Here is a 72,089-nt window from a genome sequence, read left to right as displayed (position 1 = left end):
TCCCTCTAAGCTTCAACCGATTAGGAGTGGGTGCAACTCAAGTCTCTGAAAGCCTTGCAGCGTTTCCTTGGATTTGCTAATTATTATCGCAAATTTATTAGAGATTTTTCCAAAATTGCCAAACTCCTCACCGATTTGACTAAAAAGGAGGCTGATGTGGTTAATTGGAAGCCAGAGGCGATCCATGCCTTCTCTAAATGAAAATGTTTTTCCTCAGACCCAATTCTGGTTTAGCCTGACCTTATGTGTCCGTTTATTGTAGAAGTTGATGCATCTGAGGTCGGAGTGGGGGCGGTGCTATCACAAGGTACTCCGTCTTTCATTCAGCTGCGTCCTTGTGCCTTCTTTTCCCGCAAATTTTCTACCACAGAGAGAAATTATGATTTTGGTAATCGAGAGCTGTTGGCAATCAAATGGGCCTTCGAGGAATGGTGCCATTTCCTCAAAGGCGCCAAACATAAGGTCACAGTTCTCACAGAGCATAAGAATCTCACTTATCTGGAATCTGCTAAGAGACTCAATGCTAGGCAAGCTAGGTGACAATTGTTCTTCTCCAGATTTTGTGGTAACGTTTCGGCCCGGCACCATGAACACCAGAGCTGATGCACTTTCCCGTAGCTTCTGTCCTTCTCAGTCTGAAAACTCTGAACCAGTCCCTATTTTAGCTAAAGGCATTATTGTGTCATCTGTTTCCTTAGATTTGATAGAAGAGGTCCAGAATACCCAAGACCAAACTCTTGAAACCACTCCTGACCGTAAACTGTTTGTCGCCCCCTCACTTCGCCTACGAGTACTCCAGGAATCCCACAATTCTGTGCTGGCAGGTCACCCTGGTATCGGCAATACCCTCCGACTAGTAACCAGGTATTTTTGGTGGCCAACCATAGCGAAGGATTGTAAGGAATATGTACTGGCTTGTGAAACTTGTGCTCAAGCCAAGGCACCCCGTACCCGCCCTGTCGGATTTCTCCAGTCCCTACCTACTCCAGCAAGCCCTTGGACCCACCTCTCCATGGACTTCATCACTGACCTTCCACCCTCAGAAGGCAAGACTTGTATCTGGGTAGTAGTGTATAGATTCAGCAAACAGTGTCATTTTGTTCCTCTGTCCGGATTACCTAATACTGAAACTCTTAGCAGGTTGTTCATTAGGCATATTGTGCGGTTACACGGGGTTCCGGAAAATATTGTTTCTGACCGAGGAACACAATTCGTCTCGAAATTCTGGAGGGCGTTCTGTAAAAAGATCAATATAGAGTTATCTTTTTCATCTGCCTACCTCCCAGAGACCAATGGTCAGACTGAACGTTCCAATCAAACCCTTGAACAATATCTCCGGTGATATGTGTCTGACCGTCAGTCTGACTGGGTGGAATATCTGCCGCTAGCTGAGTTCGCCATCAATAATCAGTATCAGGAATCCATCCAGACTACCCCCTTTTTCTGCAATTTAGGGTTGCATCCACGTTTTGGTTCTTTTTCTTCCACTGCGGTGGATACTTCTGAGGCTGAAAAAACTCTGGACAAACTGAAGGCTGTCTGGTCTGAGGTGAAAGAGAACTAGAAGAAGGCACAGGTTGGACAAGCGTCCTCTGCTAATATTCCATGGGCCCAAACCTTGGTGTTGGGGACAAGCAGGGGCATACATGGAAATCATGGGGCCCCATAGCAAAAGTCTGAATGGGACCCCCCACGCGATAAAAAAAATACAATAAAATAAACATAATAAACAGCGCACATCTGGGGGGGACATACAAGTAACTGGGGGGACATATAAGCTACTGGGTGCCGGCAGACAAGTTACTAGGGGCGTATACACCATGTGCAGAATTATTAGGCAAGTTGTATTTTAAAGATTTTTTTATTATTGATCAACAACGATGTTCTCAATCAACCCAAAAGACTCATAAATTTCAAAGCTTAATATTTTTGGAAGTTGGAGTGGGTTTCTTTTTTACATTTGGCTATCTTCGGAGGATATCTGTTTGTGCAGGTAACTATTACTGTGCAGAATTATTAGGCAACTTTAATAAAAACCAAATATATTCCCATCTCACTTGTTTATTTTCACTAGGTAAACCAATAAAACTGCACAAAATTTAGAAATAAACATTTCTGACAGGCAAAAACAAAACCCAAAAAAATGAGTGACCAATATAGCCACTTTTCTTTCTGATGACACTCAACAGCCGACCATCCATAGATTCTGTCATTCCTTGATCTGTTTACGATCAACATTGCGTGCAGCAGCCACCACAGCCTCCAGACACTGTTCCCAGAGGTGTACTGTTTTCCCTCCCTGTAGATCTCACATTTTATGAGGGACCACAGGTTCTCTGTGGGGTTCAGATCAGGTGAACAAGGAGGCCATGTCATTATTTTTTTCATCTTTTAGACCTTTACTGGCCAGCCACGCTGTGGAGTAGTTGGATGCATGTGTTGGAGCATTGTCCTGCATGAAAATCATATTTTTCTTGAACGATACCGACTTCTTCCTTTACCACGGCTTGAAGAAGCTGTCTTCCAGAAACTGGCAGTAGATCTGGGAGTTGAGCTTCACTCCATCCTCAACCCGAAAAGGTCCCACAAGTTGATCTTAGATGATAACAGCCCATACCAGTACCCCACCTCCACCTTGCTGGCATCTGACATCTGAGTCGGAGTGGAGCTCATTGCCCTTTACTGATCCAGCTTCTGGCCCATCCATCTGACCCATCAAGAGTCAGTCTCATTTCATCAGTCCATAAAACCTTTGAAAAATCAGTCTTAAGATATTTCTTGGCCCAGTCTTGATGTTTAATCTTATGTTTCTTGTTCAGAGGTGGTGGTTTTTCAGCCTTCCTTACCTTCGCCATGTCCCTGAGTATGGCACACCTTGTGCTTTTTGATACTCCAGTAACGTTGCAGCTCTGAAATATGGCCAAACTGGTGGCAAATGGCATCTTCGCAGCTTCACGTTTAATTTTCCTCAATTCATGGGCAGCTATTTTGCGCCTTTTTTGCCCAACACGCTTCTTGCGACCCTGTTGGCTATTTTCCATGAAACACTTGATTGTTCAGTGATCACGCTTTAAAAGTTTGGCAATTTCAAGACTGCTGCATCCCTCTGCAAGACATCTCACAATTTTGGACTTTTCAGAGCCCCTCAAATCTCTCTTCTGACCCATTTTGCCAAAGGAAAGGAAGTTGCCTAATAACTAAGCACCCCTTATATAGGGTGTTGATGTCATTACACCGCACCACTCCTCATTACAGAGATGCACATCACCTGATTTACTTAATTGATAGTTGGCTCTCAAGTCTATACATCTTGGAGTAGGACAACATGTATAAAAAGTATCATGTGAGCACAATACTCATTTGCCTAATAATTCTGCACACAGTGTATACACATTAGGAATTAATCTTTATTTAAACCAGGATATACATTTACCAGTCCAGTAAGTAGACTATTACCGCGCTGCTGTTTTGACTGTGCCTGATGTGTCCGTTTGAGTCTCTGCCGGGTGCAGACACCGTGCTGAGCCCCCCGTGAGCAGTAAAACCACCAATGGCTACCACCCGCCTGCCTCCAGAGGCGCAACAGAGTAGGAGGAGCCTCTAGGACACTGCAGTGTACACGATGCACCGGCACTGAGCTTCAGACACTGACAGTCTGACACTCAGCCTGGCTGGGAATCCGGGGCTGGCTGGCGAATTTTTGCCTGGGGGTCAAGCGGAAAGCAGTGGCCCCTGATAAGTGGCCTACACTTATTGGCTCTGATTCATTAAAGAGGTGGTCCAAAACTAAATTTTACTTTACTTCTAAATCTGTTATAATCCAAATCTTTTTTCTAAAATATGTTAATGAAAAATTCTCTCACTCCTCTGCCTTATTGTTTTACTACTTTCTCTATGATGACACTTTGTTTGAAAATCCCCATTGCACCCTGGGATACTCAAACGTCATTAAGGGGCATAGACTCAGGTCAATCTGCAGCCTCTACCCTCTTGCTGAAACAAAACATCATCAGTGACCTCCATTTCAGGGGCCAGGCTAATCCGTGTTTTATTTTGTATGCACCAGCTGTCAATTCCAACAGATGCTCAGTAGAATCTTACCACTGTGCACTATTCTTCTCAGTGCACAATGACAGTGCACTCCTTCGCCAGCTCTGTTCAGAAGTGACGTCTCTTGTGGGAATGGCTCTGCTTGCTCGGTCTTTACATAGCATGTGCACTGACCATGCGGTCTGCTGCCAGCTTGTCACTTGTAATCAGAGCCGGTGAGGGAGTGCACTGCCATTGTGCACTGAGAAGAATTCTGCACAGTTACAAGATTCCACTAACTATCCGTGGTAATTGACAGCCGGCATATAATCAATAGAGCAGGGACAAGCCAAGCTCCTGAAATGGACGTCACTGATGACAATTAATTTCAGGGAGGGGGCAAAGGCTGCAACAGTGACCACAGCCTCTGCCCCCTGATCATGACTCACTTGAGCCTCCTAGCATGCACTGGGATTTTCAAACTAAGCGATATCTTAGAGGAAATATAAAAAATAAAGCAGTTAGAGAAGTGAGGGAAGGATAGGGAATTTCTAATTACAGTACTGTATATTAGAAAAATATTAAATTGTGAATTTAGATAGACAGAGATTTAGGAATAAAATTAAATTTCATTTCAGAGTAGTCCATTGCACAACATCAAGTGCATGTTCCATCCTTTACAGTTTCTGGTCTTATCCTTAGGACAGGCCATTATCACATCTGGAGATCCATCTATCGGCCGACTATATAGCAGTATTAGGCTATGTTCACACACTGCGTTTTTTTGACGCTGCGTTTTTGTGCGTTTTTTTGCGGCAAAAAACGCACAAAAACGCACCCGCATCAAAAAACGCGACAAAAAACGCACACGTTTTTGCCGCGATTTGGTGCGTTTTTTGCTGCGTTTTGCTGCGTTTTTGCTCACTGCGTCTTTATGCGTTTTTTTATCAGTGAACAAAAAAAAAGGTCTGATGTCATTTCCTTCTTCAATATGTTCTTCATTCTCCACTAGTGTATGCAGGAGAGCAGACAACTGCAGAACTACAAGGCTCAGTATACTCCATCCAATAGTGTATGCAAGAGAGCAGACAGCATCTGCAGAACTACAAGGCTCAGCATGCTCCATCCAGGACTGTATGCTGGAGGGAGAGTCAGGGGGAGCAGAACTACAAGGCTTAGCATCCTCCATCCAATAGTGTATGCAGGAGAGCAGACAGCAGCTGTCGAACTACAAGGCTCAGCATCCTCCATCCAATAGTGTATGCAGGAGAGCAGACAGCAGCTGTTGAACTACAAGGCTCAGCATCCTCCTTCCAGGACTGTATGCAGGATTTCTTTGCCCCCCCAAACAAAAAAAAATGACGCGGGCTTCGCCATATTTTTGTATGCTAGCCGGGTACAGCAGGCAGGTACGGGCTGCCCCCAACCCCCAGCTGCCTATTTGTACCCGGCTGGGAACCAAAAATATAGAGAAGCCCTTTTTTTTTAATTATTTCATGAATTTCATGAAATAATTAAAAAAAAATGACGTGAGCTTCGCCTAAATTTTATGTCCAGCCGGGTACAACTAGGCAGCTGTGGATTGGAATCCGCAGTGCAGGGTGCCCATGCTTTCTGGGCACCCCCGCTGCGAATTGCCGTCTGCAGCCACCCTAGAAAATGGCGCTTTCATAGAAGCGCCATCTTCTGGCGCTGTATCCATCTCTTCCAGCTGCCCTGATGCCGGGTGGCTCACTGGGTAATAATGGGGTTAGAGTTAGCTGTATATTATCAGCTGGCCCTAAGCCCGAAATTCATGGTGTCACGCCAATATTAGGCATGGCCACCATGAATTTCTAGTAAAGATAAAAAAAAACACAACACACAGAAAAATATTTTTATTAGAAATAAAGCACAACACAATTAGTGACTCCATCTTTATTGAAATAAAGAACCCCCCTTCACAGTAATCCTGGTCAAGGGTCCCGCGCCGTCCAATCCGGATCCAATATCATCTGATCGGTTTGCTGGAAGGCAAAGCGATCAGATGATGTGTCAGGTTCAAGTGCCTGAATCACATCACACAGCAGCTGATTGTATAAAAGCCGTTTATACAATCAGCAGATGCATCGGTGCAAAAAAAAAAAATACTCACTTATGTGCTGATTACCGGCAGCTCCTGGAGCGAGTCTGATCCCGTCCAATCGCTGCAGGAGCTGCCGGTAATCAGGCATGAAGTCTCCTGACGCATCCGCTGATAGGTTAAACCGGCCGGCCGCTGGCGTCAGCGTCACCCCGAGACTTACGATCAGCTGATGCGTCAGGTGACTGCATCAGGTGATCCATCGCCAGGTCCTGCATACTGCAGGCATAGGTACCCGGGGAGACTGCACACACCCGGAGCGGCGGTACCGGGAGGAGGAGCTGGGAGTGGGCATGGCACCGGGACCCTGCAGACAGGTGAGTATGACTTTTTTTTACTACTATTCACTTTTGTTTTCGCAGCCGCTTCCATCTCCTGCCCGTAAATGACGCCGCACGGCAGCTGACATGCACAGGACTGGAGGTGGAAGCGGCAGTGACGGTACCGGGAGGATTCACACTTCTGTGTTTACTGACAGAAGGAATCCTCTTCCTGTACATGTCACTTTACTAGGCACCACAAAAACGCAGCTGAAAAAAAACGCTGTGTGCAGACAGCAAAAATGAAAACTCATAGACTTTGCTGGGGAAGCAAAGTCATGCAGTTTTCTGAGCAAAAACGCACCCGAAAACTGCGCAAAAACGCTGCAAAAAACGCACTGTGTGAACTTACCCTTACAGCATTGTACCATTGATGTGAATAGAACAACCCTGGAATACCTTCAAGAACCTCTTGAAAAAGTACAAACCAGCAGCAGCCAAAGTAACAGTGTCCAACGCTTTCTGAGCATCGCACCGTCTGACGTTCACTGAGCACCTCAGGGCCTGACCCTTGCTGAGCACCGCAGGGCCTGACGCTCGCTCAGCACCGCACTGCCTGATGCTCGCTCAGCACCGCACTGCCTGACGCTCGCTCAGTACCGCACTGCCTGACGCTCGCTCAGCACCGCACTGCCTGACGCTCGCTCAGCACCTTGTCCTCCCCCTCTCCCCGATGTCTTTTCCTCATGTGTCCTTTCAGGTACCACCTCTTCTGGAGTCCTTGGGAGCTGTGGCCCTCTGTCGCATGGACCGTCTTTTCTGGCCCACTACACAGGGGAGGTCATGCCCCCGATGGTATGGTTCTTCCGCTGGCTTTTTTCCCTTTCTATGTTTTAGATATGGCCCGTATTATCTCTCTTAACATAAAGGGTCTGAACTCACCCCGTAAGAGGAAACTGCTGTTACAGGAACGGAAAACATCAGGTGCGGATATAGCCTTTATCCAGGAAACACACTTTGTAGTATCAAACACGTTCAAATTTGCGTCCCACCACTTTCCCACCCATTACTTGGCTCACTCAGGCTCCAGGAGGGAGGGAGTAGCTATTTTGATATCCTCTAGTTGTCCTCTACAAATTACGAGTTCTCATTGCGATCCAGAGAGTAGATATGTGATACTGGAGGGCCAACTGGGGGGATCCCCGCACATACTGGCCAACATTTACGCACCTAATGAAGGGCAGACACGCTTTCTTAAGAAAATACTTGAACTGATAGGCGGATTAGCACCAGCCTCGACAGTGTTGGGGGGCGACTTTAACATCCCTTTTTCGGAGGTAGCCGACAGACTCTCTGTGGGTGGACATCCTAAATCGGGTGCTCTGAGAAATTTGTCCCAGGACTTTCGTAGGCTCATTCGATCAGGGGCTCTATACGACGCTTTGAGGGTGGACCACCCGGGAGAGAGGGCCTTTTCCTTCTATTCGCATCCACATCAGACGCACACTAGAATTGACTATTTCTTCATTGACTCTCAGCTGCTGGGATGCCTTGAGAGGGTGGAAATGGGATCTATCACGTGGTCAGATCATTCCCCACTCATAGTGGATTTCAAGAAGGATGTTCCTCGACCTAGGCCCCATCATTGTCGCCTTAATGAATCTCTGATCAAAGATCCCGGCATTAGAGCCTCTTTAAATAAGCAGCTGGCTGAATTCTTTCAGCTGAACACGGGCACGTTCACGTCGCCGGCAACACTGTGGGAGGCTCACAAGGCAGTGATGAGGGGACTCTGCATTAGGGATGGCGCCAAAGCTAAGAGGGGAGCCACAAGTTAGCGGGACTCTATAACTGCCCAACTCAAGCTGCAGGAGAGGAGACTGGTGGTGGCCCCTTCCCTGACTGTTCTTAGGAGAGTCTTCAGCCTCAGGGAAAAGTTGAGAGACTTGGCAATTGGCAGAGCAGAAAAATTACTAACCTTTTGCAAACCAAGATTTTATGAAAGGGGTAATAAGGCTCACACTTTACTCGCTCGGCAACTTAAGGAGCGCGCTACATCCTCATGCCCTCAGGCTCTGCGCGATGAAAAGGGCATCACCCCGCTTCAATAGCTGACATTTTTTTTCAATTACTACAACAAGCTTTACAACCTTCTGGTCCCCTCGGGTATGGCTTCACGCAGGGCTGGGGCGCTGGGGGACTATTTTTAGGCCTTTGAGGTCCCTTCATTGCCTTGCGGAGCAGCTGAGGCTTTGAATGAGGCGATTACTATAGAGGAACTGGAGCAAGTTCTGGAGGCCCTGCCTCACGGGAAGTCACTGGGCCCGGATGGTTTTACTTATTGTTATTACAAGGTGTTTGTGGCGGACCTCCTCCCACACATGGCTGCCTTGTTTAATTCCTTCCTACAGGGTGACCCTAACCCTCCATCCATGCTACACTCCCATTTAATTCTCCTGCCCAAGCCACCCAGGGACCCCCTGGACTGTGCTAATTATAGACCAATAGCCCTTTTGAACTCCAATTTGAAGATGTTCACCAAGCTCTTGGCGGCCAGGCTTAATCGTTGGTTGCCCCAACTCGTGCATAAAGACCAGGTGGGTTTTGTCCCTTGCCGTCAGGGGGGGGAACAATACCAGGAAAGTCATAGACTTGGTGGACGTGGCAAATCGGACGAAGCAACAGGCGCTGGTGTTGAGTCTTGATGCGGAGAAGGCTTTCAATCGCCTTGCGTGGCCTTTTCTCTTTAAGACACTGGATGTCTTTGGAATCTCAGGTGGCTTCATGCGGGCCTTAAAGTCCCTGTATAGCGCCCCTACTGCCTCTATCAAACTTCCCCTCCATATCTCTAAACCTTTTATCATCTCCAATGGCACCAGGCCGGGGTGCCCCCTGTCCCCCCTTCTTTTTGCACTATGCATAGAGCCCCTTGTGGCCTCGGTCAGGAGCAACCCAGACATCTTGGGGCTCCTGGTCAGGAACAAACTGTTTAAAATCTCGCTTTTTGCCGACGATGTGCTCATTACATTTACTAACATCCATATCTCCCTTCCAATTTTAATGCGCACTTTGGGTAGGTACGGGAGCCTTTCGGGGTATAAGATCAATTCTAGTAAAACGGAGGCAATGCCCTTGAACCTCGACCCGGTGGCCCTGGACTATCTGCGTTTGAATTTTAAGTTCCGTTGGAAGTCAGATGCGATCAGGTACCTGGGGGTCAACCTAACATCTTCTTATGATTCCCTCTACAACCTTAACTTCTCCCCTTTTTTCCGTGAGCTGAGAACCCTTTTGAGCAAATGGTTACCCCTACCTCTCTCGTGGTTGGGGCGCATTGTGTCGGTCAAAATGAGCTTGCTTCCCAAATTACTATATTTCTTTGAAACCCTCCCGGTCAAGGTGCCAATGAAGGAGCTAAAGTCCCTTCAAGCAGCTATCCTTAGATTCAATGAAGAAAAAACAAAAAGCCAGCACCAAATGTGCACTACAGCACTAAACATTCCAAACTGTACTTATTATAAAAAATGTTTTGAGATTTTTGGCAAAAAATTGCAATTTCTTGAGCTGCTTCGCCACGTCACGGCAAATCTCATTTGAAGCAGTCCTACACTAAAATATTTTTATAAAATGTGCCATACGGCCTCACATATGAATAGTAGAACTGCTCTTAGCAGCACTCACCTGGTCTATTTCAATCCCGTACCCATGACTGAGTCATGGCTGTGGGCGGGACAGGTCCAAGCAAATGCTGCATGAAGTAAATAGCCTGTGGACAAAGCCTGATGACTTAATGTGAACAGTCACCAACCGCCAAAATCCAGACAGATGGAATACATCCCAAATTGGGGTGCATAGCAAGGTGGAGGTCAACCACCGACCAATTCAATGAAGAAAAAACAAAAAGCCAGCACCAAATGTGCACTACAGCACTAAACATTCCAAACTGTACTTATTATAAAAAATGTTTTGAGATTTTTGGCAAAAAATTGCAATTTCTTGAGCTGCTTCGCCACGTCACGGCAAATCTCATTTGAAGCAGTCCTACACTAAAATATTTTTATAAAATGTGCCATACGGCCTCACATATGAATAGTAGAACTGCTCTTAGCAGCACTCACCTGGTCTATTTCAATCCCGTACCCATGACTGAGTCATGGCTGTGGGCGGGACAGGTCCAAGCAAATGCTGCATGAAGTAAATAGCCTGTGGACAAAGCCTGATGACTTAATGTGAACAGTCACCAACCGCCAAAATCCAGACAGATGGAATACATCCCAAATTGGGGTGCATAGCAAGGTGGAGGTCAACCACCGACCAATTCAATGAAGAAAAAACAAAAAGCCAGCACCAAATGTGCACTACAGCACTAAACATTCCAAACTGTACTTATTATAAAAAATGTTTTGAGATTTTTGGCAAAAAATTGCAAGTTCTTGAGCTGCTTCGCCACGTCACGGCAAATCTCATTTGAAGCAGTCCTACACTAAAATATTTTTATAAAATGTGCCATACGGCCTCACATATGAATAGTAGAACTGCTCTTAGCAGCACTCACCTGGTCTATTTCAATCCCGTACCCATGACTGAGTCATGGCTGTGGGCGGGACAGGTCCAAGCAAATGCTGCATGAAGTAAATAGCCTGTGGACAAAGCCTGATGACTTAATGTGAACAGTCACCAACCGCCAAAATCCAGACAGATGGAATACATCCCAAATTGGGGTGCACATTTGGTGCTGGCTTTTTGTTTTTTCTTCATTGAATTGGTCGGTGGTTGACCTCCACCTTGCTATGCACCCCAATTTGGGATGTATTCCATCTGTCTGGATTTTGGCGGTTGGTGACTGTTCACATTAAGTCATCAGGCTTTGTCCACAGGCTATTTATTTCATGCAGCATTTGCTTGGACCTGTCCCGCCCACAGCCATGACTCAGTCATGGGTACGGGATTGAAATAGACCAGGTGAGTGCTGCTAAGAGCAGTTCTACTATTCATATGTGAGGCCGTATGGCACATTTTATAAAAATATTTTAGTGTAGGACTGCTTCAAATGAGATTTGCCGTGACGTGGCGAAGCAGCTCAAGAAATTGCAATTTTTTGCCAAAAATCTCAAAATTTTTTTATAATAAGTACAGTTTGGAATGTTTAGTGCTGTAGTGCACATTTGGTGCTGGCTTTTTGTTTTTTCTATCCTTAGATTCATTTGGTGTAACAAACGCCATAGGGTGGCCAGGGAGGTGTTGATGGCTCGTAGAAACAGGGGTGGGCTTTCTGTCCCGGACATTCTAAAATACTACTGGGTGGCTCATCTTAGGAGGATCCCCTGTTGGGTGTCCCTCTGGGCATACAACAGGTGGACTGAGATTGAAAAACTTTGGCTGGTGCCTATACACCTAAACGCGCTCCTGTGGCCCCCGGCCCAGTGCGATTCGCTCCCCCCTCTTCTTGGACCGATGCAGTTTATTATGGACCTCTGGGCATTCTGTATTAGAAGATTTCCTTTGGCGTCCCCCTGCTCTCCTCTGGTGTCTTTCATATACCAACCCTTGCTCCCGAGTAGCCTGGAGTCGGATATGGTGCACCCCTGGCTCAAGGCAGGTCTATTCAGATTTGCAGATATTATAGATGGAAGCACAATGCAGATCCATTCCTTTGAAAATATCAGAGATAAATTTTCTCTCTCTAATCAAGAGTTTGCAGATCAGAGGCTTGCCTGGCTCCTTGTTTGGCAGGGTGGGGGCCTCGATTCCCACAGACTTTGAGAAAATTTGCAGAAGGGGCACTGACACTAAGGGACTGATTTCGGAAATTTACATATTGCTTTCTGAGCCACGGGAGGGGCCTGAGGGTTCTTTTCCATACATGCGGAAATGGGAGTCTCTATTGAGAAGGCGGGTACTACCTCAGGAATGGGCAGTAATCTGGGGCAACGCCGCCAAGACATCAATTTGCACACTATATAAGGAAAATATCTATAAAATTTTGCTATTTTGGTACCACACTCCAGACTTCCTTCATGGCATAGACCCCTCCATACCGGCTTGTTGCTGGAGATGCGGGTGAGGCAGGGGCACCATCATACACATATTCTGGTCCTGTCCAGGGATAGTTCCCTTCTGGGAGCAAGTTAGAGGGTTGATTCACAAAGTACTATATATAGAGGTGGATCTTGATCCCCTGATCTATGCTCTGGGTCTTGGAAATGGGGGAATGGGAAAAACGGCCTCTAGGCTTTTTTCCCACATCCTTACGGCGGCCAGATGCTCAATTGCAAAGAATTGGAAGCAGCCGGGGACACCCTCACTCCAGAGCCTCAAGTATAGATTACTGGATGTTAGATGCATGGAACATCTCACAGCACTACTGAACGACACAGTAGAATGTTTCCAGGCCGTATGGGCACCATGGGACTACTTTGCGGGTCAGGAAGATCTGTGAGACTGGACTCTATGGGCCTTATGGAAGGGGTGTGGACTCCTGAAACCCCTCCCTCTTCCCCCCTACTTCTCCTCTTATCCCTCCTCACCTGTCTTGTCACTGTTTGTCTAGTTTCGAAGTTTATTGATTCATATTGGTATTCTTTGGCAATCACTACCATTAGTAAGATGTCCCTCAGGTCGAAGCGGCTCCGCCCTACAGCTTGAGGTTACTCACGGTTGTGGGGTAGGAGTGACGGCATGGTATACTATCACTAGGCATTGCAACATAATTCATGGTTTTTATCTTCTTTGGGGACGTGTGCCTTATGAATTGTGAATTTTACATTTTATTTTATGTATGTAAAATGAAAATTGAAAATGTCAATAAAAATTCAAAGTTTTAAAAAAAAAAAAAATTAAAATCTCTCCATTCTTTGTAGGTGGGAAAACTTATTTTTCCCCACTGTTACATCACATAGCATGGAATCAAACAGTACATACAGCATGCAAAATACAGTAAGTATTGAACACATCCCCGATTTTCAAAGTAAAAATATTTCTGAAGGTGCTATTGATATGAATTTTTCTCCAGATGTCAGTAACAACCCATCCAATCCACACAAGTAAAGAAATCAAATAATGAGAAATGATACATGGAAAAAAATACTGAACATATAAAGAAAGAGAAGTGCAAAAAGCCATGGAAAGTCATGACACCTGCTGAAATCTATCAGTAATTAGATAGCAATCCTGCCACTTAGTGAAAAATATCAGCTGGTTCAACTGATGGCCTATAAAACGTATATCATTACTAAGAAACATCTCATGATGGGTAAAACCAGTGAGCTGTCTCAAAACCTTTACAACCTTATTGCTGCAAAACATATTGATGGCATTGGTTACAGAAAAAATTCTAAGATACTGAAGGTTCCAGGGAGCACTGATGGGGCCATAATCCAGAAGTGGAAAGAACATAATTTCTCCATAAACCAGCTACGACTAGGTGTTCCCCGCAAGATTTTAGACAGAGGAGTGAATAGAATTATCAGAAGAGTTGGCCAAGAGCCAAGAATCATCTGGGAAGAGCTGCAGAAAGACATGGAATCAGTAGGTACAATTGTTTTAAAGAAAACAATGAGTATGCACTTGTCCTCCATAGCCTTTATGCATGATAACCACACAAGACTACATTGCGGAACAAAATCACTTTTAAGTACTTTTAAAGTTTGATCAACAACATTTAGGCATACATGTGAAATACTGGGAGAATATTGTCTACTGAAATGAGACTAAATTTGAACTCTTTGGATGCCATAATACACCATGTTTGAAGGCAAAAAACATTAAGGCACCGCATATCACCTTCAAAACACCATAGCAACAGTTACTTTTTGGAGGTGGGAACATCATGGCGTGTGGGCTGTTTTTCAGCATATGGCACTGGGAAACGTCATATAACTGAAGGAAGGATGAATGGACAAATGTACTGAAATATTCTTGATAAAAATCTGCTGCCATTTACCAGGATGATGAAAATGAAACAAGGGTGGACAATTCAGCAAGACAATGATCTCAAACACACAGCCAATGAAACTCTTAATTGGTGTTAGAGAGAAAATAAAGCTGCTAGAATGGCCAGCCAATCACCTGATCTGAATCCAATAGAAAATGCATGGAAAAAACTGAAGCTCACAGTTCATAGAAGGAGCCCACGGAACCTTCAGGATTTAAAGAGTGTTTGTGTGGGAAAAATGGGCCAAAATCACACCTGAGCAGTGCACACGACTGGTTTCTCCCTACAGGAGGTGTTTTGATGCTGTCACCAACAAGGGCTTTTGTACAAAGTATTATATAAATGGCCATTTTTACCTTGCCTGGTTGATAAAGCTACCCGCGAAAACGTGCGTTCCTTAGGCTTGGTGTGCATCCCCTCCACCTCTGGGTACTGGTATACACATGACTGTTACTTGATTTGTTATATATGTGCTGCTAAAACTCTTGTCTGACCCACTAGGATATGCATAGCACTTTACATGGGACTGTGTGCAATGTTTATGTAATCTCCCTGCTTCTGTGGTAATAGTAATTGTATTGCACATGACACTTTATTCCCTGTATCCTTTGTGGACATGTACTTCCTTGTAGCAATAATGTGATTTAATTAACTATATACTGAATACCTGGATACCCTTTCTGACCCCTGCTCTCCATATGCAAATTATGAGTGTTATAATATGGTATTTGCCAGTTAATAAAATATTTATTGTTATCCCTTAAACCACAATTCTCTGTTTTTTTGCTGAATTATTTCACTCACTGTACATACGGTAGTAAAATTATTATGTTTTTATGTTGATAAAATAACTGAGAAAGAAGCCAGGTGAACACAACAAGCCCTCAAACTTTTAATTCAGGCATCATCCCTCTATCCCTCTTTCCAGTTGAATCATTTCATTCTTGTGTTTTATATAGTATCAATCTGAGATTGTATGTGCCTGTCAGCACTGCGTGGGGATCAAATGGCTTCACCTATTAATTAGAAGGGATTTCACCAGACGTTAGACCATGTAGATAATGTATTTGTTTCCAAACATAAAAAATGACAAAAGTACTTCAGTCGTTGTTTGCAAATATTAGGAAGTATATGTGTGCAGGTATTATGAAATATGTAAATTGTAATTGTAGTAGTCAGTATCCTTTATTGATGGACTGACTAATAAACGACAGGGTTGTCCAACTATAAAATAAACTTATTTTAAATGGAAATATATGTAGAAAGACATGGCCGCTCATCCAAAAATCATACTTTGATCTAGTGCCGCTTGGCAAAAAAGTAGGCAACTGAACATGAATTTCTTGGTTTTAACATTTTGATCACAGTATGAAGCGCACTGCCATGTCACAGCGAACCTCTGAGTGGGTTCCTAACTTGTAGTGACCTAAAAATGCGGCACCGCGTGCCAACCACCGCCGCAGTGTCAATGCACCAGCAGGAGTGTGACCTGGTGGCCCACAACACCCATACAGTAAGACTGAACCCTCAAGACTCCAGGCCTACCTACTTTAATTACCAAAGTTCCACTGTGAAGTTCTGCTGTCAGCACGATTGCTTCCCATAACATCTCTGTGCAATAATTTGAGGGGTTCCTATAGCCCCTCAAAAAAAATCCTAAGAAAAATCCAGTATATTAATTTCCAAGTAAAGGCTGGTATGTTGGTAAAATAGGAGCAGACACTCTTTGTTCGGTACATGTGAAATAAAACCTTGTGCCAACTTCCTTAGTGTGTCATCCCTAGTGACATCATTGGCATCCTCCTTAGCTAGCTCAGAAATCCATAAATTCCACAAGATGTTTGGTGTGTCCCAGCAATCCTCCACAATTAATTCAAGTGGGTAGTAAACAATTCTAAGTCTAATTAGCTCGTTAGCGGTTTTTAGCAGCCGGATTGTAAGCTTCTCAGTGAATATACAGCTGAATCGGCTCAATTATCTTATCTGGGATATAAATAGAGAGGAGAAACACACCATAGTAAATAAACCTGCGGGCTTAGCACTCTCTACTGCGTCCTGAGCTTTCCTGCAGGATGTTCTGTGGCTGGATTCCATTGCCTACTTTGAAATCCAATTATTGGCTCATCCGGGTATCTTACAGTATCTGGCAACATAATTACAAGATTAAATGGCAATAATTAGGAATGCAACCAATGATTAAGCTTTGGGACAATATTGTGGCAGCAGAAAACATCCTCTTTTTGATCCCAGTTAACTGCTGATGTGCCAGGCTAATATAACTATGGTCTATATACAAAATTTGTACAGCATTATTTTATAATGCTTCCATTCAATAGAACTGCATATAGTATAATTGGAGCTGTAGAGAGACAGCAATAGCTTTGTATTTTATACACAGCTTTGTGTGGGAGCAGGCCTTGACAGGCATCAGGCAACTCCTGAAGGAGTTCTGAATTCCATTAGTGCTCAAACCTTCTGGTTGCTAACCAAAGTAACAATGCAAGGAAACTGCAGCATATTCCATGATGAATACGATAGAAATTTTGGTAGATACATATTAGTCAACTAAATATAATATGTTCCCCAATCAGCAACAAATCTGAATTCCAATTCATTCACATCATTATATATTACTATTAAGAACTATGCCCTTTCATATTGCTCTATGGATAGTATTTATTAACACAAGCTGATGTGGTACAAAGTGTCGGTATTGGTAAGTAAATGGAACAGGTATAATAGATGAGAGATTTTCCCCAGAACAGCAACTTTGTGTATTACCAGGGCCAGGCATCGTCGAGTTCCAATTTGAGTATTTTTTTAAGCTATATCCCCTTTAGGTTTACAATTACAGCATTTTCTCTTCATTCATTCTAAATAAGTGCACAGCTGTTGGGTTCAGTTCACATGCCCCCTTCTCTGTCACAGCCTTTCAGTCAAAGTCAGTCTTCTGCATGTCCTTGACACAGCCTCTATCAGGATGAATGTGGCGGTATCAGGAGCAGGAGAGCAGATCATAGCAGATTTAGTAAACGAAATAGATTACACTTTTTACAATTCATAAACGTGTTTTGCCACTATAGAAACCCTGAGGCTATGTGCCCACGCTGCGGAAAATGCGCGGATTGTGCCGCGGATTTCTCGCGGAAAAGCCGCGGATTTTCCAGAAATCTGCAGCACAGCTACTCCCCAGCCATTTCTATGGCATTTGGGAAATGCTGTGCCCATGCTGCGGATTTTTCCGCAGCGGAAATCGTGCGTATTTTCGTGCGGAAAAATCTGCAGCATGTCAATTATTGTTGCGGATTTCTCCGCAGGGTCCCATATAATTACCTGCCTTGACAGAGACCCGAGTCACTTTCTCCGTCCGGTGTAGCGGCAGGAAGGAAGAGGTGGGCGGGGCCTGCACGAGCTCCGATCATGTGACAGCCGGAGCTAGTTCAGGCCCGCCCACCTCCAGCACAGTGAACCAGACGCTGCCTGACAGTGACCCGGCCGCTGGAAAGCGAGGTGCTGCATGACGGAGGTAAGTATGAGCACCCCGATCACTGCAGCACTTGTTCTGCATTGAGGATGCAGTGCCGAAGCCATGGTACTGTATCCTCAATGCAGAATTCCCGCAGCATATCCGCACGACATTCCGCTGTATATCCGCAGCATTGAAACAGAGAAAGTTCTGTTGCGGATTTCTGGGAGCACCTGCGGAATGTCTTGCGGATATATCCGCAGGACAATGTCCCCGTGGGCACATAGCCTTAAATGAGTGGTCCGAGATGAACATTACTTTTAATCCAAAATGTCTATCTATTTAATGTAATAATTTAAAGGGAATCTGTCAGCAGGTGTTTGCTATGTAAGCTGAAGACAGAATGCTGCAAAGGTTGAAACATAGGATACAGTGATGCCTGTCTTGTAACAGTCCGATCTGTTGCTTATTTATGTTTGTTTAGGCATCAGGACTTATCAATTTAAGTGATACATCGTTGGATTTAGAGTCTCTTTGTGTTTTTTATTTTTGAACGTTTTTCTGTGATACACATGTGTTTATAAATAGGAAGCTATGAAGAAAGGAATGTTTTTGGCTTATCTCTCTCATGTTTTTGTATTCCTTTTTTTTTTTTAAATTGTTTCAATAAAAATATAATTTTTTTATATTTCTGGCTATCAACTCTAAATATTTTTGTAGGATTTTTAGAATATAAAAGTAAGTCTTGTTTTTAACTTTTATTGAAAATTCAGTTACCTTTTAATGCTTCAGCAATCCAAGACATGTTGGGCAATTATATGCTTCCAACTTTGTAGGAACAATTTGGGGATGACCCTTTTCTGTTGCAGCATGACTGTGCTCAAGTGCACAAAACAATGTCCATAAGCAGTTGTGTACACCATTGACCTTGCTTTGTGCACATGGCCAGTATGGGCCCGTGAGTCAGGGTGGGCCAGGTGCCAGCATTGCCCTCCCTGCTGCCTGTTATCGCACTGTCATCTGTATTGGCATAGCAGAGAACACTTGCACGGAGATCAATGCAGCAGAGGACCAAGGTGAGTATTTTTGTTTTTTTTAAAATCAGTATAAGGCTATGTGCCCACGTGTATGTGCTCTGCACCGCAGGGTAAACGTCACTGCATGTCCGCTTCAGAGCGCAGCTGAAAATCTCCGTTCTGAAACTTTGGTGACTGCAGAATTGGTGCACTCTGGATGCTGCCTCTCCCTATAGACAGAATGGAGACAGCATGCAGAGCGCACGAAAGAAGTGACATGTTGCTTTTTAGAATGCAGTGATTTGGCAGCATGCAAATCGCTGCGTTCTAAAACGCCAAGTGGGCATGGATTATGCACAGTCTTCATAGATTAGATAATCACATGGGCTCATACATGACAATAAATATTGTAATATTGGAGTTCAAATCTTTTACAAAGGTTATGTTGATAGGTGTGTATATGGGCCTATGTGTATGTGTACTCATATATATGCATATATCATATGTATATATCTTTTACATCTCATATCATTAGATATCGCTTTCTATATGCTCCTTCTAGCTATTGTATTACATCCTGCCATTTTTCTTGTTTATCTTACAGACACGCATTTAATAGCGTCCCGTTTGGAGTTTCAAGACTTCTGAGCGCTTATAATCAAAATATGCTTCTGCGCATGCGCGCACTTCCGGATTCTTCTGCGCACGCGTGGCGTGCGTCTCACCGTGCGTTCCACGATAAAGGAAATGATTACTATGACCCGCCCCCTTTTCACATATAAACCCCGCTCGCGGTTACATGGTTCCACATTCACCGCTGACCACCGGCTGCACAGGTAATGCACTGCGTCTGTCTACACTCTCTTGGTATGTTTCTATGGGACTTTATTCTTGTGATTTTATCCTGTGGTTCTTTTTCCTCACTCTTAGTGAGATGTTCTAACAGCTTTTCTTTCCTTTTCTTTTTCCTATATACAGCGACTTTGTCACTTTATCACTGCCGCACTGGGAGATAGCAGTCATTCCCCTTTTTTCCCTAATTGAGGTAATATATCTATTTATATAATTAATGATTTGTGTATATAGATGTGGCTTTCATTCTGAATCCTTATTGTTTTTGTCCCATAGATATTTCTCTCATTCATATAAAAATTGAATATCTTCATATATGGAGCCATACATTACTGTGAGCTCTTATTAGGTATGTTGTATACTATTTTCACTACTAGATCTTGATCTAGATCAATTTTTGTTTCCTTAATTGTTACATTGGGTTTTTCCCCTTTTTTCTTCACATATACTGTACAAAAGTACGCTTGAGGTTCTTCCTAATATATAGCTTTTTCATCTATTAGGTAAAAAAATTTATTCCCCCCCCCCTTTTTTTTGATATTACATGAGAATTACCGATATGAATATATGTATGAATATATATATCTATGGTACTGATATATGTTTTTTACTTTTATTGAAAATTCCAGTTTATGAAGAAGGCATTAGCCGAAACGTTTATTTAATGGATATGCAATAAAGAACAATCAATTTCTTTCATCATAAATGAGTGCCGGAGTTTTTTGATTATCTATTCATAGTGTTCTCCTGAGCACCGCCTAAACAGTGAGCCAGATCATGACGGTTTTTCATACAGTCTTCATAGATTGTGCTGGGGACGCAGGACGCATGCAGTTACGCTGCGGTGCAATACGCAGCGTAACTGCATGCAAATACGCAACGTGGGCACATAGCCTAACACTGGTATTATTATGTACCAGACTGGCCTGTGGGACCAAGAGCATCTGCTATCTCTGCACTCTCATGGCTACACACCTGGACTCACTCGCACCTATCAAAATAGGACACTCTGTCATGCCATATTGTGTGATACAAATATTTCAAAAGACTGACCTGCACATCCTACAAGTGGGTATAGGTGCCAGCTGAAAAAACCTAGCAAATACAAAATGGATACAGCTGCACACTAAATGCCATCAATATATAAGGGAACTCTGGTACTGCATTACTGCTATATGAAAAAATGAGATTTTTAGTTTATGAATTGGCCAATGCATGTAAGCCCGGAAACCAAACGGCAAGGTAAATCTCAATATTCCGGGTCCCTAACTAAAATGCCACTATCTAGGTTAAAAACATCCACGCCTGGGCAGCCAGACTAAAAATCTAACTTGAAATGCCACTATCTGGACTAACCTCCATGTCTGGGCAGCTAGGACTCCTGGTATAAGGATTGTGAACACAGCCTGGTTTATAGGGCGGAGTGCTCAGTCAGAAAAAAACTCACTGCAAATATTTCAAAAGACTGACCTGCACATCCTACAAGTGTGTATAGGTGCCAGCTGAAAAAACCTAGCAAATACAAAATGGATACAGCCGCACACTAAATGCCATCAATGTATAAGGGAACTCTGGTACTGCATTACTGCTATATGAAAAAATGAGATTTTTAGTTTATGTATTGGCCAATGCATGTAAGCCCGGAAACCAAACGGCAAGGTAAATCTCAATATTCCGGGTCCCTAACTAAAATGCCACTATCTAGGTTAAAATCATCCATGCCTGGGCAGCCAGACTAAAAATCTAACTTGAAATGCCACTATCTGGACTAACCTCCATGTCTGGGCAGCTAGGACTCCTGGTATAAGGATTTTGAACACAGCCTGGTTTATAGGGCGGAGTGGTCAGTCAGAAAAAAACTCACTGCAAATATTTCAAAAGACTGACCTGCACATCCTACAAGTGTGTATAGGTGCCAGCTGAAAAAACCTAGCAAATACAAAATGGATACAGCCGCACACTAAATGCCAGTTAGGGACCCAGAATATTGAGATTTACCTTGCCGTTTGGTTTCCGGGCTTACATGCATTGGCCAATTCATAAACTAAAAATCTCATTTTTTCATATAGCAGTAATGCAGTACCAGAGTTCCCTTATATATTGATGGCATTTAATGTGCGGCTGTATCCATTTTGTATTTGCTAGGTTTTTTCAGCTGGCACCTATACACACTTGTAGGATGTGCAGGTCAGTCTTTTGAAATATTTGCAGTGAGTTTTTTTCTGACTGAGCACTCCGCCCTATAAACCAGGCTGTGTTCAAAATCCTTATACCAGGAGTCCTAGCTGCCCAGACAAGGAGGTTAGTCCAGATAGTGGCATTTCAAGTTGGATTTTTAGTCTAGCTGCCCAGGCGTGGATGTTTTTAACCTAGATAGTGGCATTTTAGTAAGGGACCCGGAATATTGAGATTTACCTTGCCGTTTGGTTTCCGAGCTTACATGCATTGGCCAATTCATAAACTAAAAATCTCATTTTTTCATATAGCAGTTATGCAGTACCAGAGTTCCGTTATATATTGATGGCATTTAGTGTGCGGCTGTATCCATTTTGTATATTGTGTGATACAGTCATATGAAAAAGTTTGGGCACCCCTATTAATGTTAACCTTCTTTCTTTATAAAAATTTGGGTTTTTGCAACAGCTATTTCAGTTTCATATCTAATAACTGATGGACTCAGTAATATTTCTGGATTAAAATGAGGTTTATTGCACTAACAGAAAATGTGCATTCCGCATTTAAACAAAATTTGACCGGTGCAAAAGTATGGGCACCTCAACATAAAAGGGACATTAACCCCTTAACGACCGCGGGCCGTAAAATTACGTCCTAAATGACATAATGTTACTGCCCGCGGTCCTCCGGCGGCAGCATGCCGCGATCGGCACACATCTCAGCTGATTTTCACAGCTGAGATGTGTGCCTGCTAGGCACGAGCAGAATCGTTATCTGCTCGTGCCGATTAACCCCTTATAATGGCGCTGTCAATACATGACAGCGCCATTATAAGCGCAATCGCGGTAAAGTTTTACTTACCGCCGAAACCGGAAGTCACGTGACGCGATCACGTGACTCCCGATAGTTGTCATGGTAGTACAGGGTCATGTGATGACTCCTGTACTACACATGAATTGGTTTCACTTTCGCTGTGCCCGGGGCACAGCAAAAGAGAAAGACAGCGTATCTGCTGTTTACAGCCTTCCAGCTGTGATCAGGAGATACTGCAGAGCGATCGGAATGCTGATCGCAATAGCCCCCTAGGGGGACTAGTAAAATAAAAAAAAAAAGTAAAAAAATAAGTTTTAAAAAATTAAAAAAAAACAAAAAAACCTAAAAGTTCAAATCACCCCCCATTCGCCCCATTGAAAATTAAAGGGTTAAAAAAATAAAAAATATACACACATTTGGTATCGCCGCGTTCAGAAACGCCCGATCTATCAAAATATAAAATCAATTAATCTGATCAGTAAACGGCGTAGCGGCAAAAAAATTCCAAACGCCAAAACGACTTTTTTTGTCGCCACAACTTTTGCGCAAAAAGGCAATAAGAGGCGATCAAAACGTAGCATCTGCGCAAAAATGGTACCGTTAAAAACGTCAGCTCGAGACGCAAAAAATAAGCCGTCATTGAGCCTAAGATCCCGAAAAATGAGAACGCTACGGGTCACGGAATATGGCGTAAAACGTGCGCCACTTTTTTCGGACAAACTTCCGATTTTTTTTTAACCCCTTATATAAAAGTAAACCTATACATGTTTGGTGTCTACGAACTCGCACTGACCTGAGGCATCACACCCACACATCAGTTTTACCATATAGTGAACACAGTGAATAAAATATCTCAAAAACCATAGTGCTATCGCACTTTTTTTGCAATTTTTCAGCATTTGGAATTTTTTTGCCATTTTCTAGTACACAATATGGTAAAACTGATGGTTTCATTTAAAAGTACAGCTCGTTCCGCAAAAAATGAGCCCTCACATGACCATATTGACTGAAAAATAAAAAAGTTACGTCTCTCAGAAAAAGAATGGCGAAAAAAAAAAACGGAAAGCGAAAAATCGGCCGGTCGTGAAAGGGTTAATATGCTGTAGATCCTCCTTTTGCAAAAATAACAGCCTCTAGTCGCTTCTAGTAGCTTTTAATGAGTTCCTGGATGAAGGTATATTTGACTATTCCTGTTTACAAAACAATTCCAGTTCAGTTAAGTTTGATGGTCGCCGAGCATGGACAGCACGCTTCAAATCATCCCACAGATTTCAAATGATATTCAGGTCTGGGGACTGGGATGGCCATTCCAGAACATTGTAATTGTTCCTCTGAAAAAGGTTAACATTAATAGGGGTGCCCAAACTTTTTCATATGACTGTATATTATGTGTTTTCTTCATTGAGTTTTGGAGGGAATGGAGTTTTGTGTAGGTGGTTTTAAGGATCTAGGGTACAGTGGGCTTTTTCATCAAGTTATATAGTCCAATATAGAATACTAGATACAGTTTTTGTGTTTGCAATTCACGTCGATACATTCGCTAAATAAAGACTTAATAAGAAGTGGACCCAGAGCAAGCACAGAAATTGAGGATGAACAATGCATGGGTAAACAACATGCTGTTGACATCTGCACTTGATCGACAATGTGTACTGCCGGTTAGTCTTTCCACAGGATATGTATGAGTCACTGTTCCCACTTCTGGGATCTCTTATCTGTCACAGGTTTCTTGCTTATGGACCCCTAATATTTATACTCTTAGTAGAATTTTAAGAGAAAGTAATTAAAAACTGCAAGAATATTATATGGGGGGCTGCTGAAAAGTCTTTGGCTTTACCCAGAAAAAAACAAGATAGGATGATGAAACTTTACATTTATTCCACATACTCTCCACTGATGACAACATATTTCTTACATCGGTATTCCAAGTTCTGTAAGCCTAGCAAAAAGAAGGATTTCAGTTGAGCCTCAAACCAGGTATCCAAATTTGGTAGCCTTGAGGTGTTTCTTCAGGTTTGGAAACAGATGATAGTCGGATGGAGCTAGATCTGGTGAAAAAGGTGGGTGGTTAACCAGATGGAAGCCCAGCTCTGCCAGTTTTGCCATGGTCGCTTGTGTAATGTGAGTGGAGGCTTTGTCTTCCAGACACAAGATTCCTTTGCCGCACCTTTTTGCCTTCAGAGCTGCCTTCAATTGGTCCAAAAGTGCAATGTAATACCTTGCATTGATGGTGAAAACCTTTTAAAGGTAGTCCACTAGCAGCAAACTCTCCTTATCCCAGAACACAGACGCCATCACCTTAGTGGCTGATTTTGCACTCTTATCTTCTTTGGATGAGGAGAACCTCTGTGCCTCCACTCGTTTGACTGCTCCTTGTTTTCAGGGTCATACAAATAAATCCAGGTATCATGCATAGTGACCAGTCGATCCATAAAATTCTTATCAGTCCGGAAACGCTGACAAATGGCCCGGGAAGTTTTCACTCACATGCTTCTCTGATCGGTTGTCAAACATTTGAAGACCCACTTTACAGATCGCTTCCTCATGTCCATATGTTCATGGATAATGATACAAACACATTCACAGGAAATCCCCATGATGTCTGCCATTGCTTTAGCTGAAATTCGTTGATTCTCCAGTATGAGGTTGTGCACAGCATTGACAATCTCCGGAACAACAACCACTCTCGGTCGTCCAGGACGTTCCTCTTCATTGGTGCTGAAGTGGCTTGTTTTAAATTTGGCAACCCAGTTCTTAACTGTGGAATATGAAGGGCATTGATCCCCCAATGTCTGCAACATATCACCATGAATATACTTAGCAGACTTTCCTTGCAGAAACAAGAATTTTATCACTCCTCAGCTCTCAGTTGCTGTGAATATCGCATTAGACTCCGACATTTTGTTTTCCCGCATGCATAGAACACTGTTTCCATGAGCAACAAACACAAAATTTTGAAAAGATATATTAGACACATAAGGCTTTCATGTGATGTAACATTCATTACCATAGAAACAAAGATCACAAAGTCTTATCAGCAGCCCCTCGTATATATTTTAATTTAAAAAGAGGAATTAGTCTAAGCCCATGTGCACATGTTGAGTATTTGCAGCAGATATTTTTTTTCATCCAGTTCTTTGATGAGCTGGATATAAGGATATTGTAATAGTTACACGTTTAAAATACCAGTTTCCATTAGCCCGACCAAATTCTTTGCCTGTCTCTGGTACTGGTAGTAGTGACATCACACCAATTGACACATCATATTCTATGGCCACAGCAGCCAAACATGGCACATCATTGTGACGTGACTATAAGTGGCTGCTATAGTTACAAGATGATTACGTGACATAATAATATATACAGTTAAGCTGGTGTCACACTAAACGACAGCGACAACGACGTCGCTGTTACGTCACCATTTTCGGTGACGTAACAGCGACCTTGTAAGTCGCTGTTATGATCGCTGCTTAGCTGTCAAACACAGCAGAAGCAGCGATCATAAGGTCGCTGTGCTACATGTTCAGAGAGCAGGGAGCCGCGCTTAGCGCTGGCTCCTTGCTCTCCTGCAGCACACATCGGGTTAATTAACCCGATGTGTGCTGCAGCTACATGTCACAGTGCAGAGAGCAGGGAGCCGCGCTTAGCGCTGGCTCCTTGCTCTCCTGCAGCACACATCGGGTTAATTAACCCGATGTGTGCTGCAGCTACATGTCACAGTTCAGAGAGCAGGGAGCCGCGCGCACTGCTTAGCGCTGGCTCCTTGCTCTCCTTGCTACAGTATACATCGGGTTAATTACCCGATGCATACTGCAGCCACATGTCACAGTGCAGGAGCCGGCGCTGGCAGCAAGAGCGGAGGCTGGTAACCAGCGTAAACATCGGGTAACCAGGGAAAGGTCTTCCCTTGGTTACCCGATGTTTACGCTGGTTACAGCTTACCGCAGCTGCCAGTGCCGGCTCCTGATCGCTTCATTTCGTCGCTCTCTCGCTGTCACACACAGCGATGTGTGTGTCACAGCGGGAGAGTGACGACCAAAAAATGAAGCTGGACATTCAGCAACGACCGGCGACCTCACAGCAGGGGCCAGGTCGTTGCTGGATGTCACACACAGCGACAGCGACGGGACGTCGCTGCAACGTCACAGAAAATGGTGACGTAGCAGCGACGTCGTTGTCGTCGTCGTTATGTGTGACACCAGCTTTAGACAAAGGGTTGACAAGTGAAAACAAGCTAAGTTGCTGAACACTGCTGGGACCCACGCTGATTGGGAGATAAGGGAATTTAAGAACAACAAGAAACAAGAAACTTTTATACCCATTACAAAATGGAATGGCAAGTCAGATGCCTGATTGTTGCTCCATTCAGGCATTCTTTTTAGGAGTGTCGGTAAAAGTCAAGTGCAGCACTTGACAACCCCATAGGAAATTAATGGAGCAGCAGTCAAGAAGGCGCACTGCTACTCCATTCTAGTAAGGTTAAAAGCTCCAAAGGCCAGACCCCAGTGATCAATAAGTTATCACCTGGATTGCTCTTGAAAACACCATTACTGATTCGAGCAGCGGAACCAAGGGCAGCATGGAAGAGATTGCATCCATCATGTATGCTTTACCCTGAAACACTACAGCAGAAAACATACTTTGAGGCTAAGTTCCCATTATTATATCAACACTTGAAAAAACATATGAACTCATTTTTTCAAAAAAGGAGCAACAAAGTCCTACATATGATCCATATAAATTTTATTAATACACTCACTCAAACATAAAAAGATGTATGCAACAAACAGACAGAGATTAGCAGCATAATAGTATTGCACATATATCCGATCCACAAAAGTGACTAGTGCTGTGCAAAGATGCAATTAGTGATGCCCTATGAGGTCAGTGTAAGGGGTTCTAGGCCTAAACCAATTTACCACCAGAAATAATTAGCAGGCTGACCACCAACAACTAGACATCCAGAAACATCATATATTATTGCATACAAGATGAATATATAAATCACCAAATCACTACATGGGTCTGAATACTATATCACATTACCCAGTTTGCAAAAGAATGGTGGCCTTAGTCTCAATGCGTCCATAGATGGCGCTACAGTCCCATAAATACAAAGGACCGATATAATAGTAGTAAATTGAATACGTCGGCCGGTGCCTGCAGAACTACTCCCCCCGAGGGGAGGACATCATGTACTAGCAGACACCGAAAACCGGCCAAGTATGAGCACCAAAAAAACCACCATGCAAGAGCGTAACAATTACCTGGGAATGCTGTGAAAACACGCTGCTAGCCTCTTTCCCCGACGTACGTTTCGCTTCCCGCTTCTACGGGGGGCATGTCGGGCTGGAACAAGCGCCAAGATTAAATGGCGGCGGACATCCAATCAGATGCACTCACGGCGCCTGCGTCAGTCATGTTCCTCCCTTGATACAACGTAACTTCCTGTCGGGCGACTGTGGAACGCAGCCTGCGTGTCAAGCCTCCGGAAATGACCGACAGGCAAAGCTGCTCCACTTACTGCGCCCGGCATTTCAGTTCCGGGAGGCTACAGACCACTCAGGCGCACCGCATCTGAATAGCAAGTCCGCCGCATTATGGCACATACAATAAATGAAATTCTTCACCCATAGTGACTATTCATCATAAACTGACCGTAAAGAAATACAGATGTAATTGCAACATTATAATAGCTATCCCATTGGTTGCATCATTAGTTCCCTAACACTTACACAAATATTACATGCTGCTGTACAAAATACTCCCCATTAACTTTATTATAATTAATTCAAAATTTCCACAATAAATAGGAGACCATTTGTCCCAGCAACAATTATTATCAATATACATATTGCACCCAAGGGGAATCTTCAGAACAATAGAGGTGGATTTCCATCAACACCGACAACTTCAGATGATAATGCAATCTCTATAAGAAAAAGAACAGTCACATAAGTAAAGAATCACACAAATATAGGTTAAAAACACCTTGCACACACTTAGATCCATACCCAAACACAAATTAAAATCATTATAAAAAGGAATTGACAACAGGAGCCCAGAAACATGCTAAAATTCATAGACAGTTCATTATTGACCACTTTACATCAACCTTACAAAAACGCCCCGAATCCTAAGGTCTCATTTAGACCCTGTGGACTGAGTGTACCTAACCGATAGATCCAGCGGCTTTCTACTCTGGCTAGAATCTTGCCCAAATCTCCACCTCTAATCCCTAGATCCACCTGATCTATGGCCCTAACTTTTAACCCACCCGGATTGCAGTTGTGAAACTCTTTAAAATGTCGCGGGAGGGTTTTTAATTGTGTGCCATCCTCAGTTGTTTTTGCTTTGGCAATGTCTCGGCAATGTTCACGTACCCTGACTTTTATTTCGCGGGTCGTTAACCCCACATAGAGTTTTTTGCATGGACATTCACCAAGGTAGATGACTCCCCTTGATGAACATGTCAATTGCTTCCTTATAGTAAAGGTTTTTGACCCGTCAAAGTTGACAAAAGTTTTGGATTTAACCAAATTAGCGCAGGCTTTACAAAGCCCACACGGAAAAAAGCCCTGGTCCGTTGCTGTAACTGGTCTCTTGAGTTTTACACTTGGATCAAAATGGCTGTGAACCAATGAATCCCTCAAGTTTTTAGATCTTCTTGCTGTGACCAATGGTTTAGGGGGTAAAATGCTTTTCAAGATTACATCCGAACGCAAAATATCCCAATGTTTCTGCAAAATCCCTTTCATCACAGCCCATTGATTATGGTAAGTTGTAATAAACCGTACAGGCCCCGATTTTTCCTTTCCAATTCTATTTCTACCAATATTTGAACTATTAGAAAATAGGAGCGCATTTCTAGAGGAAGCTGTAGCCCGATGATATCCTCTTTTTATCATTTTCTTGCTATAGCCTCTCTCCAAGAACCTCTGAGCCAGATCACTAGATTGTTTATCAAAACTAAGTTGGTCAGAACAGATCCTTTTGGTTCTTAGAAATTGGCCTATTGGAATACCCGAAATCAATGTTCTCGGGTGAGAGGATGAGGCATGAAGAAGGCTATTAGTTGCCGTATCTTTTCTAAAGATAGAAGTTGACAACATGCCATTATCCTCAGTTCTAATGGCGATATCCAAAAAATCGAGCTCTCTTCCCTGTCTGAATGTTAATTTGATATTCTGTTCATTGTTGTTTAAGGTTCGCATCAACCCATCCAATTCAGATGGGGTGCCATCCCAAATGAACAGAATATCATCTATGTAGCGCATCCAGTTAAGGATGCGACTACATTCAGGGATAACATCACTCAAAAAAATGTCTCTCTCCCAGGCACCCAAAAACAAATTGGCATAAGAGGGGGCACATGCCGCCCCCATTGCCGTTCCCTGTGTCTGGAGAAAGATCTTGCCATCAAATGTAAATGCATTATGTGTTAATACAAATTCCAATAGTATCAGCAATAACTCCACCATAGATTTATCAATCGTGCTATTCCTCAGAAAAAATGTGGCTGCTCGTAAACCATCTGAATGTTTAATAGACGTATACAAGGACTCGACATCGGCCGTGACTAAGATCATATTTGGATTCAACTGAATCCCATCCAGTCTACAGAGGGCCGATGTCGTGTCCTTGATATACGATGGAAGTTCAGCAACCAACGGTTTAAGATAATAATCAATTATACCACAAATCATTTCACACAGCCCTCCATTACCTGCCACAATAGGTCTTCCGGGAGGGTCTGTGATATTTTTGTGAACTTTCGGGATCAAATAAAAAGTTGCCAAGCGAGGATGTAAGTTCTTCATAAAATCCAACAATTTTTTTGGTATTATTCCTTCATCAAAGGCTTGAGATAGAATTGACAAGAGTTCATCCTGAAAAATTGGAAGGGGATTAGACACTAATTTTTTATAGCAATCTTTTACATTCAATAGTTTGTAGGCCTGTCGCTCATACATAGCGATCGGCCATACAACTATATTCCCGCCTTTATCGGCGCCTTTAAAGACTACGTCAGTCCATGACTGCAAATCCTTAAACGCTGCCCTTTCATTTCTAGACAAGTTGGAATGACCCCACTGGCCAGGTACCATTTGCTCGAATTCTTGTGTCACCATCCTTGTAAAGATCTCAATGGCTGGGCATGTATTAAAGGCAGGAAATTTACTAGATTTGTTCAATAAGTCATGCGGAAAACTACTTACTGCCTGAGGTGCACTTTCATCCTCTAAAGACTGTAATGTGGCCAACGCCTCCTTTTCCACCTCAGAGAAAGACTCCTCCGGTTGAAAGGATTTGCTGTATAACCTCCTAAAGAATAGTTTCCTTGAGAACAAATGTAAGTCTTTTACTGATGTAAACGTATCTGCAGAACATGAGGGAGAAAATGATAAACCTTTCTCTAACAATGATATATGTGATTCTGTCAAAATGTGATCAGAAAGGTTAATTACCTTGGGTTGTTGTTGTTCACCACCCTGATTTTTACCAAAAATCTCATATGATTTTTTATTATTAAATTTCTGCTTGTTCTTAGACCGCGTATTGAAGGAGTGCCCCTGATCTGCTGACACACTGCCACTTGCTCCACTTGATGATACTGATTGTATAGAAGAGCTTCTTGACCGATTAAAAATTGGCTCCGACTTCCTGTATTGCCATCTAAAGACTCTATTGCCGTCATAATCTCCCACATCTCGCATATATTTCTTCTGCTTGTCAGTGCTTATTTCCCTCTCCCATTTTTCAAAGTCTTTATCTAACGAAGAGATGAAGTTCTGAAAAGACTCATTATTCATCTCTTTTTGCAAGGTTGACTGAATAGATTCAATTTCTTTTTCAATTTTACTCATGGTCAAAGAGTTTTTCTCAATAATAATTCGTATGAACTCTAATGAGCAGGTGGTCGCTGCTGCAATCCACCTTTGATTTAAATTTTCTTCCTCTAAATCAAAAGAGGGATAAATCTGAACCCTTAATCCCCTCGGTATTATTTTTTGATCATGGTAATTCTCCAATGAGGTGCGGGTCCACCATAATTTCATTTTTTTATATAGCATGTTTTTGTACCTCCTTGCCAAGTCCTTCTGTACCACACTACTATCCACACTTGCTGCACCATCTCTCTTAAAAATTCCTGAAGCTTTGGATTGCCAGGCTGTAAGCTTGGCCTCAAAATCCATATTGAAATGACCAATCTGTAATATAAACAGAAGCAGATAGGTTAACACAAGGCCGGTCCTAATATTTATGGACACTCCCATTATACAATTATATCAACACTTGAAAAAACATATGAACTCATTTTTTCAAAAAAGGAGCAACAAAGTCCTACATATGATCCATATAAATTTTATTAATACACTCACTCAAACATAAAAAGATGTATGCAACAAACAGACAGAGATTAGCAGCATAATAGTATTGCACATATATCCGATCCACAAAAGTGACTAGTGCTGTGCAAAGATGCAATTAGTGATGCCCTATGAGGTCAGTGTAAGGGGTTCTAGGCCTAAACCAATTTACCACCAGAAATAATTAGCAGGCTGACCACCAACAACTAGACATCCAGAAACATCATATATTATTGCATACAAGATGAATATATAAATCACCAAATCACTACATGGGTCTGAATACTATATCACATTACCCAGTTTGCAAAAGAATGGTGGCCTTAGTCTCAATGCGTCCATAGATGGCGCTACAGTCCCATAAATACAAAGGACCGATATAATAGTAGTAAATTGAATACGTCGGCCGGTGCCTGCAGAACTACTCCCCCCGAGGGGAGGACATCATGTACTAGCAGACACCGAAAACCGGCCAAGTATGAGCACCAAAAAAACCACCATGCAAGAGCGTAACAATTACCTGGGAATGCTGTGAAAACACGCTGCTAGCCTCTTTCCCCGACGTACGTTTCGCTTCCCGCTTCTACGGGGGGCATGTCGGGCTGGAACAAGCGCCAAGATTAAATGGCGGCGGACATCCAATCAGATGCACTCACGGCGCCTGCGTCAGTCATGTTCCTCCCTTGATACAACGTAACTTCCTGTCGGGCGACTGTGGAACGCAGCCTGCGTGTCAAGCCTCCGGAAATGACCGACAGGCAAAGCTGCTCCACTTACTGCGCCCGGCATTTCAGTTCCGGGAGGCTAAAGACTTTGAAAAATGGGAGAGGGAAATAAGCACTGACAAGCAGAAGAAATATATGCGAGATGTGGGAGATTATGACGGCAATAGAGTCTTTAGATGGCAATACAGGAAGTCGGAGCCAATTTTTAATCGGTCAAGAAGCTCTTCTATACAATCAGTATCATCAAGTGGAGCAAGTGGCAGTGTGTCAGCAGATCAGGGGCACTCCTTCAATACGCGGTCTAAGAACAAGCAGAAATTTAATAATAAAAAATCATATGAGATTTTTGGTAAAAATCAGGGTGGTGAACAACAACAACCCAAGGTAATTAACCTTTCTGATCACATTTTGACAGAATCACATATATCATTGTTAGAGAAAGGTTTATCATTTTCTCCCTCATGTTCTGCAGATACGTTTACATCAGTAAAAGACTTACATTTGTTCTCAAGGAAACTATTCTTTAGGAGGTTATACAGCAAATCCTTTCAACCGGAGGAGTCTTTCTCTGAGGTGGAAAAGGAGGCGTTGGCCACATTACAGTCTTTAGAGGATGAAAGTGCACCTCAGGCAGTAAGTAGTTTTCCGCATGACTTATTGAACAAATCTAGTAAATTTCCTGCCTTTAATACATGCCCAGCCATTGAGATCTTTACAAGGATGGTGACACAAGAATTCGAGCAAATGGTACCTGGCCAGTGGGGTCATTCCAACTTGTCTAGAAATGAAAGGGCAGCGTTTAAGGATTTGCAGTCATGGACTGACGTAGTCTTTAAAGGCGCCGATAAAGGCGGGAATATAGTTGTATGGCCGATCGCTATGTATGAGCGACAGGCCTACAAACTATTGAATGTAAAAGATTGCTATAAAAAATTAGTGTCTAATCCCCTTCCAATTTTTCAGGATGAACTCTTGTCAATTCTATCTCAAGCCTTTGATGAAGGAATAATACCAAAAAAATTGTTGGATTTTATGAAGAACTTACATCCTCGCTTGGCAACTTTTTATTTGATCCCGAAAGTTCACAAAAATATCACAGACCCTCCCGGAAGACCTATTGTGGCAGGTAATGGAGGGCTGTGTGAAATGATTTGTGGTATAATTGATTATTATCTTAAACCGTTGGTTGCTGAACTTCCATCGTATATCAAGGACACGACATCGGCCCTCTGTAGACTGGATGGGATTCAGTTGAATCCAAATATGATCTTAGTCACGGCCGATGTCGAGTCCTTGTATACGTCTATTAAACATTCAGATGGTTTACGAGCAGCCACATTTTTTCTGAGGAATAGCACGATTGATAAATCTATGGTGGAGTTATTGCTGATACTATTGGAATTTGTATTAACACATAATGCATTTACATTTGATGGCAAGATCTTTCTCCAGACACAGGGAACGGCAATGGGGGCGGCATGTGCCCCCTCTTATGCCAATTTGTTTTTGGGTGCCTGGGAGAGAGACATTTTTTTGAGTGATGTTATCCCTGAATGTAGTCGCATCCTTAACTGGATGCGCTACATAGATGATATTCTGTTCATTTGGGATGGCACCCCATCTGAATTGGATGGGTTGATGCGAACCTTAAACAACAATGAACAGAATATCAAATTAACATTCAGACAGGGAAGAGAGCTCGATTTTTTGGATATCGCCATTAGAACTGAGGATAATGGCATGTTGTCAACTTCTATCTTTAGAAAAGATACGGCAACTAATAGCCTTCTTCATGCCTCATCCTCTCACCCGAGAACATTGATTTCGGGTATTCCAATAGGCCAATTTCTAAGAACCAAAAGGATCTGTTCTGACCAACTTAGTTTTGATAAACAATCTAGTGATCTGGCTCAGAGGTTCTTGGAGAGAGGCTATAGCAAGAAAATGATAAAAAGAGGATATCATCGGGCTACAGCTTCCTCTAGAAATGCGCTCCTATTTTCTAATAGTTCAAATATTGGTAGAAATAGAATTGGAAAGGAAAAATCGGGGCCTGTACGGTTTATTACAACTTACCATAATCAATGGGCTGTGATGAAAGGGATTTTGCAGAAACATTGGGATATTTTGCGTTCGGATGTAATCTTGAAAAGCATTTTACCCCCTAAACCATTGGTCACAGCAAGAAGATCTAAAAACTTGAGGGATTCATTGGTTCACAGCCATTTTGATCCAAGTGTAAAACTCAAGAGACCAGTTACAGCAACGGACCAGGGCTTTTTTCCGTGTGGGCTTTGTAAAGCCTGCGCTAATTTGGTTAAATCCAAAACTTTTGTCAACTTTGACGGGTCAAAAACCTTTACTATAAGGAAGCAATTGACATGTTCATCAAGGGGAGTCATCTACCTTGGTGAATGTCCATGCAAAAAACTCTATGTGGGGTTAACGACCCGCGAAATAAAAGTCAGGGTACGTGAACATTGCCGAGACATTGCCAAAGCAAAAACAACTGAGGATGGCACACAATTAAAAACCCTCCCGCGACATTTTAAAGAGTTTCACAACTGCAATCCGGGTGGGTTAAAAGTTAGGGCCATAGATCAGGTGGATCTAGGGATTAGAGGTGGAGATTTGGGCAAGATTCTAGCCAGAGTAGAAAGCCGCTGGATCTATCGGTTAGGTACACTCAGTCCACAGGGTCTAAATGAGACCTTAGGATTCGGGGCGTTTTTGTAAGGTTGATGTAAAGTGGTCAATAATGAACTGTCTATGAATTTTAGCATGTTTCTGGGCTCCTGTTGTCAATTCCTTTTTATAATGATTTTAATTTGTGTTTGGGTATGGATCTAAGTGTGTGCAAGGTGTTTTTAACCTATATTTGTGTGATTCTTTACTTATGTGACTGTTCTTTTTCTTATAGAGATTGCATTATCATCTGAAGTTGTCGGTGTTGATGGAAATCCACCTCTATTGTTCTGAAGATTCCCCTTGGGTGCAATATGTATATTGATAATAATTGTTGCTGGGACAAATGGTCTCCTATTTATTGTGGAAATTTTGAATTAATTATAATAAAGTTAATGGGGAGTATTTTGTACAGCAGCATGTAATATTTGTGTAAGTGTTAGGGAACTAATGATGCAACCAATGGGATAGCTATTATAATGTTGCAATTACATCTGTATTTCTTTACGGTCAGTTTATGATGAATAGTCACTATGGGTGAAGAATTTCATTTATTGTATGTGCCATAATGCGGCGGACTTGCTATTCAGATGCGGTGCGCCTGAGTGGTCTGTAGCCTCCCGGAACTGAAATGCCGGGCGCAGTAAGTGGAGCAGCTTTGCCTGTCGGTCATTTCCGGAGGCTTGACACGCAGGCTGCGTTCCACAGTCGCCCGACAGGAAGTTACGTTGTATCAAGGGAGGAACATGACTGACGCAGGCGCCGTGAGTGCATCTGATTGGATGTCCGCCGCCATTTAATCTTGGCGCTTGTTCCAGCCCGACATGCCCCCCGTAGAAGCGGGAAGCGAAACGTACGTCGGGGAAAGAGGCTAGCAGCGTGTTTTCACAGCATTCCCAGGTAATTGTTACGCTCTTGCATGGTGGTTTTTTTGGTGCTCATACTTGGCCGGTTTTCGGTGTCTGCTAGTACATGATGTCCTCCCCTCGGGGGGAGTAGTTCTGCAGGCACCGGCCGACGTATTCAATTTACTACTATTATATCGGTCCTTTGTATTTATGGGACTGTAGCGCCATCTATGGACGCATTGAGACTAAGGCCACCATTCTTTTGCAAACTGGGTAATGTGATATAGTATTCAGACCCATGTAGTGATTTGGTGATTTATATATTCATCTTGTATGCAATAATATATGATGTTTCTGGATGTCTAGTTGTTGGTGGTCAGCCTGCTAATTATTTCTGGTGGTAAATTGGTTTAGGCCTAGAACCCCTTACACTGACCTCATAGGGCATCACTAATTGCATCTTTGCACAGCACTAGTCACTTTTGTGGATCGGATATATGTGCAATACTATTATGCTGCTAATCTCTGTCTGTTTGTTGCATACATCTTTTTATGTTTGAGTGAGTGTATTAATAAAATTTATATGGATCATATGTAGGACTTTGTTGCTCCTTTTTTGAAAAAATGAGTTCATATGTTTTTTCAAGTGTTGATATAATTGTATAATGGGAGTGTCCATAAATATTAGGACCGGCCTTGTGTTAAGTTCCCATTATGCAGAAGAACAGCGAATTTTCCACTACATATTTGCTTGCGAAAATAGTGCATGATATTTTAAGAAATCTCATACACATGTTAAGATCTGTATGTTAATTTATGCAGTGGAATTGGATGTGATTTTCCCCTTTTGCAAAGGGTTAAATGCACAGTTGCCCAACTCCTTGGGCGCAATGAGATCTGCAGCAGAAAATGCAGATTCTCTGAAATACCGCCTGTGCTGTGCACATCACATGAGAGACAGCAGGAGCGTAAAGAGTTAAATTCTTAACTGTTCGCTTAAGTCTTGATGCAGAACAGAAGGTTTGGATCCCTAGAGCACTGAGCTGACTTTTCATTGTTGTTCATTCTGTATTCTGCAGATAAATGGCACCAGCATATAAGGGAGCCTGCAGTTCTAGGGTAGAGAATTTTAGCAGAAGTAATGGAGCATTCAAACTAGGGATGATGGCAGAGTACAAAGCACTGCAATGCGCTTGCTTAACCATTTACATTCAATATAATACTCTGTACATTTCTATGGGAGCTGCTCTACTCCGTAGGGGTGGACGTGGTGTAGCCACCTCCTACATGAGTAACCAATAGCTCGCTCACAGATAAGAGAATCACAGATGTTCATTTTTCTTTTTTAACCCTTCCATCATGCTGTCCACATCTTAGATTGCAAAATCCTGGTGACAGATTCCATTTAAGAACTTAATTCCCTTAATTGTATGAGAATACAGAGTAATGCAATATGCCTGTTTTAAAGAATGTCATTAGGCTGGTTTCACATCAGCGTTTTTTGAAATGCGGCTGGAATGATTTTTTGTGCCGCAAAAACGGATCTGTTTTTCATCCAATGCATTTTCAATGGACTTGCGGTAACATGCATTCGCATGCGTTACTGTCCGGATCCAGTGACTCTCAGTTTTTTAGCTTTTTGGAAAAACGTATCTCTCTCTCTCTCAGCTGCGTCCACGCAGTCACCTCAGTCACTTGCGGTTTGCGTTTTTTTGCCTGAAGACAAAAAAAACGCTGATGTGAAACCAGCCTACGGAGGTTTCACACTACTTATACATTGATGGCCTAGCCTTCGCTTCCCCGTCAACTGATAGCGGCCGCGGCTAGGTACTGCAGTTCGGCTGCAGCTGCTATTAGAAGACAGGGCAGCACTGCCATGTGTATAAGAACAGGCTCAGGGTCAGCTTTCTTATTTGCAATCTGGGACCATACACATTAAATGTAGTTTTTTTTCCTTGGGCACATTATGGGTTAATTCCCTTCTCTGGTGCAGCAGCAGACTTGCTTAACTGTCAGCACTTAATCACTACCATTGGGATAAGGGACAGCACAGGGTCTCCAGTCTTAAGGTCAGCCGAGGAGCCACTGTACTACCCGTATCTCCCCATTACATAATAACCTGCCCATACCTTAAAATTTTCCCTGTTTCCCATAGCCAGTATGACTTAGGCTGCAGGATGGGCCCATCTTGCGCAAAAGATTGCGGACAAGGTGAGGGGTCTGTGACGCCCTGGACTATCAGGTCATCACAGGGTATTGTGCAATCTGCCCTTCTGTGCAATATCCACCTCCTCCTTGGTTATGGGTCCCCAACTATATGGTGTTGCTTACATCAGTCAATTAAAGTCCTAGGTACACTACACCACACCAACCAGACACACCAGTGGACGGTCTGAGTGGAATAGGGTTGCCCACTTGGGGGGTTGGTTAAGGGGAGGTCAGGAGTAGGTCAGTGAAGTGTAGGAAGTGAAGGAGAGAGGAGGTCAGGAGCCGGGCTCCTTGGAAGTAACTAGGTGGCAGACGGTGGTCTGGGCCTAGTAGGAGCTGGACCCCCAGTCGCAGGGGATCGTGACAAGGGGCACTGAACTGTCGAGGAGGACAGCCAGCGGCCTTGTACCATTATTGGGCTGGGACCAGGGCACGACGGGGTACGTGGACCCTAGATCAGGGAGTAGCTTCAGGCAACCTGACAATTGACCAGACAAGGACGGAACCTACAAGATCCGTTCTCCACCCGCTCCAAAATCGGGGTACTAGCGCAACAAGAGGATTAGGACTTTCCACTAAAACGGTCCAGAAAATCCCAAGCGTGAACCCTGAGAGCAAGCTCCCACAGTTAGCCACACTGGGGAGCGGGACCCGACTAGTTATATGCTACCGGAGCCAACCAAGAAGTGAACTAAGTGCCAGGAGGAAGGTCACAGATCATCAGGCAACACCATCGGGGATGGGACCCAAACTAGCTCCCCTTAGCAGCAGCGGTGTCCAGAACTTTGGTTTACCCAGTTGTCGGTGTTAGCTTTATGGACTGAGTGAGTATGAAAGTGACCCCCTTCACACCCAACGGCACTCCCCAATCACCCCTGGGTACTCCCAACTGCAGCGGTGGTACTCCATATTACCACACACCACGGGTGGCGTCACAAACTGTAAAAATCATTCCCCTGTAAATACCCCCTTCATTTCAGTGGCCGCACGACCCCCGGGTCCAGATGCCCCTCGAGCCACCACGGATCCGGATCCGAGCAGCCCGGCTGCTGACACGGGGGGCGGCACAGGTCTGCGTTTTGAGATGGTGCACCAGCTACAACAGGTTGTGAATCTATTAGTGGCGGCCCAGTCTCCACATGAAACTAACATGGCCCTCCCTAACAAGTTTTCGGAGGGGGACAGGATAGGTTCAGGGTGTTTGAGGGAGCTTGTCGCCTGTATTTTAGGCTCTGAACCCACTCATCGGGTTCTGAGACCCAGTGCGTGGGGTTCAGCATTTCTTTGTTGTGGGGCGATCCTCAATCCTGGGCCTTCTCTCTATTGGCTGATTCGGAGGCTATGCGGTCGGTAGATGATTTCTTCGCGGCTATGGTCTATGGTGAGCCTGATGGCATCTCCCTGCTGGAATACCAGCTCTGCAACCTCCAGCAGGGGGTGCGGCTGGTGGAGGAGCACTGTTTGGAGTTCCAGAAAGGGGACAAGGACACCCTATAGAGTGACCCGGCTCTTAGGAGTCAGTTTGACCAGGGGTTGTCTGTTCGGCTGAGGGACTCCTTACTGCTGTACTCTTCACTCACGTCGCTGGAGGCCGCCATGTCCCTTGCCATCAGGGTGGATAGATGCCTCAGAGAGAGATCCACTAAGACCAGGGTCCCTTAGCCATGTTGGAGATGGAGGTCCCACATGTAGATGAGGACAAGCTCATGCAGGTTGAGGGGTTCTCCTCTCTCGGCCAGTCAGTAGCTGTCCGCCATGGGACGAATACCTGTTTTTAGTGAGGACGCGAGGGTCATTTTATTGGTGCATGCCCTGCTCATAACAAATAGGTTTCCCCTCCAAAGAAGCCGCACTGTTCTGGTCGCTGTTAGTGAAGACCAGTGCTTTATGGTTGTCACTTTATTTTCCTCCGTGCCGACCACACCACCTGTGGCACATGGGAGGGATGCCCATCTCTCTCTTCAGGCTTGGTCTGAATGCTCAGACCGCGAGTTGGTTTTTTTGTGTCCTTTGGGATGCATTGTTCCTTCTGAAAAGCTGCTTGCGGCAGGCATTCTTTGTAGAAGGGGTCCTGGAGTGGGCATTTCTGTGGTTTGCCCTGTCCTTGCTTCCCTGGGACCTAGGGTTGAATCATACCTCCCAATCGTCCCAGATTCAGCGGGACTATCCTGATTTGAGGGCTCCTGTAACATCTACCTGGATCCACAGACTCAGACGGCAGTAATGAACAGGCTAGAGGGAAGCCACTCACCAAGCAGGACCCCCAGAACCCTGAAACCCTTTAACCCCTATACAGGGATTTGGAATTACACAGGGCCCTGGAGATCACTACCTGTGGAAGGCTGCAGTCTGAGAGAGTAGTCGTCAGGCAGGGTCAAACCAGGAATTGCGGAACAGGGACAGAATCGGCAGGCAAGGACGTAATCAGAAACAAGCAGAGGTCAAAACCGGATCGGGCAGTGAGGTACAAAAACAGCAAGAAGGAGGGTAGTCAGGAAACAAGCGGTAATCAGCACACGAAATCACAGAACAGGATGAAACAGGAGCCAGAATTTTCAGAACTATCTCTGGCAGAGGTCAGCAGACAGGAGGGACATTAAAAAGGGTGTGGTGTCTTCCCATAGGCTGTAGCTAAATGATGGTACTTCAGTTGGGAGACACCCGCAACCTACAGTCAGCCAATGGCACTGCAGATTCCCAGGAAACCCAGACCAGTGGATGAGCAGAGCCTGTGCCCACCGGCGCCGCTGGCATCGACTCCTCTCCCATCACCAGCACTATCCACGGCAGGAACACGGCGTTGCCTGGCGATCGGAGTAGATGTCGATGGAGCGGACTCCGGTGGTGACGTAACAGCTCCCTCCCGCAGTCCCGCTGTTCACTGCTCTTGTCCTGGCTCCTCCCCTCAGTGCTGTGAAGAAATTAACTCAAGACGAGTAGTGCATAAATTAAATTCTCATCTGCTCTGATTTTTCAGGATGGGGCTAAAACTTATCAGCTTGTGAGCTCTTTGTCCATAGGCAGGAGCTCTACAATTGAGCCACTACCTCTACTGAGAGGCATAAGAGGATTTGGTAATCTTGACTTGTATTGCAAGCAGAAATGCCAGAAGCAAATTATTCAGCTACATAGAGATATAGATAGAGATACACTACATCTCCATGTAGCTGAAGAAAGAAATCAGATTCTTTTGAAATGAGAAAGAAAATTACAAAAATATAATTTTATTTCTGACCATCCTTTGAAATCAAACCAGCAACTTTCAAACACATAACAGCAGCCCCAGCTGTTGTTGTGCCCCTGGGCTTCAGGTACCACAGGGTATTACACCTCATTTCAGGGGTAATATCCATCCCGGGTTAGGAGGGGATTAATTGCTGGTGCCTTCACAAAACACACACATACAACAGTAAGGTGCTTTCCCACAGGGGGGTGAACTAAGGCAGACAGGGTAGTTAGCCATCACGAAGCATGGGACTTCCCCAGTCGCTAGGACAACCAATGGGGGCAGGCACTACTTCGGGAAGAAGTAGGTGCAACCATCACACTTGAGCAGACCTTCCTGGGCACAGCTTGGGATAACATCTTGCACAGACAACAGGAGTTCAGCATTCCTCTCTTTATTTGGGCCCGTGGCTTGTAGCTGGAGGCTCGGCCCAGGTTCCGAATAGCAACCGAGGGACACTTCACTTGAAAGACTTTCACGTGCACCGGCGGTGACTGCCGACTATCCGGGTTCGGCTGGAGCCCATTGTGGCAGAGACCAGTACTTTGGGGCAGCACCTGAGCTACCTGTGAGTAAAAGACCTGGAACCGCAGCCCCTGCCTCTCATTTGCCGTCGTCCAGCGCTGCGGCACCAACGGGGACTACCACCACCCCCATCCGTCCTCCATCATCCTCCCCAGGGTAACCCCGCTCAGCCTGTGGGTAGCGACACCATCCTGGCTGCGACCTTTCACCATCATCCCCGGAGAGCAGCACCCACAGCAGTGGCCAATTTCTGGCCGCGGACCACAGGTGGCGTCACGATGTAAAAAGACTTTCCTAACCGTCATTACCACCCCCATCCTCCATCCTTCATCCCGTCCACCACCACCTTCCCTCCCTTCTGTATGTCTCGGGGTCACAAAACTGGGCCAGGCCAGCCTGTGACGACACAGAGGATCTACAACCCTGGCCCGGCGACGTGTCGGTTGAAAACCCCTCGATCCCGGGGTATTATACTGTTGTGCCACCAGCTTTAATGATGTCAGAGGAAATATTTTACTTAGATGAACCTGCAATGCAGTCTCTGATTATACAGGATATAGAGGTCCACTGTACAGAGCAGCATCTCTTTCCTGTATTCTAGAAAGAGAGGAAAAAATGTTTCTTCTAATAAAATTATTAAAAATAATTAAAAAAATAATGTAATTTTTATTGTGCTTTTTAAAAAAAATAATAAACATCACAAATTAGCAAATAACATGGATATATTTGGTAACCCTGTAATCGCAATGACCTGCACAACAAAGCAATCAGATTATTCATGGGGATCGGTAAATGTCGAAAAAAAAAATGGAGCAATTGATTATTTTTCTCTATTAAAACCCATAAAAAAGTAATAAAAATGTATCACTGAGGCCTTGTTCACACGTACTGTAAATGCTGCGGTTTTTTTCTGCAGAATACTACAGAAAATCTTTGATTCTGTGTTTAAAAATGAAATGGCACTTTTTTTTCGCTTGCATTTGTTTTCAGGTTTCACAAAGAAGCCTATAGAGAAAAAAACACTAAAACTGCAAAGTTCAGCGGCGTCTTTAGACGCACCGAGGGATTTCATGACGTCTCATATCCACTCTGCTTGGACATTTAGTCCGTGTTCACATGTAGCATAAATGCCAGGTTTTTCTGTTGCTTTTTTTACACATAAATTCTGCTGTGTTTTATTGTCCAGGCAAGGTGGACGTGATTTTGTGAAAGACTGAAATCTATAGTTTTGGTGCTTTTTTTATTCTCTAGAGTTTTCTATGTGGAGCTTAAAAATATGCATGGAAAAAACTGCTTTTAATTTTCCTAAGTGCAGAATCAAAGATATTTTGTGGTATAATAACACTTGAAAACGCAGATTCACATCTGCCCCAAAAACGCAATAAATAATGGGGAAAAGGCATAAAAAATGCAGCAAAAATGCAATAATCAGAGAAAATTGGTATTGTATAATCTTATAAGGACAGCGGCAGAAATAAAAAAAACACTGGATTTATGCAAGATGTGACACAAAATAAGCAACATGTCATATAGTGAAGCTTATATAAATATGAGAAAGTTCTGGCTGATATGCATGAATGAACAGTCTGGGGCGTCTGCTGAACATCCCTCACTGCCAAATGGGTGTGATTTGGGGTGTGGATAGGGGCGTGGTCAAAATTTGCTTTGTCCCTCTCTTTGTTCTTCAAAAGTTGTGAGGTATGCAGAATGTGTCTCTCAAGGTTGGGGACGACTCATCTATAGAGAATTAGCATAGATAATATGGTAAAAGAAATTGAGAAAGATTAACAATATACAGGAAAAGGGGGGAGGAGGAAGCAACCAAAAAATATAGGAATGAGTTATGCATGGATATGGTGAAATAATACTGAGGTATGATCTATAATTCCATTATCAGTGTACAATATCGAATGGAAACTGTATAAAGGGATGGTTCACTTCAACTGGAGCAAGAAGCGACAACATAATTAATTGAGATGTTATGAAATATTCTGTCTAAATAAAATATTCATCCCCTTTCCTCTATAAGAAATGAATCTGTTTGGGAATTCTCTTCTAATATCCCTTCTTATGATTGACAGTAGAAAGAAGTGGATATTTCATAGTAGGCTTTATTATGGTGATGGTTATTTAAGCATCAGTGCCACACAACAAGATTTAATAAATAAGTTTTATTCAAATATGAAAATATAATATAATTTCAGTACTATCCCTCTCGTTCAGAATTGGGTAATGTGCAACCCAGGGGCCACATGCAGCCTTCTGGCTGTTTCAGTCCGGTCTGTGGACAGAGACAGACGAAGGGTTGAAAATAGTAACCCGTGGGTCGAACCATGCACTCGCCCACCACCTGCTTCCAAATGTCACCGCTATCCGCATCCTCAGGATGCAGACAACGGTGAATGCATTGTTCTATGATGATGCCGCTGGCTTCTTCTTCCACCAATCCACTTGTGAGACAGAAGATGCGATGATGTCACATCATCTTCTGTGCTGTGCGGAGAGTTTGTAAGGAGAGTCAATGCATTGGACACTGGAGCAGAGCATCGGGGGAATGGGAGCAAGTTGATTATGTCTTGTTTTTTTTATATTTGTATAGGATATTTGCATGTATATAGAGGGTTAACTGGGGTCTCATACTGTATATAGGGGCTATGTGGGTGCTTATACTGTACATTGGTGGTTATATGGGGCCTCATACTGTATATAGAGGCAATGTGGGGGCTCATTCTGCATAGTTAGGGGGCTAAGAGAGGGTTTATACTGTGTATAGGGGGCTTTGTGGGCTCATACTGTATATAGGGACTATGTGGCTGCTCATACTGTATATCCACTACTGTTTTCTTCCATAGACGTCCGTGCATTATTTTTTTTTGTTTTAATGTACCAAACTGTTGATTTGCCCACTCCTAGCATTTCTGCTGTCACTCTGATGGATTTTTTTCTTTTTCTCAGCCTAATGATCGTGTTTAGGGGCTCACACTGTATATAAGGGGCTATGTGGGGGCCCATACGGTGTATTGGCTCATATTTTATATAGGGGATGTCAGCATACTTAATTCTCAATATTAAATGGAATCTGTCAGCAAATTGTTGCTAAGTAATCTGCGGACAGCATGCTTTAGGCGTTAACACAGATTTTAGTGATGCCTCTCACTCAAGGTCGATTCTGTTGTTTCCCTGACATGTTTGATTTAACTTAAAGAGATTATCTTTGCCAAACTAGGTTAGCTAGAGGTCAGCTAGTTCGGAACGCTCCCTGCTGTGATGAGCGCCTCACTGTCTATAGACCTAGTATACAGAGAGTCTGGTGTAGGCGGAGGCAGCTTGCTAAGCTCTGCTGCTTTGCTAAATCTAAAAATGTTGATTGTGTCAGAACCGTTGCACCCAGTAAACTAGGTGATACATCGTTGAATTCATGGTCTCTTTGCCTACACCATGCTGCTCTTCGATGAGGTAGCAGAAACCTGCGGATAGATTCCCTTTAAGTGATAATATTAATATAAAATAATTCTAATTTGAATTTATACGTTAATATTAATATTGAGCAAAATTAATTTCAGCCTATTGGTTAGGTGCTCCACACCAGTCATGGTCTCTTGTGGCCCCTTGGGAAAATTAATTCCCCACTCCTGCTTTAGTTGGTTTACTTTTACATTTTGCCTAGTTAGGAACACAAGACATCCCTTTTAAGGATGTGCAGGGGTCAATAACCAGACTTTCCCATTTTTAGAATGTTAGGATACAATTATCAGTTTATCTTTTGAAAAAGAGAGCACCAACGTGTTATTTTACTGTCTTCAAAAATGTAAAACATATATATATATTTTTTCTTTTAAGAAAAAACAAGAAATATATAGCTTCATTTCCTCCTCTTTTTCAAAATTTGCCAAGATAAACTGATGTTAGCTATTTATTATGCATGCGTAGCAAAATTATAATCAAAAATTAACTTTGCTTTTATGACACCAATTTTTCTTGACTTTTTATTAGTTCATCACTTTTTTTTTATTAGTTATGTCTTAACTATTTTTTTTTAACAATGTTGCTGACTGGTGGCCTATCTTTGCAGGTTGGGTGGTAGTTTTTATTGGTACCATTTTGGAAGAATGTAAAAAGAACTGATTGTGTTTTGTGAAATACAAGGAGACAGTTATAAAAATAAACAATATTATTATTATTATTATTATTATTATTATTATATTATTTATATTTATTTATTTTTACTGTTTTCAGTGGGGTATAAGTAACATGTTATTTTTATGTCATGTAGCATTACGATTGCGTTGGATTTGAATTTTATTATAATGGGATAAAATATTTAAATATTAATTAAAATATAAAATGTTACAAACAACAAATGTGATTTATTTTTTTTAGATTTCAAGAAACTGTTTTTTTTCCAACTTATTTCAATTAAACCTGCCCCATTCTTCTGGGAGAGACGTGGTGGAGTAAAATTCCAATAACTTTAATTTTGTGTGACCTTCTGGGTCGAACCCAGGTGGTGGCCATTCCCTGGCAGATACCTGGTGAATCCCCTCGATCAGCGGAAGGTCGGTGGGCGCTTGAGAGAAGAGTAGGACCTGATTGACCGGAAAGACTGTTGATTCTGCTGTGGATAGTGAAGCTGAAGGAGAGGTGTTACGGTTGCTGCGAGCACTGGAGACTATGTCCAGATTTCTTGCTACTGCACATGTGCGAGCGCTGGAGACTAAGTCCAGATTTCTTGCTACTGCACATGTGCGAGCGCTGGAGACTAAGTCCAGATTTCTTGCTACTGCACATGTGCGGGCGCTGGAGACTAAGTCCTATCTTGGAGCCATTGCACATGTGCGGGTGACATCATCGCTGACACGAGGTCACATGTCTCTGACACCTTCTATGCCGATTGGTCGCTGGTCATGTGCTTGTGACGCCTTGCTCGGTGATAGGCCAGCATGACGTCACTCTTGTCGTTCTGGCAGCCGATTGGTTCTGGTGTCCTCCATCTTGGATGAGGCACAGAGTCTATATAAGACCCTGACACACGCCGCATGGCGCTCAGTCCTCTTGGTTCATGCATGAGGGTAGACGCCCTGTGCACGTTCCTCTAGGCATTCCTTTGTCTATGCAAGGTGAGCGCTACCGGCAGGGTAGCGTTCTTATACCTTACAGCTTCGGCTGCTGTCCGTATCCTTACCTCTTAGGGGAGCGGACATAGGCAGGTGCCTGAGGCACATGGTCTGGCTGGGCCTTGTGATTCGACTCGTAGGTGGACGTTGCCGCTAGGGTAACGTTCCTTATACTGCGTCTGGCAGTTGTTCGTATCCTCGCACACTAGGGGAGCGAACAGAGGTAGGAGCTTTGTGCGGCTTACGCTGCTGTTCGTCTCTTTTGCACCACTAGAAGAGCGGACCTAGGCAGGTGCCATATCTAGTGGTTCGTGTCCTCACACACTAGTGGAGCGAACGCAGGTAGGAGCTTTGTGCGGCTTACGCTGCTGTTCATCTCTTTTGCACCACTAGAAGAGCGGACCTAGGTAGGTGCCATTTCGCACACATTGCCTTTGTCTCTGTGATTATTAACAGAGATCATTCCACACACCCTCCAAGTAAGGGAGGAATTGCTTTACTTACTTATTATATCCTTCTGTGAGTTAACAGAGGTATTGCACTCTGCCATAGTCTGCAGCAGAGTCTTTGCACGGTGGACCCTGACTGTCTGATACTCCTTTAAGTTATTATCAGACAGCCCCCCGTAACATTAGGACTGAGCCAAGGGTCTGGCAGTTATGGCAGAATATCAGCAGTTACACCGTTACATACAAGTACTTGAGTCACGGCTCAAGAGTATAGAGGATAAACCTCAGACCATGGTGACATCTGCACATGATCCTCGACTTGCTCTGCCAAACAGATATTCTGGCGATGCCAGATCATGTCGTGGTTTCATTAGTCAGTGTCAGATACACCTAGAGGTCAACTCTTCTCGCTTCTCTACGGAGAGGTCCAGAGTAGGCTTTATCATCTCCTTACTTCAGGACAAAGCCTTAGAATGGGCGACTCCCCTATGGGAGCGCTCTGATGTGGTTACTCTGAGACATCAAGACTTTCTTGATGCTCTTAAGGCGGTATTCATGGGTCCGCAGGTTACCCATGATGCGGCCCTGAGACTGTTAGATCTATCTCAGGGTTCGTTATCCACTAGTTCTTATGCCATTACTTTTAGAACTCTGGTGGCAGAACTAGATTGGCCAGAGAAGGTGTTGATTCCTATCTTCTGGAGAGGGTTGGCAGGCTATGTCAAGGATGCTCTTGCTACTCGTGAGGTCCCTGCTTCTCTGGAGGACTTGATCACAGTAGCAACGAGGATCGATGTACGCCATAAGGAACGTAGACTCGAGGTCTCTTCCTCACGCCCTAAGCATCGGGCTATTCCAGTTGTTGAGGGTCCCCTACCATCTTCCTCAGCATCTGAAACATCTCCCACTCCTATGGAGTTAGGTCATACGTCTTCCAGACTACGCAAGTCTGGTCCTCCTATATGTTACGTATGTCGTCAGGCTGGGCACTATGCCAACAAGTGTCCTAGTCGTCAGGGAAACTCCCTGGTCTAGTAACTATTAGAGGGGGGTTACTAGAGACGTCTTCTGCACCCTCTAAGTGTTGTATCCCAGGTCAGCTCTCATTATCTGAGAATACATGGCCTATTATGGCTTTTGTGGATTCCGGAGCTGACGGGACTTTTGTGTCCTCAGGATTTGTAAAGGGACACAATATTCCCTCTATCATGTTAGAGGCGCCTATTCCTGTCCGTGTTGTTAATGGAACTATGTTGTCTGACTCCATTACATTGAGGACAGTTCCCTTGCGCCTTTCCCTGTCTCAGGGTCACATAGAGGAGATTTCTTTTCTTGTTTTGCCTGAGGGTATAGACGACATCCTTCTGGGTCTCCCATGGCTTCGGACTCATGCTCCTCACATTGACTGGGAGTCTGACAGCATTATTAGTTGGGGTTCGAAATGTCAGTCCCGATGTCTTCCCTTACCACCTAAGGTCATTGCGGTTGCATCTACTGATCTCTCTCCCATACCTACACCCTATCTGGATTTCGCTGACGTGTTCTCCAAACAGGGTGCTGAGGTTCTTCCACCCCATAGGCCGTATGACTGTGCCATAGACCTTATCCCAGGTTCGGTTCCACCTAAAGGCAGGGTTTACCCCCTGTCGATACCTGAGTCGGAGGCCATGTCGACCTATATAAGAGAGAGTTTAGAGAAGGGGTTCATTCGTAAGTCTGTCTCTCCCGCGGGAGCTGGGTTTTTCTTTGTTCGGAAGAAAGAGGGTGATTTGCGTCCCTGCATAGATTACAGGGGTCTCAACGCAATCACAATAAAGAACAAATACCCATTACCTTTAATTTCGGAGCTCTTTGACAGACTGAGAGGAGCTCAAGTTTTTACGAAGTTGGATCTGCGGGGTGCGTATAACTTGGTACGAATTCGAAAGGGTGACGAATGGAAGACCGCTTTTAACACCCGAGACGGTCACTATGAATACCTCGTCATGCCTTTTGGGTTATGTAATGCACCCGCAGTATTTCAGGACTTCGTAAACGATGTGTTCAGGGATTTACTGTTATCCTCAGTAGTGGTGTATCTGGACGACATCCTGATTTTTTCTCCTGATCTGGAGACTCATCGTCAGGATGTCGTTCGTGTCCTTTCCCGTTTAAGGGAGCACTCATTGTTTGCTAAACTCGAGAAATGTGTATTCGAGCAGTCCTCATTGCCTTTTTTGGGTTACATTATCTCACAAGAGGGCCTGGCTATGGATCCTGCGAAGCTCTCTGCTGTCCTGCAATGGTCCGAACCTCATTCCTTGAAGGCGGTGCAACGCTTCTTAGGATTCATAAATTATTACAGGCAGTTCATACCCCATTTTTCTACTTTGGTGGCCCCTTTGGTGGCCTTGACTAAGAAAGGTGCTAATCCCAAAGCCTGGTCTACTGAGACATCTCAGGCTTTTGAGGCAGTAAAAAGACACTTTTCAACTGCTCCCGTTCTTCAAAGACCCGATGAGAGTAAGCCCTTCCTCTTAGAGGTTGATGCCTCTTCAGTGGGTGCTGGTGCGGTCTTGTATCAAAAGAACGGTGCAGGTAGAAAAAGGCCGTGTTTCTTCTTTGCTAAAACCTTTTCACCGGCAGAGAGAAACTATACCATTGGGGATAGGGAACTGCTCGCCTTGAGATTAGCCTTGGAGGAGTGGCGTCACTTGCTGGAAGGAGCGAAACATCCTTTCCAGGTCTATACAGACCATAAGAATCTGACGTACTTACAAACCGCTCAGCGTCTGAATCCTCGGCAAGCCCGGTGGTCCTTGTTTTTCTCCCGCTTTAACTTCTCCATCAACTATCTGTCTGGGAGTAAGAATAACAAGGCAGACGCCCTGTCTCGCTCTATGCTTTCTACCCAGGAAGAGATTGACGAACCTCGTCTTATCCTTCCCTCCAGGGTTTTTCATACGCTCTCGCCTGTGACGTTAGACCAAATCCCACCGGGCAAGACCTTTGTTCCGCCTGATCGACAGAATGATATACTGTCATGGGCCCACACCTCAAAGGTGGGTGGGCATTTTGGTATTAGACGGACACGAGAGTTACTGGAGAGGTGGTATTGGTGGCCACACTTAGCCAGCCACGTCAAGAGATATGTCGGTTCCTGCTACTCGTGTGCTCGCAACCGTCCATTACGGCAGAGACCGGCTGGGCTCTTGCATCCTTTACCAGTGCCAGATAGACCATGGGAGGTGGTAGGCATGGACTTTGTGGGTGATCTTCCATGTTCACAGGGACATAGATTTGTGTGGGTCATTACGGACCATTTCTCCCGGATGGTTCATCTCGTACCGTTATCGAGAATCCCATCTTCCAGGGTACTAGCCAAACTATTCCTCAAGCATGTCTTTAGGCTTCACGGGATGCCAGATCGTATCATTTGTGATAGAGGCCCGCAATTTGCTTCCCGTTTCTGGCGAGATCTTTGTAGCCTTCTGCAAATTGAGTTGAATCTATCTTCGGCATACCATCCGGAGACCAATGGTTTGGTTGAGCGTACCAATCAATCCATGATTATATACCTTCGACACTTTGTTGCTGAGAACCACGATAACTGGTCCTCCCTCCTACCCTGGGCAGAATTTGCCCTTAACAATTCGCTGGCTGAGGCCACTGGGCAGACACCGTTCGTACTCAATAATGGGCAACACCCTAGGGTACCGGTACCGTTTCCCGCTGCTGCACCTCCTCCTCTTGTGGCCGACTGGGCAACTAATGCCAGAGAGGTTTGGGATCGGACTCAAGAGTCAATCCAAGCAGCTAAGGACCGTATGAAGACGGTGTCCGATCGGTTTCGTCGCCCGGCTCCTGTCTTTTCTCCAGGGGACTTTGTGTGGCTCTCTGCAAAAAACGTGAAACTTAGAGTGAGCTCTGTCAATTTGCTCCTCGCTTCCTGGGTCCTTATGAGGTTCTTCGACAGGTAAATCCTGTAGTCTACCAATTGAAGTTACCCGTCCATCTTAGGATCCATGACAAATTCCATGTTTCACTGCTAAAGCCGGCAATTTTACCTCACGCTCGTGAAGTGCACTCTCCTGCTTCTGATTCCTCTCGCTCTAGCTATGAGGTACGAGCCATAGTTGGTTCTAAGATGGTTAGAGGGCGCAGGTTCTTCTTGATAGATTGGGAGGGCTACGGCCCGGAACATCGCTCTTGGGAGCCTGAGGAGGCTGTCCATGCTCCCGACTTAGTTGCTGATTACCTGCGTCGCCGGGAGGGGGGCCCTTGAGGGGGAGGTACTGTTACGGTTGCTGCGAGCACTGGAGACTATGTCCAGATTTCTTGCTACTGCACATGTGCGAGCGCTGGAGACTAAGTCCAGATTTCTTGCTACTGCACATGTGCGAGCGCTGGAGACTAAGTCCAGATTTCTTGCTACTGCACATGTGCGAGCGCTGGAGACTAAGTCCTATCTTGGAGCCATTGCACATGTGCGGGTGACATCATCGCTGACACGAGGTCACATGTCTCTGACACCTTCTATGCCGATTGGTCGCTGGTCATGTGCTTGTGACGCCTTGCTCGGTGATAGGCCAGCATGACGTCACTCTTGTCGTTCTGGCAGCCGATTGGTTCTGGTGTCCTCCATCTTGGATGAGGCACAGAGTCTATATAAGACCCTGACACACGCCGCATGGCGCTCAGTCCTCTTGGTTCATGCATGAGGGTAGACGCCCTGTGCACGTTCCTCTAGGCATTCCTTTGTCTATGCAAGGTGAGCGCTACCGGCAGGGTAGCGTTCTTATACCTTACAGCTTCGGCTGCTGTCCGTATCCTTACCTCTTAGGGGAGCGGACATAGGCAGGTGCCTGAGGCACATGGTCTGGCTGGGCCTTGTGATTCGACTCGTAGGTGGACGTTGCCGCTAGGGTAACGTTCCTTATACTGCGTCTGGCAGTTGTTCGTATCCTCGCACACTAGGGGAGCGAACAGAGGTAGGAGCTTTGTGCGGCTTACGCTGCTGTTCGTCTCTTTTGCACCACTAGAAGAGCGGACCTAGGCAGGTGCCATATCTAGTGGTTCGTGTCCTCGCACACTAGTGGAGCGAACGCAGGTAGGAGCTTTGTGCGGCTTACGCTGCTGTTCGTCTCTTTTGCACCACTAGAAGAGCGGACCTAGGTAGGTGCCATTTCGCACACATTGCCTTTGTCTCTGTGATTATTAACAGAGATCATTCCACACACCCTCCAAGTAAGGGAGGAATTGCTTTACTTACTTATTATATCCTTCTGTGAGTTAACAGAGGTATTGCACTCTGCCATAGTCTGCAGCAGAGTCTTTGCACGGTGGACCCTGACTGTCTGATACTCCTTTAAGTTATTATCAGACAGCCCCCCGTAACAAGAGGATGAAGACCTTAGGGACCCTAACAAAGGATGGAGTACCAGGGAAGCGCCAAAATGTACAAATTAAGAGTGGCTCGCTAATGGCAACAACCAAAGAGAAAAGCCGGAGCGTATGTCCAAAGGACGGTATTTATTAAGAATGATGTCCCCTGTAATTAAAAACTGATTTGCCCGTCACTGGCGAGATGTTACAAGTAAACAGATATTTTTGTTCAGAAAAGTCTGTGTCAGTGTGTGGTGTTTCAGGGCACTGGGACCTGTTGCAATTGGCAGCTGGGAAACAGTCCTGAAGATGGGACAAACCCTGGCCTCCAGCCTGAAAGTATGTGCCCCGCATCACAAGTACCAGCAACCCTTTCCCTGTGCTACAGGGGTGGACGCGGCGCAGAGAACTGTTCCAGGGCTGCACTGCAGCAAACCGTCAGTATCTGTCACGACTACCACCTCACCCCGCTGCCCATCTAACACACACAATACATACTGAGTGTTTATAAGTGTACTTGGTGGGTGTACATGTATGCGTGTATGGCACCCCAGTCGTTCGGTTGCCACAGTAACATTGACCTCCCCACAGGGAGTGATGCTATGCCTGGAAGCAAGAATGCTAGGTGACCAGCACTCAACACTTCCTACTCCAGACCAGAAAGGGGAGCTCGAGAACCCGGTTTGAGGGGATCTTCTCTATACATTCTGGCCTGGAGGAGGAGTTAGGAACACCCTGACTCAGGAAAGTGAAACTAAACTAGGTAGAAGAGTGGAAACAGTCCCTGAGAAGGATGCTGTAGCTGAGCTCTCTCAGGATCAAGCGCAGAGAACAGGGCACCGGAGCCCTAGGCCGCGTGGGTACTAAAGTCCCATCAGCAGAATCCGGAGGGTAGAAGATTGAAAGTCTCCTGACCCACCCAGTGGCTGGGGCACAGCCGCATAGTAGAGCCAGGAGCCGTGACCAAAGAGCGGCACCAGTAAAGTACTCGCGTTGCCTGCCATACGGGTCAGAATCACTACCAACATGAGAAGAAGGGACCACAGTGTAGCTCCAAGCCATTGGGACCTGCACACTACAGCGCTAGAGTGAAGGCCTCCAACCCACCTGGCTAGGTGGATCCACTCAATTGCATCCAGGCTGACCGGACCTCTGTTACCTACTGGACCAGTCTCATGGGCTTGTATACTCTACCATCAAGTAAAAGGTAAAAGGAAACTGCAGCCCTTGTGATGTCCAGTTATTACCGGCGGCCTCAGTCCTGCACCCCAACGTTAAGTCCCTCTATCCAGTATCAAGACTACTACTCCCAACATCCCTTGGGCCCAGCTCTACCTGTGGAGAGCTACACCATCCAAGCTGTGCAACCATCTGCCCTAGCGGTTCCCATTCTGCAGCATTGGCTATCTCTGGTCGAGTACCTCAGGTGGCGTCACAAATAATTCCCAGCATCCCCATCATTTCCTATTTAACGACACTGCCGGGGTCATTGAACCGGGCCTTGCCACCGCAGCATCCCAGAAGCAGAACCACAGCCCGGTAATGAGTGCCCTAAGGCCCCGGTGGGTGCATCACAATCTTAGTTTACCGTATTTTTCGGACTATAAGACGCACTTTTTTCCCCTCAAATGTTGGGTGAAAGTGGGGGGTGCGTCTCATAGTCTGAATGTGGCTGAGGGGAATGAGGGTGCTGCGGTGGAGCTGGTCATCAGGGGTATGAGCAGGCTGTAGCAGCCTGCCGTGACCACGTGGGCCCGCTCATTTCATATGCATGCCCATCCTCCCGTCCACCATCCCTCAGCACTGAAGCCAGCGCTGACAGGTGGGCTGGATGATAGGCGGGGGGTGCGCGCATAGTAAAGAGCTGGCCCGCATGATCACCCCTGGCAACTACAGCCTGGAGTCATCATGTGCAGCTATATTCACTGCTCCCTGCGCATCATCATCAGCGCGGGGGGGCAGTGAATCAGTATACTCACCCGTCACCGTTTCCCTGCAGCATCACAACCTCCTCCTGTCTGCCGGCCAGCTGATCTGTGTAGAAGCGGTGAGCACAGCGATGACGTCATCCCTGTGCGCACCGCTAGTCTCCACACAGGTCAGCTGACAGGCAGACGAGCGATGCTGCAGGGGAACGGGGATGGCTCCACACTCCAGCGGCACTGCTGCCGGCACAGACAAGAGGAGGAGCGATGCTGTGTGGAGCGATAAAAGGTGAGTATAAACGTTTATTTTTTTTGTGTGCCACATGTAGTGGGTCAGATAGCAGGATGGGGGTATATAGCAGGATGGGGGTATATAGTAGGATGGATGAGGGTATATAGCAGGATGGATGGGGCTATATAGCAGGATGGATGGGGGTGTATAGCAGGATGTATGGGGGTATATAGCAGGATGAGGGTATATAGCAGGATGGATGGGAGTATATAGCAGGATGGATGGGGTATATAGCAGGATGGATGGGGGTGTATAGCAGGATGGATGGGGGTGTATAGCAGGATGGATGGGGGTATATAGCAGGATAGCAGGATGGGGGTGTATAGCAGGATGGATGGGAGTATATAGCAGGATGGATGGGGGTATATAGCAGGATCGATGGGGGTATATAGCAGGATGGATGGGGGTATATTCCAGGATGGCAGTATATAGCAGGATGGGGGTATATAGCATGATGAGGGCATATAGTAGGATGGGGGTATATAGCAGGATGGCGGTATATAGCAGGATGGCAGTATATAGAAGGATAAGGGCATATACCAGAATGGCGCTATGTAGCAGGATGGGGGCTATACCATGATGGCGGTATATAGCAGGATGGGAATATATACCAGGATGGGGTACATATATACAAGGATGGGGATCATATACAAGACAGGAGGATCATTATCAGGATGGGATACCTTAGTAGAGAATTTGGGGTCATTACTCCCATAATAGTGTCAGCAGCAGATCCTCGCCCCATAAGTGTGTCATGACCACATTTTTTGCTTAAAATTTTATTTTCCTATTTTCCGCCTCTACAATCAGGGTGCGTCTTATGGTCCGGTGCGTCTTATAGTCCAAAAAATACGGTATATTGTAAAAGCAGTCTTGCACAACAATGTATTGGTATTGGCACTCACCTTGCACAAGAATATACACCCACTCCCACCAAGACAAAGGAGAGGTGTATAAACCCAGCCACCCGATCATACTTTCCCATCATCCCCACCATCACCATATTTGTTTATTTTACATGGTAAGCACTGCAGAAAGTCCTGCTTCCCCAATCAGAGCTCATTCATTACACTAGCAGCATGGTTGGCACTGGAAAATCATTGCAATGTATATATGTGTGGGAAGAGTGTTCTGGGGATGTGAGATTGATTGCATATCTAGACAAACACTCCTAACCCCTTACAGCACAATGACTTAGAGCAGCACAAGCAGTGTATACGCTGTGCCAAGTGCCAACCACACCGCTAGCATAATTAATGAGCTTTGATTGGGGAAGCAGGACTCAGTGTCCTGCTGCTTTGCACACCAACCAAGGGAGCGCTGCACCAAATCTTTTTGCTCAACTTTAAAAGTTAAGTAACTTCTTGCTGGAAACTGTTAGCTATATAGTTTTTAACCTAGATTACCGAGAAAGTGTAATAACTATGACTAATGGCTATAAATAGCGGCTTAAAGTGAACCTGTCAACAAAAATGCTATTAACCTGCAGTTATGGGGTTAATCTAAAGGTAAATAGTGTTCTGGAGCTGCCCAGCACCCGCATTGAGAGCTCTCTACTAGGCGGCAGCTGTAACAGCACCTTCTCCTGGCAGTGACTGACAGTCAGCTCACCACTGCATCAGTCCAGAACCAGCTGTCAGTCAGTGCCGGGAGTGCAGTTACAGCTGCCACTCACTATGCACGGACCAGTGACTGAAGCAGCACCAGCTGCACCTCTATGGCAGAAAGCCAAGGTTGCTGGGAGGAATAAAGTTCCTGACGGCAGGGCTCTCAGTGTGGGCATCAAGCCACTTCAGAATGCTATTAACCCCATATCTGCATGTTAATAGTGTTTTTTTTACATGATAGGTTACCATTAATAGAAATGAACAACATTCACAAGGCTCTGGCCTGATAGTAGACCCGGACTGGCCATAGGGCAATTGTCATGCCACCGGTCCTTGTAGTGGGCCAGTGCCTGTAGTGGGCAGCTCAATCTGCAGTCACCGCCGCTCTCCTCAGCAGTGTGCAGGCCGGGCAGCATTATTTGCCTTACGCACGCTAGCTGAAAAGGAGTCAGCGCGCTGCACTGTGCTGTGCCTGCTGTTTGAGCATGTGCCCGACATGTACACACTGCTAAGGAGTGCGGCAGTGAGTGCGGTGACTGGAGCTCCCTCCTTCCTAATCAAATGTATTTACATCTCTCTGACATAAATACATTTGAACAGTGTAACACCGAGACTGGGCCCCGCCCACAATGTGCAGCAACATGATGAGATCAGCACCTTGCTGACATCCTCACACTGCTGCAGGAGCCACAGAGGTACATCAGGCAGCGATAAGCGCTCCATGCAGGAGCCGATGATGAAAGGTTTAATTAATGGGGATGAGTGGGTAGGGACTGAGGGCCATAATGGGGGAACATTTGTGAAAGGAACACAGCTTTGCAACAGGCAGAGGGGTAGTACTGTATTCCGAGGGGGGGGGGGGGTTCGGTGTGTGTGGTGATGGGGGAGTGCATTGCAGAGTGTGTGTGTGTGTGTGTGGTAGGGGTGTGTAGGGAGTGATGGGAAGTACATTGTATTGTGTGTGGGGAGGGGGTGATGGGGGGTGCGGGTGATGGAGTGGTGCATTGTATTGTGTGTGTGTGTGGGAGTGGGTGATGGGGGGTGCATTGTATTGTGTGTGTGGGAGGGGATGATGGGGGTGCATTGTATTGTGTGTGGGGAGGGGGTAATGGGGGGTGCATTGTATTGTGTATATGTGTGTGTGTGTGGGGGGGGTCTGATGGGGTGGTGCATTGTATTGTGTGTGTGTGTGTGTGTGTGTGTGGGGGAGGGGGTGATGGGGGGTGTATTGTATTGTGTGTGGGAAGGGGGTAATGGGGGGTGCATTGTAGTGTGTGTGTGTTTGTGTATGTGTGTGTGTGGGAAGGGTTAATGGGGGTGCACTATATTGTGTGTGTGTGTGTGCGTGTGTGGGGAGGGGTTGATGGGGGTTGCATTGTATTGTGTGTGAGGAGGGAGTGATGGGGTGCATTGTATTGTGTGTGTGTGTGTGTGTGTGTGTTGTGTGTGTGTGTATGTGGGGAGGGGGTTACAAAAGAACAGTTTGGGGGAATATTTTGGAGAGGGGCAATATGGGGAGATATTATGGAGAGAGGCAGTGTGGGGGTAGATTATCAGAAGAGTAGTGTGGAGGAGACATTATGGAGAGAAGCTGTGTATGAGGACATTATGGAAAAAGGCAGCATGGGGGTATATTAAGGAGAGAGACAGTGTGGGAGGTATTTTGGATAAGGGCAGTGTGGGGGGATATTTTGTGAAGGAAGCACAGCAATTATTTATTTAGGGGCACAGCATGAGAGATATTTATATTTATGGAGCAGTATAATGATACTTTTATTTTTAAAGGTGCTGTGTGGGGAAGTGCTGCTGAAGAATAATCAGGGAGGTCTTCAGAGATGAGCTGTGGGCATGAAACCTCATCATGGCGTCTGGACTGCGTGGAGACAAAAGGCATGGGAACGACTCAGAAGATGTCATCTATAAGGTACCTGGATGTAAATGATTATTTGTGATTCTGCCTTCGTCTTATCAGTACTGTGGTTCCTATATGGTCCGCAGTTTGATAATTAATGATAACAACAACTCCCAGCATCTCCTTACCATTGTTAAGGACAAGCTGGGAGTTGTAGATTCCGGGCATCTTCCGAGCCTTCACATTGATCTGCATTGTAAAGTACAGAACGTTTTCCGAGTGGAAAACACTAGAAGAATGGACCGGTCACTTCTTTTAATCAGTTGGTGGTTTTAGAAACCCGAACTTGGTAAAAGATGCTCAAAAGCCAGACCCTGTGCACAGCGAGTAGATTTTTAGATTTAGATTTTTAGTAGAGTATTTTTCATAGTGGTTTCCATGGTGGAATCTTCCCCTAAAAACTGTCATTGCATATTCCCTAAGTGGTATGTGTCCAAAATTATCACCAGTGACAACAGCTTCCCTGATCCCCTATCTGTAGAATAGGTTATCAGTATTAGTTCAGGGGGATCTGATTTTGTATCCCGGCCCATCAGCTATGTGACCACAGCATTGTGTGGAGCGCAGCATCCTCTTCATTATCTGTGAGACCCGGCTCTGTAGGGAAAATAGTGGCTTTGCCAGGTCCTGCAACTAAGAGCAATAAATAGGCCTGAGCTGTAATACTGGACGCAGCTGTGACTACATGTTATATGGTCGTGTTACACAATCTACAAGTGCACAGAGATATTACATTCATCACTCGAAAAGTGGGCCTGTGCACCCCCAAATGCCAGGGCTGAATTTTAGTCCCAGTCCAGTCCTGTCTGATAGCCACGAGCTCCTGAAGTGGCTGTTGGAGAAGGGGACTGAGAATTTTATTGCTCAACGCTATTAACTTTTCTCAAAATGTAAATGTCAAATCTGCTTAGTTATGCAGCTACAAATCCCCTACTTTTTATCACTGCATAGCTAGACAGATTTGCTGTTAGGATAAAGGAAGTAAGCATGTACCATAATTACTAATGTCATGCAGAGCTATGTCAAACTGTGCAGGTGGGATAACAGTAAGCTAGTTTCACAACATACACTGTATCAAAATGATACATTTCACATGACATGTGCAAAAAGCCATTACTATGACATGACCACATTTAGCTTTCAAAATATTATCCCAATAAAATGTGTGCATGTGTGTGTGTGTGTATATATATATATATATATACTATATATTTGAGATATTTCAGCTACTCTATATCTGTATATATCTCTAACATCATATTTAGGGGGGCAAGCGGGCACCCTAGGGCTGCCTGATGCAGCGGTACGAAGTGTCTCGGTGGCTGCGTTTTGACCCCCCCCCCCCCCGTAGTGGGAGTCAGCCGTTCTTAGCCAGCTGTGAAGGTGAAAGCCAGCTCAGAGAAGCTGTAGCGCGCCGACTCCCAGCGATCAATTTTTCTCATGTCTTTCAGATGTGAGTTCAATTAAAGCCCTGACCGCCGGCACTTCCGGGGCAGGGCGATGTTAGCAGCGTAACCAGGTGTCATGGTGTGTTATGGCCTGGTGTGACCTTGGGGGATCTGGGATCAGAAGGTCACAGTGTTTAGTTGATCGCAGATCCTCTTTAGTACCTGCTCGTTGCTTACTCTGAGTTGGAGCTTATTTATTTACGTCCGATGCTGAATAGGTTAAGGTTCCTTTCTATCCTGCTGTGATTAAACAAGTAGTTGTAAACTCTACTCCCTTCTGCTATAAATATCCACTACTCACTCCTCCCTATGCCAGCTATAGTTCATTCTATGGTGACCTATGAAGGAGCTGTCTTTTGAGAAAGCAGTGGTGATCTTTCCAGCATATGCGGTGGAATTTCTCTCTGGGCAAGAATTGGAGTTCTAGGTGAGTTCAGGTGGTGACCCCTCTACCTCCTCTCCTCCTCTCCCTATCATCAGGGCCTTCTGTTACATCCTCCTTGGTGTACCCCTTCTCTTGTGCCACATGCCAAGCGGTCCTCGTGCCAGCATGACATCAAGTCAGCTGATTAAACTGCTGATGTCACTTCTTGACGCCACATAGGCAGCTGAAGTTTGGTATGGTAGATGCACCAATGGAGCTGAAGACACCAAAGAGTTATTGTAATTATGGCAGGAGAGAAGAAATTTAAGTACATTTAATTTAATTTTTAATTTATTATCTATTAAATTATCTATTTAATTTAAGCAGGGCGTATGTATACAGACACATTATGGGGAGCCGGGGGGGATATGAGGACACTGTATGTGGAGCGTGGGGGCAGGATGGGTGCAGAAACAGTATGGCGAGAGAGGGGGGAATGTATGCAGGCACAGTATGAGGAGTGAGGGGGGATTAGTGTGGAGGTAGTGAGGGGACAGTATGTGATCATAAAATGTAAGGGGGCACAGAATACAGACAGGGTAGTGTGGTGGATGTGGTATGGAGAATGGGTAGCATGAGGGGAGAGTGTGAGGCCATATCAAGGAATAGACAGTATGCTGGAGTGGGGGAATATGATGAGGGGGCACAGAATAGAGACTGGGCAGTATTGTAGGGAAACAGTGTGGCAGTGTGAAGAGGGAAATCAGTATGGAAAGGAGAGGACAGTGTGGGGGGCACATACCATAAGAGGGACAGTGTGTGCATCATATTTTGTGCAGGGAATACAGCAAGGAGCAATTATATATTCAGGTGCATAGCATAAAGCAGATATTTTTTATTCAGGAGCATCATAATGACACTGCTATTTTTAATGGTATCGTGCCAGGATGTGCTTAAGAAGACCGGAGAAGATGGAAGTCTGCAGAGATGAGCTGTAAATGTGAAAAGTCATCATAGCATCTGGCAAGATGAAGAAAAGAAAGAGAATGTCAACAATCAGAGACAACATCATCTATAAGGTACCTGGATGTATTATTATTAAATGATTATTTGTGATACTGACTAATTTTCATCAGTTCTGTGGTTCCTGTATGGTCCGCAGTCTGATGATAACTGATAGCAACAACTTCCAGTATCTCCTTACCATTTTTAAGAATGTACTGGAAGTTGTAAGCTCATGCAGTACAAACATATATGGGTTTGACCTGATATTACAATTGATGCACTATGTACTGATGGTGTTTCTTGTGATGTATTTTTGTACTGATGATGGTTTTAATGCTGTGCTTCTGTACTGAAAGCGGTTATATGCACATATTTCTGTACTGATGGTGGTTCTTATGATGAATTTCTGTACTGCTGGTGGTTTTAATTATGTATTTCTTTACTGATTAGGGTTGTTATGCTGTGTTTCCGTACTGCTGTTTTTTCTCGTGATCTATTTTTATGCTGTTTTTGGTTCTGATCCTGTACACATGTAACAATCTGTAACATGTAAGATTATGTTATACATGGCTATGTTAATATTTTGTTGTGCCATCTGACAAGTTAAGGGTTACTATATTTTTATTTATGTGGGTAGCATTAAAGGGGTTGTCCAAGTTTGTGATGAAAATGCAGTCACTATATGTGACTGCAGACTTCTGAATTCTCACAGAGTGTGCACTGCTCACTGTCAGAATTCTTTGGCGCTAGTGGGGAGAGTGGAAGGTCTTGAAACCGCAAGTATGCAATTTACATATGTGGTGCTCCTGAGGCTTTGGTCGCCACAGGGTACTGCACTCCAATTGGGGTGTAGTAATGATCATGGATTCAGGGAAGGTCGGTGCCGGTTTCACCATTCACCATCACATACACACAAGGGTTACCCCTTCGCCACTGGGGACTGGGCTAGGGTCGGGTACTAAAGGGGTTGCCTACAGTGTGGCATTTACAGGATACCATCACACCAGGGGCCCCAATCTACCAGCTTAGTACTTGAGTAGAGGGAGGGGCGACTACCAGGGGGAGTAGGAGCCACACACAGCAATAGTTTAGGAGTTCTGCAGCAGGAGAGGTAGCGAGCAGACGTCTTTCCCGGTAGCTCCTGTGGGACATAGGAGTTTAATGGTCGCTGTGGAGATACTGTGTCAGTTCTCCCGGGGCCAGCGCAGTTCAGGGTGCAGCACCCTAGGGTGGTGGAATTCCACATTGCATCATCAGATTCTGCCGGACGGAGGGGTTCCATGCCCCTCTGACCACACAAGTTTCCAGAGCTAAGTGGCATGTAGGATCTCGGGGCGTAGATCACGGTCAGACTCAAGGGAATCCACGCTACTAGCATAGGGAATGGTACTCTACCTAGTACGGAAGGGACTCTAAGTGCTTCAAGCCAAAGGGACCCGCACTACAAAGTGCAGTAAGGAAGCGCTCACAGACTACCGCACCGGTTCTGACCTTCTGTGGATCCGGGATCGACCAGAGCCCATCACGGCAATGACCGGTACTACTTGGCTGGAGACTGAAGTTGTGAGTAAACGGCACCTTGAACCCACAGAGACTATATTGGCATTTTTACTTACCGGCGTCGCCGCCTAGCACTTCGGCGCCGATGACCTCAACTTCTCCCTCCTTCATCCACCCGGGGCCTGCTCCTCCTGTTTGGGGCAACACCATCCAGGCTACTGTAACACCTGCCACAGCGAGGAATTCTGCAGCGGCGGCTACTCCCTGGTTGCGTACTACAGGTTGTGTCACGACAAACTTTCCCCATCACCCCACCTCCCCCTCCATTTACTGCACGCCTCGGGGCAAGGCCACCTGTAACACCGCCTGACCTGAACCACAATGGCACAGCAACGAGAAGGTTAACCACCTGCCCCAAGGGGCGCTGCACATACATGCAGTCACAAGCCGACTAGACATGTGGCCTTGCTCAATGAAAATGAATTGAGCGAGGCCGGACTCATTTAGTTGGAATGTGGCCAAAAATATACAAATTGCATACTTGTGCTCAAATGAACATCCACTCTTGCCACTGGCAAGAGAGAATCCTAAGTTGGGAGTGTTTAGAAGCCTGCAGTCACGTAGAGTGACTGCAGACTTTCATCATAAACCTGAACAAGCTCTTTAATTATAAAATTAAGCACTGTAGCTTACCAATCCTAACAGCGTGTAATATACTCACTGTCAGTGTTCAGCTCTGCTTGCTGGTTCCAACAGTTATCACATAGCCGCTCCATTCATATGTAATTTTTATACTTACGGTCATGTGACAGCCAGCTTTTCTTCCTGCTTTCCGCACTTTGTCACTGAACATTAAGCGAATTAGGAAAAGCAGAAAAGCAGCTAGTCGGCACGTGACTGGAAGTAAGCAAATCGCATATGAATGAGCAGTCACAAGATGGCTACTCAAACAGTTTGGGGGGAAGCGCCAAACTGAATTCTTGCCCTATGTTCCGTAAATCCTAGCTACATTTCTGATATCTCCATCTACCAAGTTATTTTCAAATTCCTCTTGTGAACAGACATGCATCAGTTTATCTGTACTTAACTGTAAGACATGACCTAATCAGATCACTCTGAGCTCAGCGAATTCATGGACAGGCATCTCTTCCATTTTTACTAGAGATTGATAATAACATTACAATATTTTGGATATACTATTTTCCTGAGCATGGGTAACATTGCTATAGACCTGTTTATGCACAGGGCATTGCTCCTTCCTCAAACTTTAGCCACAGAGTTCATATGATGAAATTCTCTAGAATATTGGGACCAGGCAGACCTGTTAGCCACAATTAGAAACACATACCTATGGGTGAGTTACAGTAATTATGCCCATAAACACATTTAGGCTATTTTCACACGTTGCGTTTTTCCTCCTTTTTTTATGCAGCGTTTATATCATGAGTTTTATGCAAATTAAAAGCTGATTTTTACAGTACCTGCAAAAGCTATATGATTTCAGAAATCTCATGCACGATTGCTTTTTTTCCTGACTGAAATGGAAAACTACTGTTTTTTTTAAAAAAGTAGCATATCAATTATTTCAGCGTTTTTAACTGTTTTTTCACCATTGAAAGCAGAGAGTGAGTGCAAAAATGCCACCATTGCTTTTTTGCTGCTTTTGTGGTGAACTAAACTAACTTTATTAAACGTACTGTAGACAAATGGCACACTAAAAATGTAGCTATCAAAACCTGCTTTTTTGGAAGCAGCCTTTTTACTGATAAGAGAACAGGTTTTGGCTGCAGAAAAACGCGAGTAAACAGAGTAAACATAGCCTTACCTTGTATTTTTGGTGAGCAGACAATTTCTTAGAACGTCTCTTTACTAGAAAAAGTAAGGCTACATTCACATACTCGTGTTACCATCTGAGAGAAACAAACTGATTTTTTTTTCTCAAGTATCATCCTAGTGTAATCCTAGTTGCTTCATATTTGCATTAGTTTTTTACTTAGCCCTTTTTTCCACTGAAGCGCAAACTGTCTGAACCATTTTTATCCGTTGACTTTTACAAGTAGTCATGAACGGACCTGTGAAAGTTCGAGTCCACCGGATTCGGCCACACTTTAAATAAAAGTTCAGTTCGAGCCCGGAACTTGACCCCGGACACCGAACCCCATATACTGTAATTCATTGCAGACCTGAACTTCTGTGCTTTAAAATGGTCGTAGTAAGGGTTCAGGGGTTGCAAAAGGAAGCAAAACGAGGCAATTTCCCTGCACACAAATGAGGATAGGGAATAAACCTATTGTTTTTACCACAGCAGGTAAAGCAGCAGCTGTGGGCTGCGAGCCTCAGCTTCAGCTTTACCTTGGCTGGTTATCAAAAATAGAGGGATCTCATGCCTGATTTTTGATAACCAGCCAAGGTAAAGCAGACAACTGGGGGCTGGTATTATCAGGGTTGGAAGGGCTATGGTACTTCTGCCTCTCATCAAAGTTTACTAGCTCTAGGCCCTGGGGATTGCAATAGTCTATTTATACAACCAATAATCCCCAATATTGTGAAAATTCTTATTTTTATTCAAGTAGAAAAATTACACATCACACCATTTGTGCATCATCACACAGATTACAAAGATCAATTGTCTTACGCCAACGGTTGGCAACCCCTAATCTTGAATATCAAGACCAGGGTTTACAATGAAATAATAAAGACAAATTGATACAATTTAAAAGCATATATCCAATGACTGGTTCACACAAGGACACAAATTGTATCCAGTAACTGGTTCACATAAGGACACAGATTGTAAGATCCAAACTTAACTTGGTGACTCCCCAAATGACTGTATTGGCACTTTGGTGCTGACACTGCGGTCACAATCATGCATGTTCATCCAGGGGTATCCACAGGGGGTATTGGAAGTAGGTCCTTTAATCAAAATCGTGAGCCATCAGACATTTCCTATCATTAAGACGTCTCCACCTCGACGCGTTTCCCCACACGGACATGTGGTTCATCAGGAGGCTGGAAGGTAAGTATAGTCTTATCAGCTTCTCATAGAGCATATAAGGCCAACAAATATAACAATACAGCAGGTGTGCAAAATTCATCAAGACAATAACAAAATACAAAGATAACTCACTTGTCAGATAGTAAAATAGGGGATATGCAGGTCCATGGCGCCACACGAACAGATCAGCAGCACTTCAGTCAATACTGTTTAGATATCATGCTCCCGTCCTCCAGGCGTCATGGAACTGCATAATCCCTGCTGCCCTAAATAGCCCGTGCTTGATGAGACAGCTGGGGAGAAATCCCGTCCTCCCCCAGACAGCGTCATCGTAATAGCCACTGCGCATGCGCCGTCAGATACGATCAGTGCGCATGCCCCATCTACGTAATGTAAAGGGAAACCCTTCACAGTGCTAAGCAACGCCCTCCTTGTCGTGAGCTCACGTAGTCACATGAACAAGGATAGGCGTGTATATAGAGATAGAAAATGTAACCGCACTGTTCAATCCGGGATGTCCGCAGCCTGTAGATTAAGACAAAGCATCTATACTGCGGCCGTAATCAAAATCACAGATAATCCACAGCATTTAAGATAATACAAGGGCTTTCAGGAGGCATATATAAACACCGATATTAGAGATAGGAGATCTCGGCTGCATAAATGCTTGTGCAATCATACCAAAATCCAAAGGTTGTTTTAACGTTCATAGCAACATAGGGGCTATAGACCCAACATTACAGGATCCCATACACCAAAAGGTAAAGGGGAGCCTACCAAATATAGCATATATATAGAGCTGTTATAAGCGGACATACACAGAAGTGGTCATCCCAGATATAGCACAAATACATCACCCCGATATATACCATGAATACACAGCAAATATGCATACAGGGATCACATGCATACACATACAGATATACAAATTTTATACATATATATACACAGGATCCCCTGTACATTAAAAGCACCCGAACCATAAATCAATGGTCACCAGACCTGATACGGATCCTTCACATACAATTAGCAGGTACAGCACTAGCAAAATCCTCATATCTCAAACCAGGCGTCATTCTAGGATCTCTCCATCAATTCATTGACCCAGAAAATTCATCTCCGTAATTAACTCCAACAAGTGAGAATGATACTTCAAATAACTCCCTATAATAAGGGTAGTCCCCCAATCAAGGGGATTTATTCTCCCTAAACACGAAAAATTCCCAACACTATGTGAACCTATCAAGTACTAAGTGGGAAGGAAGCAATTAAAAGAGAGCTGCTCATTGAGCCCCCCCGGGGCTAGTGATCCCATCCTAAATATCCAAGATGATTCTCTCTGTAACAGAACCCTGTCAAAATCACCACCTCTCGGACTGCGTCTGACAAGCTCCAGCGCTGAAAAACGTATGAAGTTAGGGTCACCTTGGTGTGTCCCATTCATATGTCGGGCTATGGGGGTGTCGCGCTTATTTCATTGTCCCAGAATGTCGGTATTTATTTAGATAGAGTACTTAGGCCATTTGTAACATCCTTACCCTCGTATGTACGGGATACTCCACATCTCCTCCAGATCCTGGAAGACATCAATGTAGGCCCAGATACAATCCTGGCCTCCATTGATGTCGAGGCGTTGTACAGTTCAATCCCCCACGATCTAGGGATTCAGGCAGTTAATTTTTTTCTGAAAACAAGAGCCATTGAGTGTATGAGGCATAATGCTCTTATTATAGAGCTTTTGTCATTTACCCTCCATCATAATTATTTTTTGTTTAACACCAAGTACTTCCACCAGCTCAGGGGTACTGCAATGGGGAGCCCATGTGCCCCCAGTTATGCAAATTTATTCCTGGGCTGGTGGGAGGAAACGGTGGTTTTTGGAGGGGAGGATGGGGAATCTCATCAATGTATCGGACTATGGGTCCGATACATTGATGACATCCTCATCCTCTGGAATGGTTCTGTTTATGATTTTGAATTATTTGTGGGGTCTCTCAATAACAATGCTTTGGGATTGAGATTCACCTATGCTTGTGATCAGAAAAGTATTACCTTCCTTGACCTGATTATATCAAAGGATGAAAATGGCAAAATACAGACAGCTACCTACAGGAAGCCTACGGCAACAAATTCTCTGTTAAAATGGGAGAGTCACCATCCCCTTCCCCTTAGGAAAGGGATTCCTAAAGGGCAGTTTCTACGAATACGTAGGAATTGCTCAAGGGAATCAGATTTTAGGGTTCAGGCGTCAGATATGTTTGGGAGGTTTCTGGATAGAGGCTATCCCAAGCATGTCTTACAGCAATCCTATGCCTTTGCGAGGGATACCAATAGACACTCTTTGATGATGTCAAAAAAGAGGAAAGAGGATGAAAATATCTTGCGGATTATTGGCACCTTCGACCTTCAGTCTGAACGTGTCTTTGGTATAATTAAAAAAAAAAAAAAAAAAAACACTGGAATATCCTAAGGGCGGATCCGGGTCTGGCCAAGTTTATCTCGAAAGCCCCCTGTATTACATACAGGAGGGGTAGGTCTATAGGGGATAAACTTGTACACAGCATGTACCAGGGACCACGTCCAGAGGGTACATGGCTGGACAGACAAGTGGTGGGTATGTTTCGGTGCGGTAGCTGCAGTTTTTGCGATTCAATGGATCAGTGTAAAATGGTGAGAAATTCAGCGAATGGGAATAAATTCTTCTTGCGGGACTTTTTTAACTGTAAGTCAATGGGGGTGATATACAGGGCTACATGCACGTGTCCCCGCGACTACGTGGGTAAAACCCTGCGTGAGTTGCGGAGACGCGTGGGTGAGCACCTGTCGGATATTTGAAATAAGCGCGACACCCCCATAGCCCGACATATGAATGGGACACACCAAGGCGACCCTAACTTCATACGTTTTTCAGCGCTGGAGCTTGTCAGACGCAGTCCGAGAGGTGGTGATTTTGACAGGGTTCTGTTACAGAGAGAATCATCTTGGATATTTAGGATGGGATCACTAGCCCCGGGGGGGCTCAATGAGCAGCTCTCTTTTAATTGCTTCCTTCCCACTTAGTACTTGATAGGTTCACATAGTGTTGGGAATTTTTCGTGTTTAGGGAGAATAAATCCCCTTGATTGGGGGACTACCCTTATTATAGGGAGTTATTTGAAGTATCATTCTCACTTGTTGGAGTTAATTACGGAGATGAATTTTCTGGGTCAATGAATTGATGGAGAGATCCTAGAATGACGCCTGGTTTGAGATATGAGGATTTTGCTAGTGCTGTACCTAATTGTATGTGAAGGATCCGTATCAGGTCTGGTGACCATTGATTTATGGTTCGGGTGCTTTTAATGTACAGGGGATCCTGTGTATATATATGTATAAAATTTGTATATCTGTATGTGTATGCATGTGATCCCTGTATGCATATTTGCTGTGTATTCATGCTATATATGGGGGTGATGTATTTGTGCTATATCTGGGATGACCACTTCTGTGTATGGGCGCTTATAACAGCTCTATATATATGCTATATTTGGTAGGCTCCCCTTTACCTTTTGGTGTATGGGATCCTGTAATGTTGGGTCTATATATAGCCCCTATGTTGCTATGAACGTTAAAACAACCTTTGGATTTTGGTATGATTGCACAAGCATTTATGCAGCCGAGATCTCCTATCTCTAATATCGGTGTTTATATATGCCTCCTGAAAGCCCTTGTATTATCTTAAATGCTGTGGATTATCTGTGATTTTGAGCACGGCCGCAGTATAGATGCTTTGTCTTAATCTACAGGCTGCGGACATCCCGGATTGAACAGTGCGGTTACATTTTCTATCTCTATATACACGCCCATCCTTGTTCATGTGACTACGTGAGCTCACGACAAGGAGGGCGTTGCTTAGCACTGTGAAGGGTTTCCCTTCACATTACGTAGATGGGGCATGCGCACTGATCGTATCTGACGGCGCATGCGCAGTGGCTATTACGATGACGCTGTCTGGGGGAGGACGGGATTTCTCCCCAGCTGTCTCATCAAGCACGGGCTATTTAGGGCAGCAGGGATTATGCAGTTCCATGAAGCCTGGAGGACGGGAGCATGATATCTAAACAGTATTGACTGAAGTGCTGCTGATCTGTTCGTGTGGCGCCATGGACCTGCATATCCCCTATTTTACTATCTGACAAGTGAGTTATCTTTGTATTTTGTTATTGTCTTGATGAATTTTGCACACCTGCTGTATTGTTATATTTGTTGGCCTTATATGCTCTATGAGAAGCTGATAAGACTATACTTACCTTCCAGCCTCCTGATGAACCACATGTCCGTGTGGGGAAACGCGTCGAGGTGGAGACGTCTTAATGATAGGAAATGTCTGATGGTTCACGATTTTGATTAAAGGACCTACTTCCAATACCCCCTGTGGATACCCCTGGATGAACATGCATGATTGTGACCGCAGTGTCAGCACCAAAGTGCCAATACAGTCATTTGGGGAGTCACCAAGTTAAGTTTGGATCTTACAATCTGTGTCCTTATGTGAACCAGTTACTGGATACAATTTGTGTCCTTGTGTGAACCAGTCATTGGATATATGCTTTTAAATTGTATCAATTTGTCTTTATTATTTCATTGTAAACCCTGGTCTTGATATTCAAGATTAGGGGTTGCCAACCGTTGGCGTAAGACAATTGATCTTTGTAATCTGTGTGATGATGCACAAATGGTGTGATGTGTAATTTTTCTACTTGAATAAAAATAAGAATTTTCACAATATTGGGGATTATTGGTTGTATAAATATACTTCTGCCTCTCCCAACCTAAAAATAGCAGCCCGCAGCCACCCCAGAAAAGACACATCAGGACATTACTCTTAGGATTATGTCAGAACTTCCAGGATATATATATATATATTTTTTTTTTAATCTTCTTTTTATTAGATTTTAATAACAAAAACATATAATCAATAATCATATAATACATACATTATGATTATGTTAAACTACCAAATTACAGATAATGTATCTCCTCGAATCCCAACCCCCCTCCCGACCTCCCCCCACCCCACCTCTGCATGTCAGGATATATTTTTCATTAATAAATTGGTGAACAAGGGAGTGTTTATTCCGCAGTTGAATTACATCAGAACTTTGAAGATTATTTTTATCATTAAATTGGTGAATGAGGGTGTGTGGGAGTGTTTATTCAAATAAACTTTTTTCCCTGTGTCTGTGTTTTTTAACTCTATATTTGTTGGGTTAGTAATGGGGATATCTGACAGTCATGTATCCAATACTAACCCCATGGCTTCATTTCTTTTATCAATTCACAATTGACATCAACCTCAAAAGTATTACTCCAATTGCCACCGCACCAGGGCAATAGGGAAGAGATGGGTGAAACACCGTAATTGGCGCATCCAATCAAATGCATCATTTGCAGGGCAGCTGCGTGCTGCTATTTTAAGGATGGGAGAGGCCAAATAACCATGGCCCTTCATACCCTGATAATACTAGCCCTCAGGTGTCTGCTTTATCTTAGCTGGTTATGAAAAATAGTAGGGACTCCACACTACTTTAAAACTACTGATTTAAAGAATTAAAAAAAAAACAGTGTGGGATCCCCTCTATTTTTGAAAACTAGCCAAGGTAAAGCTGACAGCTGAGAGTTGGAGCCCACAGTTGCCTGTTTTACCTGCATTGGTTATCAACAATAGGCTGGAGTCCACGTCATATCTGTTTTTTAATCTAATATGTTCACAACAGAAACCAAACAACTTCTGCATGCAATAAAGCTTGTTTATTGCCTGCGCTGCAGCCTTTGAACAAACTTTATTAACATACTAACAATACCCGAACACCGAACT

At 44.4% G+C, this 72,089-nt stretch overlaps 2 long non-coding RNA genes across 2 annotated transcripts; one reads left to right on the top strand and one right to left on the bottom strand.

The window, feature by feature from the left end:
- Positions 1-28,273: 28,273 nt before the first annotated feature.
- On the bottom strand, positions 28,274-30,961 carry LOC142294527 (uncharacterized). Its single transcript, XR_012751305.1, has 3 exons — positions 30,886-30,961; positions 30,393-30,555; positions 28,274-28,598 (listed from the first exon to the last, which is right to left on the bottom strand). It is a non-coding gene; the product is annotated as an uncharacterized LOC142294527 (long non-coding RNA).
- Positions 30,962-33,319: 2,358 nt separating this feature from the next.
- LOC142294516 (uncharacterized) lies at positions 33,320-36,007 on the top strand. Its single transcript, XR_012751304.1, has 3 exons — positions 33,320-33,395; positions 33,726-33,888; positions 35,683-36,007. It is a non-coding gene; the product is annotated as an uncharacterized LOC142294516 (long non-coding RNA).
- Positions 36,008-72,089: the final 36,082 nt, after the last annotated feature.

Source organism: Anomaloglossus baeobatrachus, chromosome 1 (genome assembly GCF_048569485.1).
Source record: "Anomaloglossus baeobatrachus isolate aAnoBae1 chromosome 1, aAnoBae1.hap1, whole genome shotgun sequence".
NCBI classification, from domain to species: Eukaryota; Metazoa; Chordata; class Amphibia; order Anura; family Aromobatidae; genus Anomaloglossus; species Anomaloglossus baeobatrachus.
Note: the sequence above shows the minus strand (reverse complement) of the source record. Positions and strands in the feature narration are given on the sequence as shown.